We start from the raw sequence: 72,089 nt of genomic DNA, 5'->3' as shown, positions 1-72,089 counted from the left end.
CAACTCACCAAAATTAATATATGTCTAATCTATGTGCAGCAATTTTTGGACGTACTTTTGGACATTCTTGTTCTCATAGTTTCATGAAATAAACTTAACAGAAACCACTTTCTTGATCTCTCTGACAAAGACCATAGGATGTGCTGAAAGCTCTGGAAAACGCTTGACAAAAAGGACCTTGTGTTAAGATTATTTTGTCAAAATACGTCCTTGTGTCCATGATGTGCAGTTAATAACACAGTGTAATATCTTTTGCCGTCTGATACATCCCTCTTTAATTTTTTAGCAATTATCATGAGTTTGCAGATATACTATATAATTTACTTTTCGTAGTAGTGAGCAGTTTGTCTCTTGAGGACAACATCCTTTTCAAAAGCCACTGATTGACAGCTTGCACTATTAATCACAGGTGATGTTTCTAAAACACAGGTAAATGTGTGGAAGCCTCCCTCTTTTATTACAGGTCTCACTTTGTGTAAGTCTCCAATACATAGCAGACTTGATATTAGCAGAGACTTGTGTTTATTTGAACAGTCACAGAGAACCAGGTGGCTGGGGTTTGCCACATCAGGTCAAGTCAGATAGTCTGTTAAGTTGTCAGTGAAAAGTGTAATAAACTTTCTTCCAAGCACTTTCCTGTGCTTGTCTAAACAGCCTTGGATTCATTTATTATCTTATGTGGCAATTCCTACAAATCTGGCACCTCAAAAGGAAAAAACAAACATTAGAACAGTATTTTCTACACTGTTTGACCTAAGTCTGCTCCAAAGGAAGAGCGGCTACAGTAGAAGGGCTATAATTACTCTCCTGGTTCCAGCTGAGAGCTTTTTGAAAGGAACCAGCTCCTACACCACAGGAAAGGTGTCATGGTTTAGCAAGGTGTGGGCACAGCACATTCCTGGCATCGCATGCCAACCCACGGGTGGAAGCCACCCTGCTACCGGCCCTCATGCGGCTGGGGAATGGAGGCTGTTGGATGGCGAACGAAGAGCTTCAGGGATGGGTTCACGTTGAGGTAAACAGAAAGTGTGACTCACTGCTAGTCCAGACAAATGCCACCCGAGACCACAGACAGATAAGTCTGCCTCGCAGTCTGTCAGCTATAGATGATGTAACAGGAATCAGACCACCACCCACCCTCCTCTTCTCCACTCTCCTGTGTTTGTCATCTTCCCCTTTGCTGACAGCTCGGTACAGGCCAGGTTAGACCAGGCCAGTCGCCACAGAGCTCTCTATTCCCTCTTCCCTGTGCCTCTTAGTCACCTCCCAGACTAAACCAGCTGATTCCTGCTTGCCACTGTGATGCTAAAATGGTTGCATTATGTGATTGCCATATGCCCAGCCAGACATGAGCTGTGTTCAATAAATTGCGTTCTTCATTTCAGACACCCTGCTTTAAGACACAGATGTGAACTCAGCCTGATGTTGGTCACACACCATTTTCTCTACAGCTACAAGTGAGATGCACAGCAGCTCAGAAGTGGGGCTGTAGTGTGGTTCAGAAGCACTCATATTACCTACAAGCTCAACATTCGTCAGTCAGGTAAACTGAGGAATGTGTTCATGGCAGTCTTGGCTCATTGCACCTCAGATATCACACCACCACCATGCCTACCAGAATAAACATTCAGCAGAAAGAGAAAACATGCTGCTGTAATTCCCATGGGAGAGACTGAAGGAGGAAAAACCTTCTTCTGTGGCTGTGGTGGTCGTGCTGACCTCATGGAGGACTTCATGGGATGATCTTTGAAGGAAGAGGTCAGCTTGGTCATTTTATGGCACCTCAGCTGCGTGGGTGTTTATTGATTTAGATGAATGCATGGATGGGTGTTCATTGTAGGCCGACAGTTATGTAGAGTAATTCGGCCCCTGACAGAAGATTAAACTGAGCTGCTATTACATGGTATAAAACTTTTGCTTCTGAATGTAATCAGTTTGACTAACAAGTCTCACAAAAGTAACACAATCAGTAAATAACAGTCAGATAAGCTCTAATGTTGATATGATTCACAGTAAGCAAACTGAGAAAATGCGTCTGATATGTGCAACACAGCAAATTTGTAATTGTAGCTGGGCAAAGAGTTGAAAAGTTTTGTAAGGGGAACCTGCATCAAGTACCTATATAAACAATGCTAAATAAAAGTCCACGCCAAAGCTTTTTGCTGGAACTTTTTAATATGTTGATTCACTACATTAATGCATTATGTTTTTTGTACCATGCTTTTTGTGCAGATAAACTAAAATAAAAGTACAGGATTGAAAGCTATAGAAAAAAATTAGTAAGTGAGCCTTGAGTGTGTTTTTTTTAGGAGTAGAGGTAATGAATAGGCCCTTTATATTATTATTTTTAGTGCTTTAAAATGACAGGGATTTAATCTTTGATTTAAAGGTGTGTAAATAAAGGATAGTCACATTTAAAAACTCACATCTATGCGTGTTTTGTGCCTCTGTGCACTGGTGAGGAACAGTGTGTCCATGTTTACAGGTGCTTACCCCTACTGTATTTTTTTTTTCATCTCAAGCACATGCACCACCCTAAACACACACATACATCTTCACATATCTGTAAATGGAATTGTGCCAACACTTCAGCAATTCAGTGAAAGTGTGTTATGGGAGGGCTTGAGGCAGTGACAGATGGTTGTATGTGGGTTACCATTACCAGCAGGGCCAGTAGGATGCAGCTCTCAACACCAGCCAGCAGAGCTGCTGAGAGGGGTCCTGGAATTTACACGCATAATTATCACTCTCTGCTCTTTGGCTTTGAGAGGCTCAATGTACGTGTTTGTGTGTGTGTGTGTGTGTGTGTGTGCATATTTGTGTGTGTAAGACACATAATGGCATGTCTATTTGTGTCTGTGTGGTTTTGGGAGCAGTGTCTCATTCAGTTGTATCAGCACCACTCACCTCTGCTGTAATTCATATTTTGGTTCAAGTCTCCCTTTTGTTTGTTTTGACAATGCAGCGTGGGAAACACAAACATACAGTGAACTGCTATCTCTCTGTTTGTGTTTTTCATACCTGCATAATTCTTCTCTTATTCTGAAGTATAACTTACAGGCACTGTCTTGTGTTGCCGTAATGCATCAATAATAAGCTTGATGTGAGCAGCCTGTGAGATGATTTCTAAGTTGCATGCTCTAACACTAGGTGTCAGTGTCGTGTCTAGCTCTCATGGTGCCGGCAACAGAATTTCCATCCTCCCCTTTTTACTGACTTTGAAACTGTTTCACTGAACGACTCATTAAATGACAGAGACAGGATAATAGTTATAGATGCTCAGTTTCAAATTTCACTTTTGCAGATCTTGTTAGGGAAAAATAGGGTGATGACATGGCACTGTTACGACTCTTCATTCCACCATATTGAAAGTCCTTCATACAACAAAGAACACACAATAAAAGGTTATATGTGTGCTTGGTAATAAAGTGTTTGAAGTTTGGTGTTTACTGATTAATTCATCAATTAAGCCTGTACTATTCTTTCTCTCAAGTTTTATGAAACACCCCATAAAAAGTCAAACACATCTTTAAAAAAAATTCCTCTATTAAAACTCATTTATAGATTAATACAACTGGTTCGCATTCCTTTCAGAGTCCATAAAGTAGAACCACATATCATGGCCTATTTGGTATTGTACTGTTAAAAGAAGTAAATCATTAAGCAGGGGAGTGCATGACCTGTTGAACGTGCTATTTTTAAATAGCCCATTAAACACACTGTTTCATTGCACAGACAAAGCTGGCACCTTGACCTCTCATCTCAGAACAGAAAGCAGAGGAAGATGGGTCTGCAGAATGTCAGCAGCATAATGGTGATCCGTGGGTCAACAGCACCCTGCACCAACAAGAGAGAAAATGCTTGACCTTCCACACCTGACCACCTTCACTTCCTTTCTTGTTGGATCTCTTCCTCCTTCACCCTATTACATTACATCCATCTCTTTCTTCTTTCTCTCTTTCCTCACTTTTTTTTCCCAAAATCTTTGCTTTGGAAGGACTGCACAGTTCAGCAGCTGCTGGTAACTTGGCTTGTGATGATTATGCAGATTAGTTAATTCTGGAGTATGAGGAGTTGTTACTGGAACAAGGAAGAAGATTGGTGTTTCTGGTTTAACCAACCAAACCAGCCTCAGGGCATCATAGCCAGCGCACAGAAATAAAATGTAACACTTTTCATTTGTATATTAAAGAGCATTGCATTTGTGTACTTCAGCTAAACAGGAGCTACCTCATTCACTTTTCTTCAGCAATTTGTGTGATAACATGGCTTTATCCATGTCATCCCCTGCTGATCTAGATTGGTTGCTTCAGTGCACCCCTTTGTGGTGCTTTGGTGTCTTGAGCATACACTGTTGGCATCCTGGATGGCTGTAGTAGTCTGATAAGGCCTCTCTCCCTGCTCCACTGGCCTTGTTATAGAAATACAGGTGCTTGCTGGAGATGACATAGTTGTGTTTTCTTTCTCAGTCGAAAGGAAAGGTAGTGCCCTTTCAAGAAAAGGTTGTGTGGCACAAATGCATTTACAGTTGTCAACGCCACAGGCTGTCATTTGCTGTATTGATTGGTTGTTGAATGTCAAGAAGGTGAATCTTATTTAACACAAACCTGTGCGGGACAAAAGGAGAAGAGGAGAAGAAAAATGTGAATGTAAAATCATTCCTCCACCACTACCTGTACAGTGACACACAGGTTCATCTTTTGGGGCACTGGAGGACACATTTCTTCACCGTGATCAATACAAGTTATTTTGTTTTGTTTTTTTCTCCCCCTTAACTAGCAAAGTAACATCAACACATAACTGTATTCATAACCATGACAACTGCCTGATGTGTTACTTTCAACGATTCACATTATACCTCAAGAAATCAGTAGCTACATGTTGTAACTGAAATGGTCAGAGCCCTGGGCACTCCACAGAGTCTGAGAAATTATGTACAGGGAATAAAGGTAAGGATATTTCTACCCCTGCAGCCCGCATTTGGACCATCTTTTTTAAATTCCCCCTGAGAGGCTTAACTTAATAGGCTGAGCATGTATGTGTAAAATTTCAAATAAACTATGGTCACAGCTGAATTAAAATGGGCAAAGTATGTTTACATTTGGAGTAACTTGACTGCTTTTCTATTCACTCAGTGCCTTTTGCAAATTAGTTATTGACCAAACTGTTAAATGAAATCAAATATCATGTAAGCTTCTATATAATACATGTTTGTGTGAGAGATAAAGGGACCAGGTGGCTGGTGTCTCTTAAGTTGTCAGTGAAAAGTGTAATAAACTTCTTCCACCTCTGTTATATCATCTTTGTTATGTCATATGGTTAAGCTGGCATAGCCCAGTGATGTAGCAAGGTGTGTGACGTCAAGGAAGAGGTAGGCAGATGCTCGGAAGTCATGGTGTTTGTGTTTGTTTTTTAAACACACACACAGAAGGTGAAGGGTAATCTCTTATCTGGAGAATCACAAGTATGCGTACCGAGTTTAAAAAGAACATGGGGATCCATGTGGAGCTGGGTGCCTATATGGAGTTGCATGCTTTGCGCGTCACAGAGGAAATTGCAAGATTATGCCTTAGGCCTGGCCAGTAGTAATTACTGAAGAAGTGGCCTATAATCTGTGGTTGTTCTGTGATGTGTGTGAGTATTACTGTGATTGTGTGGAGGCCGGGATGACATTGTTGCACATATTTTTGTACTGTTCTGTAAAGGTTGTTTGTGGCCAGTCACATGCGTATTAAATGCACTTCACACCTCACCTTTAAAATAAAAATATGATGTGAAGAAAAAGAGAGCTACTCTACTTATAATGTGGCTGAGTGCAAATGCAATGTGCTGATGAAGTATAATACAGTACATTTTAATGCTTTGGGTTTGTTTTGTTTCCAAAGATGGAAACTGATCATTGCAGAAAGGACATACATTTTGATTATCATCTATTAAAGAGTAGATGGGAAAAGGGACATCAACTTTTGAACTACACAAACTAGTAATTACAAAGTCATACAAAATAAAATCAAGTAGTTAATAAGTATCCTGGGGACAGTAAAAGCCCCTTTTTAAGTTTCATCTTTGATCTCACAAGATCGCTGGCATACATTCAATTAATCATCAATTTTTCTTGGCTCTTTCTTTCTCTTGCTTTCGTCACCTTTCCCCTTGGCACTGGTTTCCACATCAGGATTAAAGTTTCTCTAAAATTATAATGAATAAAAAGTCATATTTACCAGCCAATCATAATCTTTGTGTCATTAAAGCTTGATAAAAGCCTTCATTTGGAGGAGAGCACCTGCTCTACCTGCCATCAGCTCCTCATGTGCTGAGTGCAGCTGCTGCCTTGGCTGGCTCATCTCTGGTTCCGTTCCAGGCCTTGAAGGTTTTTACCATCAACACTCACTCAGAGCTACCACATTAAGGTTGGTGACAAATGACCCCCGAGGTCATGGCAAATCATAACACCACATCATAACACCTCACAGCAGCTCATGACAGCTCATGGCAGTTCAGAACATCTCGTTCCAGCCAGGACTTTGATGCATGCCAACCTTATTAACCACAAACGGAGGCTGACTGTTGGACACGTCTGCTGGTGGTGCAATTAGGGATTTCCCAGGTAGAGAGGCAAGGTCATTAGGTCAAAACACGGCTGAAATTACAGGGTAAAGATGAATGGATATACGTTTGGGTTCTGACATTTGGGTCTGATAATTCAGAGTTGCAATATATTGAAATTGTATGATTTATTGTGATGTTTTTCTTGTAGTCCTTGTCTTAATTACTATTTTGTATCTGCCCTTCATGCTGCCTCTTGGCCAGGTCGTCATTGTAAATGAGAATTGGTTCTCAATTGATGTACCTGGTTAAAAAAAAACAAAAAAAAAAAAAACAAAAAAAAACACAAGCACCCTTTGTTCCATATACAGTATGTAATGTCAGAAGATGTAGCATATCTCATTTAAGTCTATGGAAACATACACCAGAGCTTTAATGCTAAATTCCTTGCCAGGAGATGGGACGAGCGGATGGAGAGACTTGAGGCTACCTTTAAAAGGAACTCAAGAACCAGTTTTTTTTAGGCTGCCCTGTTTCTGTTTAGCATAAATGGTGAAATTTATGCCTGGTGCTTGTTTGCTTTTATTGTTAAGCACTTCTGTGTGACATCTGCTCCACAGAGGCACTACATAAATGAACTTCACCTACTTACTGCTCACATAGTGTGAACCAAGTGGTTAACTGTTCCTTATACTGTGTTACTTTTACCCATATATATATATATATATAATATATATATATATATTTCAATGTCATCTACTTGTATGCTTAATAGGCCCTGTTTGATTACTTGTTGTTCTATGTAGAAACAGAATGGATACAGTGTTTGAGCTATGGAGTGAAAGGAGGGATACAAGAGGAGAGAGAGGAGTGTTTTGTGTGAGAAATGCTCATCCTTTGAAAAGACTCTCTCTGTCTGCCTTTAGCCCGTCCTGCATTTCCCTTCCTCTGGAGCTGATTTATGGGCTTGTCTGTTGCTAGGATACAGACGCGCTCAGTGGTTCTTCATCACTCTGAGTGGATGAGATGCGCTGCCAGAACCTGGTCTGGACTCAGAGCCAAACACTAATGCGAGCACAAAATGACCTGCAGTAACCGTAACCTAACCTGCCAGTCTGAGAAAACTCAAGCATTAGCCAGTGTGCATGCTGCATGTCAAAGTCAGCGCAGATTGGATCAATAACCTGATCAAATAACAGTCGCCAGCCAATGCACTACTGTTGAGAAACCCAAGTTTACATCTGTCTGATATGGGTACAGACTCCAGCAGTAGACTACTACTACTACTGCTCTCTTTCTACACTACCTATCCGCTAACACGCAGGCTAATTACCGCATAATGACTTAATAAGAGCTGCGGGTTTGACTCAGCAGGAAACAACTGTTCTGTTTTACATCCAGTAGCATGCTCCTGCAGCATGACTCACCCCCGCTTGGCCCAGTCCTTGGCTCCATGCGTGCTGGGAGACAGTGTACAGGCCTGCCTGCATGACTTACTGCCTGACTGACTGATTGACACAGAGAGGGATGAAGGGGGTGTGTGGTTTAAGAGAAAAGGTGGAATTAAGGGTGAGATAAAGTACAGTTGTTGTTATTGAGATCTGAGGGAGAATGAGTTCTTTGGACGCGGAGCAGGGAACTGTAAGGTTACTTTCACATGCGTTCCCAGTCTTGCTGGAGATTTCTTGCCTGTATCTTGTTTTTATACACCAGCAATGCTATTCTCATATTGTTTAACCACTAATTGTGAACTGACATAGTTTTGTTTTTTGTTTTTTTGTTTTTTTTTTCTGTAAATACTATAAGAGCATACTCTACCATGATTTGAATACATCATATAATACTGACTGAAATATGACACAAAGCAAAGCCATCTTAAAGGTTTTGTGTGTCTCTAATAAATCAGATGTGATTGACTTCAAGAGTAAAACTAATTTTTGAAAGTTCTGTGGAATTGAGACTGTTCACCACAAAAGGAAAAATCCCACAACATATAAAAAATTCTCAATCCACCTGCTGGCTGAAAAAGGAAAAAGGTCAGGCAATGTTTAACCTCTAAGATTCTATAATCCTTCCTTAATGCTGGCTCACTCTTCCACTTAAATGGTCTGCATGTCTGAAGCTAAGCTGACAAGATGGAGGTATTGACATGAATCCGGCAATAAAGGACTGCCGGCTCCAGTTTGTAATTCCTTCTGAGGCCAGTTGGCTTATGCAAATAGTAGACCACCCGTTACCACCGAAGAAGGACTACAGACCCACTGTAATGAGCCTGCCCTCACTTTGAATGAGAAGTTTGGTTCAACGAAAGTGTGAATCAAAATCATTTTCTTTGTCAAATGCAATAAATGAATTAATGCATTTTACCAGTATATTTCTAAATATGTGACGACATAGCTCTGATATTGATATTGATATTCTGTTAAGTTTAGTTTTGTATGATTTATATAGATGGCAGGACACGATTGAAGTGGTACAGACTACATGACATATGTTTGTGAGTGGCTTAATGGAATGGCATATAGTGCCAGATACACCATACAGTATGTTCAGTTTTGCATTAAAAAAAAAAAAATATGGGCTAGCATGCTCTTATTATGCCATGATTTGCAAGTAAAGACACAAAAAGTACATTTTACTCTATTTTTCATTAAGTTTCATAAAAAACAAAAATACTCACCATATGAATCATTCAAAGAAACAGTCTGGTTGTACAATTCTTTCACTGACAGAGTATAATTCATCCACTTGTAAGCCAGCTTACATCGCTCGGTTGTGAGCTATAAGAGGAGGTTATACTGTAACAAAATAGATCCATCAAAGGGTGGTGTAAAAGACTGACTGGTGCTCCAGTGTGTGTCCCACACAGGACTGTTGTTGGAATGGATGGCAGTCAGGCGCATCCACTCTCACTGGATGAGGAGGAGGCACACCTGCAGTCTCGCCATATTTCTCTCTCATCACATCCACTGAGAGTCATTCACAAAGACAAACACACTCAGATTCTAGATGTGTGAGTATGTTTATCTATTCGCATGTAGCCACAGGTTTTGTATAAATTTGGTTCTCTTTTGGTGTTCTGCTTTTGTGAGTTTGTGTCATTCAAAAGAAACCCTTGAAAAAAATGATGCAGTTTTTTTTTTTTTAGTCCTTTTGTGATCTGGAGAACGTTCGCCACTGAAATTCTTTGCCACAGTTTTGGTTTCCTTGTGATATCTTTGCTGGCCCTTACCTGTTAGCATCAGATTTTTTTTTCTTTTCTGGTTTTGTTGATCCCATTTTTTGCTGCTGGCTCCAAAACTGTAACTCATAGATCAACCTTTACGGGCAGAATCACAGTGCGATGCCGAACAGCTTTCGGTTCTATGTTGATAGATTTTCTGTAAATGGAGAGATTTTGACATTCTATCAGTTCAAGATGACACTACAGCTCTGTTCAAAATAGCTAAATTTGAAAGATAATCTATTTCAAAGCTTTGACATGTCTTACACTTATTTCTTCCTTTTTTGTCGTTTCTTAAGTGTATTGTGACTGTTTTGGGGGAAGTACTGTGTAGTACAAAAACTGCTTGAATTATGGTAACAAAAATACTCCACTTTGGCTGGAGCATCTTCATTCTTCATTTATTTATAAACAACCTGATAGAGGTTGTTCAATAATTGATAATATGGTCTTGCACAAATTTTGTGGGAAAAACGGCTCAGTTTAAAGTCTCAGACATTGAAGTGTTGGACCACACAGTCCTTTTTGACCTATGTCTACCTGCTTTGATTAATAACTCAGCACAGTGTCTGGAACATTAGGACACTATGAAAAATAGGCAATTCTAAAAGGTTTTGGACAGTTAAGTGTACACTTGGTGGCATGGTTAATGAGATATGTACTATAGGCTTGGAAGTGGTTGAGTGTATGTGTGTGTGTGAGAGAGAGAGAGAGGAATAGTTTTGACTCTGCAATAAGTGGTAATCAATTAGAAGACATTAAGCAGCAATGTGAACTGATGCCAACAGAATGTTTCAGTCCAACTGGTTCAATCAACACAACAAAATATGTTGAACTGAGTTTGAGCTGTGCCAGACAGATGCGAGAGGTGTCCTTGTAATTGTGCTTTTTAATGTTTCAACTGGCAGACTCTATGAGGATGTTTTTATAGTGGGTTCATTCACAGAGCATTGGGTTGCGCTTCTCTCCAAATAGGGGCCAGGGTTGGGGGTGGGGGGTGGGGGGGGGGACTTGCACGCCATTTTATTTGTGTTTGCCTTTGCCTTGGCTTCTTGTGAGGCGCATTTTATGATGTTGGGTGAATTCATGTCTTTGTCATGCCTGCGGTCGAGCCTGTGAGCTCAACATGCGCTCTGTATTTTGTTTTGAACATATGATTAGCAAATAAGCAAATATAATGCTCTTGGCAAACAAAAAAGCAATATTTTGCTTTCTGAGAAGGCAGATTTATTTCAGGAAAAAAAAATATGGTGAAGCTGAATTTCAGGAAATAAAAAGACAAAAGACAACCTAACCACCTGCTCTTAATTTTACTGGAATATGATCAAAACATGGTTAGCTAATCAGGAGCAGATGATCTTAATGTGCAATCTGTATTTTGTTAAAAACTAGAACTTAAAATGGACTTATGCACTTCTTAAGAAACCAGCGAAGCCTTTCAACTGTAACAACTAAACATGTTGTGAATTAGTGCCCGAATGCCAAATCGAACCACAAGCCAGTCCAGAATTGACCTTTGAACTTAACTATACCCACCAACTTAATGTTGGCACTCCCTTTTCTTCTGTGCTGTGTTCTGTGTGTACGTGTATGTGCACATACTCCAGTGGGTGTTCATTCATCTTCCTGTGTTTTCAGTGAGGATATTGAGGGCTGTCATGCAGATATGCATGGGAAAGGTTTGTCGTGGCCTCATGCATTTGTTCGTGGCAACACAGGGTTAGGCTGTTTTTATTTGGGTTTGCTAAGATGCAGGACAGAGTTCATGGACCTGCAGCCAGCCTTTAATTGGTAAACACAATCATGTTTTCAAAAACACATTTTATGGCTGTCACCAAGACTGTGAGGAAAAAGAGATGGAAAGACATGTATTTATTCGCACATTAGCTGTCACGGCATATTTTGCACTCGCTATAAACGTGCCAGCGGTTGTAAAGGAACTCATAAATGATATTAACTGTGTATAAACAATTTTGATTAGTTACTCATGCTTTAAATGAGCCTTTATTTGGATTTGTACTCTTTGATTGGTGCTTTAAATCAAGATGGTTTTGAAACCTCCAGCTTAGCTCCACACAGACATTGATATGTGTATGGAAATGCTGTCTATGCTTAAGAACACACACAATTTTGCTCCACTCCTGCCAGGTGTTTGAAGCTCCTTTAGTGCTCTTGTAATGTTTAACTAGCAATTGTGACTCTTTTGGATGTGAGGGTGGTCACGGGAGGGCGCAAATTCATGATCTGGGAATAACACACACACACACTGACACAGTCACATGCATGCTGGATGATACGTGCACCTAACATGCACACACACTCTTTACTCTAACAGCCCTGAGGGATTAGTAATGGTTTCTTGGCAATGAGCCTGGTTTCTAGCACCACTCATCATTGGGATCCCATATCGAGGGGATTTTCACTTCACCTCACAATGTTTTTCTTGCACTAAACTCATATGTTTTCATCTTGACAGCACATGTTAAAAGAAGAGTGATTATTGTAATCATGGTACAACATAAGAAGAGTTCAAGAGGGGACCACATGTTTGTCTAGTTGTGGTTATATAAATTGTGTGTTCTGTATTTCTGATGCGTGCGTCCATGCTGCTTTCACAACAAATCCACTAATGGTTTTATAGCTGCTAGTCGCCATGGCAGCGCTGGAGGCCAAAAGAAGTGCACCCTAGGAGGACAATATGAGTGTGTTGAGTGTCTTCAGGATTAGGACCACAGGGCTATTTTTCATTTCACCTTTGGGCCACCGAACAAGAGAGTAATGGGGAGCATTGCCAACCCCAGCATCTAATCTCCCTTCAGCACTTGAGGCCAAGCAGCAGAGTGGGGGGATAGTGCATGTGGGTGTGCGTGTGTGTGTGTGTGTGTATTTGTATGAGAGTAGGTAAGGACCAGATGATGCATGCTAACAAGTGCAGCCACGGAATATTAATCACAGAGCCCTTAGTCTTACCGGTGCTTTGACTGAGGAGACTATCAGCATTCATAACATGCCCACACTTGAACAGCAACACACAGCCTGCTACTTTAACTCATTTCATTGTTTTTGAGTTGACACATAGATTTTCGCGTGGATTGTTTTTTTTTTTTTTTCTTAAAGGGAAACTCCAGTATTTGTCAACCTGGATCTTATTTTCACATTTTTGTCCATTATGACCATTGGTCATACTCTCCACATGCTTTATAAAATATTGCATGGGTTTACAGTTTTAGGCCAAAACTTGCATGAAATCAAATTAAACTACCTTTCTTTTTAAAACTGATCACAACTCACATACATAATAAATCATTGTGAAAATTAGTCACATTAGTCAAAAAAGTCACACTTTGCTTAAAGCCAAAAAAAAATCCTGTACAACAAAAGTAAATTTGAGGTTTTTGAAATGGATCTTTAATGGAGTTTAATGGAGACACATCTTCCATCATGGACTATTACTCTTTACACCTGCCAAAAAACTGAAATTGCAGTGTGCCTATTGCTGACACCTTCTATACATATTCTTTCTTATCATATTTGGAGTTCATGAACTTTTTTGTCATGATTTGGCTCTTACATAAAAACAGTAAAGAAATATCTATGTTGCACTAGCATCACGGCTGTTGTGTCACTGTTAAAAGGCGGCATGGATGTCATTTCTGACGTCTTCAGGGATACAGTACTGCGCAAACTCACCCCAAGGGAGAAAGACTTTTGAGACTCAGCTACCTCTTTCTAGTGCGTCGTACCTCCAGCCAGGCGGACTGAGTGGTTACCTGGGAGAGAAAAGAGCATAGCACACAAACATATAAATGCGCACACACACGCATATACAAACATGACCATGCACATCACATTTAATGGTTTCTGTGGAAAGCTGCCAAACTCACTGAAGATCTTTCTATTCCTCTCCTTCTTATTCCCTCCATCCCTCCCACTTTCTCTTTCCCTTTCCCCTCTGACCATCTCTCTCCTTATAACAGCATATGCTCTTAAACCCCCGCCCCTCCCCCTAACAAATCACCACTACCTTCCTTATGAAAGAAACAACCCAACATAGCAAAAATAAAGACATGAGATGTCTGTGAAGTAACAATCTGTCATGATACACGATGTGCCACACACAGAACACGCCTGGAGACACAGTACCATCTTATATCATCTTCCCCATTGCCTAAAAGCACTTAAAGAAGACCTCCATTTTATTCCTTGGAATTTTTCATGTCTGATTCAAAGATGGAGGTCGTGACTAAGGTTATTGTAACAGGTTTGCACAGAAAGCAATGTGGAGGTTGGTCAGGAATGTGGGGGAGCGTCTTCAAATTGATAAAAGTTTGTCTTCGGCCATTCTGCCCACGCGTCAGATGGATTTGTGCTCTGCTGTGCTACATTCTCTTTTCTGCAAAGTGATGTTTTAAGATGCAGCAGATAACATACAGAGATGTGGTGGGTGGCTGAGACTGATGTCATCGTGGTACCTTTAACGGGCTCTTTCAACATACTGTTAATGGCCTCCAACGGAGTGCATGAAGCATTAGTACATGTGGGATAATATAAGTATTTGCATGAGGATTTGTATCAGTGCATAAAGCTTTATTACTTTAATGCGTTGGTCAGTGCTTTAACACAACATGTAAGTAGTAGATGCAGAAAAAGAAGCAAATACACAAAATTTTGCTTTTTGATTTTGCTTTTTTTCGATTCATTATCTGTGTGAATTGTTGTGTCATGAAACAATTTACTGTTTTAATCAGCCCCTTGGTGGACACTTGTTGGACTGTTTGGGGCTTTGGTTGAACTCTTGGTGACCTGTTCCGGGGATTTTAGGCCATTTTTTGACTGTTGTTGGTCTTCTGTTGACTAATGATCACGATCAGCCCAGAGCGTCTCGAATTCTTTTGGATTTTTGTTGAACTCCTTTTGGATGGTTTTGGACTAGGTTAAAATCTTTATGGACTATCTGAAGTTTTTGTTCAATATTTCTTGTTTTAGTTTGAAGTCCTGCTACTTGCGTGTCTGTTCCTGGTTTTGTTTAGCATTTCCTGCTTTATTTTGAAGCCCAGATACACAGTGCCTTGTGTATCTGTTCATAGTCTACTTCCTGTCTTTGTCTTGTTTCTCACCTCGCTGATTGTCTGCCCCACCCTGATGTGTATCACCTGTTGCCAATTAATCCCAGCATATATAAGCCTTGTTGCTCCCTGTCTCTTGGTCAGTTCTGTGTTGGTGCTTGTTGTCAGCTCACTTGTCTTCCCTGTGTTTGTTCAGTTGTCTTGCCTGTGTTTGTACCTGTAGCCCAGTCTGAGTTTACACCAGTGATCCTATGGTGCTTTCCTATGGCCTTGCCTATTTTGCCTTTTTGCCCAACTAAGAGGAGTTTTCCATTGAGTTTGTGTTCCTGAGTTTTACTCCTCATTGGTTGATTTTTGGTTGTTTCCTGGCCTCAAGGACTTTAGTGGTGGATTAGTATGCTATAGACCAAACTTCATGTCCAGTCACAGACCTGCAATCACTGTTCACCTTTTAACTGACAATAACCACAGTCCCTCCCTAACTTGACGTACTTCAGTTATTTAACTTTAGACATACCTTGACTATAGGATACTTGCCATAATCATGATCTTAACTTCATTGCAGTTGCTATAAGCAGATATTGCACAAAGCAAGTATAAAACACTGTTATATGGTTTAAGAATCAAAATGGCTGAATCATCCAAAGTCAATGTGCTTGTCTGGTGACAAGGTGGAAATGATGGCATAAAGCAGTCTTGTATTTTAATTTTATTGTGGAGCCACTCTTTGGAAGCACTGTCTTTGCTTTTATACCAACAAGATTTGCTCAGATACTTACACTCTTCTGGCCCTCACCTTTGATCACCAAACAGCAGTTCAGAACAAAATGTTTGTAAGTGTTCTGAATATATTGTTTGTCACAAAGTTCTTTGAAATTACATTAAGTTCTTCTTTAAAAATGTGTTTGCACATCCCTGGTCTGCATTCATACTCTATGTGGAAGACTACTTTGCAGATTTGGACTATTGAGTTACATCACTGAAGCAGCTCAGGGAGCTTTTTTTTTTTTTTTTTGAGATCTCAACCACAAATGTCCAAAAATCCCAGACTGACTCTGACCTTGTGTGATCACAGTTAGCAGATCACCACAATTCTTCTTCCAACCAGCCCTCTCCTCAGCACCCATTCACTTTTCACTGTTTGCTCTAGACAAGAGGCATTTCAGTGCACTGATTTTTCAGTTTGACAGTCACTCATTGGACTTTGTACATTGGACATGATATAACTTACTGACAAAAGTTGATGCTAACAAAAGTTCAGTGCTGTAACTATACATTAGTAACTGAGAAAAGCAGTGTTTCAGATGACAGATGTTAGCTTGTTTGTCACTTTGAGATTTTTCCGCCCTTGGTGTGCACTTGCAAACACCCCACGCCAAACAACTGAAGCTTGTGTTTCTTGATTTGCATTGCAGTCAAGAATGTGAAATGCTTGACATGCAGCAGGTTTTTTTGTGGAGATCAATGAAGTGAATGGATGTGGATGACGCAGGATAAACTGAATCAGATGTATGTGGTTTTGATCAGGAAGCTGAAGGAGAGCGACATCGAATACTTCCTCTCTCCATTGTAATACATGGATCTCGCCTTTCATAATACATTATGCCCAGACACAATGGAAAAACAGCCCACATAATAGATTCTTTGATAGCATTATTAAGAAAAAATAGCATTGTTGTTTCAGTGCTGCAGCACATCTGACTCCTTCCCTTTTCCTCCAGATGTTTCTTGTTTTAGGCTGCATGAAGTTTCTACGTCAGTCAGTGCTTTTGACCATAAAAATGACTTTTTGATCTTGAGTCTTTGGTCTGACATCAAGCAGTTCCTGATAATGAAGTTCACATTATGCCATACCAATTGTCCTGACTGTGGCTTGTAAATACTTTTCACTTGAATAAGGGTCATAATTTGTCATTCAGCAGCAGTGTAAATTTTGACACCCGTATTTGGATTTTATTTTTATTTTTTTGCAAGAGTGTGACTTCTGGTCCTGTTTTAGTCGTTTCATTTTGATTTAGTCTACTTGATGTTTTGCTGACTAATCTCTGATAACCGTATTTAATTATTCACTCATCATGTTTATAAGGCATTCATGAATTCCCTTAAGGGAAATTGTTGCAGGAGCTGCTGTGACAAGCTGCCACTCTTGAGGATGGCGCCAATACCACTGACCAAGAAAGTTATTCAGATATTATAGACAAAACATTCTTCAGAACATTTTGTCAAAACATTCTTCCAGTTCTACCTTTAAACCATGATATTGCAATTCATTAAATCATCAGGCAAAATAAATTGCTTGTTTTTTTTACTTCTTTCATCCAATGAAAAATGAGTCTACAACTTTGCATGTTGGGGTTCATCTGCAGGTGCAAGTTGGCTTTAAGGGGTACAGCTGGGGAATGTCTTTGGCCAGGTCATGGGTTTCCCCATCCTCACCAACCTGTCTGGAGTGGACACTTCTTCACCTCCACTCCCCCTTCACAGAGCCCTGGGGCTCCCAACAACACATAGGATTAATCCATATAATAAAGCGGGTGGTTGAATGGGTTTTGTAGAGAGCAGAAAGGAGGTAATGCTCTGTGTTTTCTAAATGGGCGAGCAGAGGGTCTTTCAGAGGGAAAACATGCTGATTACTGTATTGTAAAATGGCTTTTGATTCCCCCTGCCTGCTTTAATCCCCGGGACACAACAGTGGCCCTGTCTCCCACCAATGGCAATTGAGCCTCTAAGGAGACTTGTATTACCAGTGAGCGGGGTTTAATTGTGAACTCGATCAGTTATTAAAGAAGCCAGGGCCCACTGAATTGGAGACTGGTGGGCCAGTCCTCCACTGCTTTTGACCGTGCCTCTTTCTTCCTAGACTGTGGTTTGCAGTTTGTTGTTTGCAATGCATAGGCCCAGGATGAATACAAGCTCCCCACTATAGAGCTCTTTCTTTTCCCTCCTCCCTCTACGTTTTTCCTCTTCTTCTCCTACTGGCTTCCAGGGAACGCAATTAAAGTGGGGAATTTTATGGGAGGCTGGAGCAGTGGTGGGGAGTGGAGTGGAAGGGGGGCAGGCCAGCAAGGCTATTATCCGTCCCATAGGGTTGAATGGCTGGCCCCCCTCAGCAAACACAAAAGGAGTGGTCAGAGCTGAACTGGAGAGCGGCCCCATCTGAAGAATGGTGGCCATCAGCAGTGGCTGTTCCCTGCCGGCTTTATGATATTCACCTTGCAAAAACTTTTGCTCTTAATAATGACATTTCTTAATCCTCAAAAACATATTAAAAGACTTATTAGAAAGTTCTGTTTAGTTTTTATGAATGGGTTCACCAGGTTTAATCTCTGTGCTGGAAGAGTTGGCAAATGTCTGCAGATAATCAGTTAATCCTTCAAGACACCTGTCAAGCTTTTATCTGTTTTAAATGATTGTAAAATTTAGTTAGTGGGGACAAAACAAGCAAATTGTTGGTGTATTTTTTCCTCTATGTTACCAACCCCTAACCTGGGGGTCAGGACCCTTCAGTGGTTTCCAAATTTAATCTAAGGGGTCAAAACCATGTATGTTGCACCATGTCTAACTTTTTATATATTTTTTTTGCTTTTGTCTTTTGAAATAAGAAAGACCTCCACATGTTCACATCCACAGAAATCCTTCATGTTACACAGCATATGAAGAAAAAGGCTTTAAATGTGAAAAGGGTCCACACAGCACATGAAGTATTGCTTTATTTTAAAGGTTCACAAGCCAGAAAGGTTGATGAGCATAATATGACAAAATGATAATTGATAAAGAAAATAAAAGTTGCAGCCCTGGCAGAATGATAAATTCTGTTGAATAAAACCATCACTAAGTTGTGATCAAAACGATGAGACTGTCCAAACCAGAAAAAACAAAAACACTGGTCATATGTTTAAATGACTAAAATGACTAAACTGTACCTGTTGTGGCTGTGTTAATTATGACTGTTGTTTGCAAAGGCAGAAGTAATGTGATGTGAAGTTGTTATAAAACCACAAAACAGCTTGTGGAGGTGGTCAACATAGCCTGTGACTTTGTCCAAACATCTTGTGTTGTTTTCTTCAAACCATGATCATTATTACATGAATTATTACATAATCATGTAGCTTTTATGCCTAACCAAAGTTTCAGTGGTGGCAGAGCAGAAAACAGTCACATGAATCAATTTTGTTATGGTTGTACTCATTTTGTAAGTCACTGGCAAGTCGCGTCACCCTGACCATAGACACTCATACTGTATGTATTGTTTTGGAAGGCAATGACAAATGGCCCTTACCGTAATTTTGTCATTAAACTTGGAGGATTCATTGAAAGTAGCACAAAAGGAGCAGAAGAAAACATCCTCACCCTAGTGCTGTTACTTGAGTGTGCGCAACACTACTCATGAACATCTGGAATCTACTTTCTTAGCTCCCGCTATTATTCCCATTTTAATAGGTAAACAAAGCAGTGCTTGGTGAAATCTGATTAAAAAATGGTAGGAAAAACAAAATAAAGTATCAAAAAATGATGGTGCAGCTCCACTAGCCACCAGCTAGTTATGCCTATGGTTACTTTTCTTCCCTATTCAAAACACAAAAAGCCAGAAGGGGTACACTTAACAAAACATGAAGACATCTTACAAAACATCAGCACAGTCGAACCAGATATGACAACAGAGTAGTAAAAGTGACACTAACCTCCATTTACTATGTCACAACAAGTTTCTTTGGGGACAAACAAGGCAACCTTTGGCTTGATTTGATCGTTTTTGTACCCTCCGCAACATTTCAAACAGACCTAAAAGAGAACACCCATCCAGCTTTCATTTTTACCTCAGCATTCCTTGCCATCCATCCATCCTCCTTGTTCTCCATCACCAGACAATAGAGGATTGAGGACACCCTGGGCAGGCCAGCCTCTGTGGGGCCTGTGAGCTGTGTGCCAGTATGGGTAAATAGAAGCTCTTTAATATCCGCCAGGGGGACGAGGGGTGGGAGTGGGGTCAGAGTGTGGAGCTCACTGAACTGGCAGCCATGCAGCCCATTGTTGCTGTTTGTTAACAGGTGTGTGTGTTTAAATGGGAGTCTTTCAGTGGAGCTGCTACACGAGCCCATGGGGCCCAAGCACCTCTCACCCCATCACAGTGTTCTCATCAATGACAGCTTTTCAGCAGCCTGGGGAGGAGGAGGAGGAGGAAAGGAGAATGATGGGGCTGGCTGAGAGATTAGAAGTGAGAGGACAGACTGCACTACAGTACACAGTGTGAGACCAGGTACATTACAGTCAGACAGAGTGTATTTCAAGTTGCATGGGAGCGATGGAAATACAGATGAATACAGCCCCATGCACCCAACTGCAAATCTATTTGTATAAACATAATACACACTCACAATCTATTATGTGAACAGTTCAACTTTTAGAGAGATTTGCTTTCTTTTTGAGAGCGAGATGAGAAGAATGATACCCACCTCGTGTCTGGGCATTAAGAACGGAGCTGGAGACAGGCCACATTAAACCTAGTTTAGCATAAACCTGACAAAGTACCTGACAAAGACATGAAAGTGTGATAATTTTATGTTTCTGTTACACTGTCCATTACATTGTTGGATAAGTTTTAAGTGCATTTTCATCACCCTTACATGAATATATTCCACACCAGTAACTCCACCTATGATGGATTTAATTAATGAATTTGTCTCCACTGATCCACATGTACCCTATTTAGTTGTTATCAGTTGCCATGGTGAGAAGAGGGTGATAAGCAACAAAGGCCCCAGTGTGGACTCGTACCAAGGATGTTGTAATAACAGACGTGCCTTCTCTTCTTTGATGAGTCAGCTTTTCCACCTCAGCCATGAATAAAAACCCATTTTTCAAATTTCTGGATTTTTTTTTTTTTTTAAGTGCAAATTTAAGATGTACGCAAAACCTGGTGGATATTTATCTTAAAAGAAAATGTTTTACCTTCAAAAAAAAAAAGTTACTATTCCTCTGAACTCTGAGCTGTCTATTCACAAAGGATTTCATCTTAAGGTCTTTACATTGCTCTTCTGTTGACACTTTGTAAAACTGTTTCGCAGTCGGCTGGCCATCACATTTTCCTTCCCATGTCACCCCTGCCTGTGTCACACCGAGGCCCATGAAAAAAAAAGGTCAAGTCTTACGCATTTTCACCGCGCTTGTATCAGGAAAAATCGTTACCCTGTGGCTATGGAGGTTTAAAAACAGAGGGCAGCGAGTCTCCCCTGCTATATTGGGCTGTGTGTTGAGGATTACTGTACTGAGAAAGAGAGAGAGAGACTCACACGCAGAGAAGGAAAGCGAGAGGGAAAGCTGTGTGAACGATAACCTCGCCACACTGCTCCATGGAACCCTGCCCTGTTAATAGTTTCCACCATGGGCGAGTGAGGAGGAGACTGAGAGAAAAAGGAGGGAGAGGAGGAGTGGAGGAGGGAGAGGGGGAGCACTGGAAGATGCTTCCTGTGTGGGTGAATGGGTGCTGGCTGCACAGCGAAGAAGGAAGCAGCCTTGGGCACTGTGGAAGAAGTGATGAAAGATGCACTTTCCTCCTCATGCAAATAAAAACTGGTTTATTGTCTTGTCAACATGCTGAAGCTATATGGCTTCATTGGATACTAGGATTATGAAGGTTTCTCAAAGAAAGTGTTTGGTATTTGATGAAGTAATGTTATTTCTCAGGAAAGAGATTTAATTTTACTTAACATGCATCTTTCAGGCTTAGAGTTTGGGCCAACAATTTGGATGTTGGTTTTATCTTCATGTAAGATTGGCTCAAACCATGGTCTACTTTGGCCTAGTCTGGCCTGGCCCAGACTGAGTAGACCTGATTGGTTTCCAGGCTCTGTGTCTCACCACATGTCAATAAAGGATCAGTCTGTCAACATGGCCCCAGCAGAGGTCCAATCCTGCTTTCAGTAGTAGACTTCACATGACCAAATAAATCCGCAAATATACTGTGTTACTGTGTGATGCTCAGATGTCATGTGTATTGTTGAGTCTGGATATTGTGCCTCTGTTGCCAGTTCTGAGTCCTTAACTATGTTTGAATTATATTTGTTCTTTGTGTGTGTTCTCTCATTTGATTTCATGAATGTTATTACTTTAACATCTGTTTGCTGTCTTGGTTTCTCTCAAATTCTGTTTGAGGTATATGCCTGCCCCGTGCTGGCTTTGGCTGTACAGTGTATGCAGTTTGCTGGACAAGGTCATGAGATTAGATCAGTACGGTCGATTTTCACCTCATCATTTCTTCCTGCAACACAATACGTGTGAAACTCAGAAATGTTCTGTGAAGCTATAACTGAAGCAATGTAATGTGGTCCTTGTAATCCAAAGTGAAGTGAACCACCCTCTTTCCTCAACTCTCCCACCACACTCCAGTGATTCATGGAGCCAAGCGCTCCTGTCCTCAGGTGGTGAGATATGATTTTGGAGCCCACGAGACAAAAACAAACTTCTGAGGCCTGCACCACCCATGCCACCACAGGCCTTGGCACTGTCAAGCCTCAGTGGTAGAACAGTAGTATGTTGTAAAAGGCAGCTGTGCATTACAGATTATACATGTTGGGATGGTCCTGCTGATACGGCGGGTTAAGAAACCCGTCCGCTCTCTCCCTCAGGGAGATCCTGACCCCAGGCAAAAATGAAGCATGGCAGTGTTTTCCTCTATAGGGGAGAGCAGCCGTGACATGTTAAGCGCTTCAACCAAAATAGAGAAGAGTATATTTAGGGTGAGTCAACATCTCCAGAAAACAGTCCCCCATGCTTGAGTTAGCAAGCCACAAGGGTCTTTAATGTCTTTATTGTAAACTACACAGAAAAGCTCTAATTCGGGAAAATCCACAGAGAAACAAAGACTGGGACTCAAATGCACATTACACAGGACAGTAAATAGTGCTGTGCTTTATAAAGACAGTAGGATTATTTACCATGTATGATGTTCAACATACCTCTAGTAATAGTGTCTTCCAAACATCTCTCCTGCAGACAGACAGACTGCAATGGATTTTAGTGGTTGGTAGGCGGTCAGATACACAACTTCAAATTAATGTTTATTTTGCATCATCTCTGCTGGTTGTGTATATAAGCGACTTTTGATATAACAGCGGGTTTACAGAGTGTTTTGCACGTGGCCAAATCAAGTCAATAAATGAATTAAAGCTGAAATGCTTTCTTTGGGAACATACATCTAAATTGACAAATAAGCAAGCTCCATATTAAGAGTTATATTAATGCATGGCACCATAAAATAGGCTATTACAAATGCAGGAGACTATTATCAGATCCAAGTGTCAGAGTATAAAGCAGAACATTAATCAAAAGCAATGTCAGTCACTTTTAATTCCACGTAACATGTTCATTCAGCTTCCAACTGTATGAAATCTCAGAATTGCATTTCTCAGGGAAGACAAGATGCATTATTTTAAAATTGGTCACACATCATTTGTCAGCAAGCAGATCATTTGAAAACAATAATCCGATGACAGAGATTGGTTGGATAGAGGTAGCCACATGGAGGGGGGTCAGAGAGACCTTGCAGTGACCCTCATGACTGATCTGCATGTGGATCCTGAGTCTTCATCTGGGGAAAACGTGTGTAACTATTGTGATGCAGAAAAACACGTCTTTGAACTTCCTTTTGCTCCGAAGTGCATGCTGAAAACAAGGAGAGGGCTTCCAAAAAAGACGAGTGCTTGAGGTGAAGGGGGAACACAGATTGACAGTCTCTGGTTTGGTGTGTGTTTTTCTAGAGCATCTGTCTTCCTGCTTCGGCTCAAAGAGACAAGCCGGAGGAAGTGTTTTGCTCCTCTCCAAGGCCTTGAATGTGGGGAGGAAATCATCCACACATTGCGTGAGACCCGACCGTTGCTCACTGCTGTCTGTGACAGCACTCATCAGCGCAGCATTAATTAAGGATAAATGCAAAGCATAAACAATAAACACGCGACCACAAAAACCACAACTACCTCCCGTACCAATTCAGACCTTTGCCAAAGAAAGTAAATATAATAATCCTTTCAAGATTTGTTTCCCCCCAACCAACTAGAGAGCCCCCCTGTATGAAGATTTAAGTGAAATGCATTATTCAACAGATAGAAGCGTAAGGATGTCATTCATTGGAATCAAGCAGACCAGAATTAGATCGTATTTCACATGGCAGCTTGGCAGGATCTAACTGCAGATGTGCAACTTGGCATATCATGTCATTTCTAAAATAACCTGTTTTTGAGTGCTGTGGGTCTGGGTCCATGTCTGAGTTTTGCTGGAGCACCCGTTGGAACTGATTTGTACGTGTTTATGGAGAACTGTGTTTAAATGGTTCTGCCTGTGTGTGTATGTGTGTGGTTGAATGGGGAGTAAGTGAGTGCGTGCAGAGGGGGGATGGTTGAGGGGACAGCTGTAACGGAATCACTTCATAAGTGAAATACCACTCCCTGTACAATAGCCAGCCACAAACCAGAGCTGTGGTGCAAATGTTTTTCCAACATGGCATGGATCTATCCCTGCATACTGAGATTAAAAAATGCATTTTTCACTTCCTTCAAACGAGAACCCAAAGAAGGTTATGACTGGTACACTCCGGATTTGGGGTCTCAGATGCACTTCATGCAAACAATTTCGAAGAAGGTTGGCTGTTTTTGTGCATTTTAAATTAGATTTATGTTTCCAGTGCAGGAGTATCGTAAGGATTGCTAGGTCTTGAGTTGATGATCGCATATGTCTTCCCCACTGTTTCGCCGTTTCATTTTGGAGACAAGTTTACCAAGACAGGCTTCAGAATGCCTGTGTCAGTGAAGACAGTCTATTGAGGGGCAGATAAAGGGTGCTAAAATGCATTCGTTCTACATAGTTTCACATGCTGAGAGCTATTTTGCATCCCCCTGAAGAGTTGATTCAATAGTCTCTCACCCTGAATTTGTAGAATGGCCTTATTGAGGAGGCCAAGGGGATGAACTACATTCCAGAGGCCTGCTGGGAGAAAACAAGATGGCCGTGTGTGACATGTGGCTTTGTTGGCGGGCAAGGGATGTCTCTCATGGCCATCAGGGTGTCAGAACTGGTTACCTCTAATCACGCCTGATAGGCAGAAAGGGCCCGAGCACTACCACAAGGCCTCGTGATTCAAATCACAACCACTTACAAAAACGCACCATGACCACACATTGACAGATTAACATTCCGCATGTTTAACTCATATCTCAGGAGCTGTGAACAACTATGGCGAACTCCCTCCCAGATTCCAGATCACATTGTTCGACCTTTTTTCCCTCGCACCCTCTGTGATGTGAACCTGAGGGAACAGCAGCACTGGAATGTCAGAGATGGAATTCCTCTGAATGGCCATTTGACCTGACTCACCACTTAGTGTCAACACAAGGAACACACTCAATCATTAACAACTGGACCATGATGACCACTGACTAGAATGGCTGTTGTGACCCTGGCCTCATGACTGGCATGGCCACTTACGTACACAGGCAGGGAAATCCTATGGCCCTGATTCCACCATTAGCCATGACCTTCCTATTACAATGATGGAAAGGAAGCTTGGGAGGTATTTTGTTTCAGTTGTCAGCTGCTACTGAATGAATAAGTTATCACCATGAAAATAATGTGCAGTGGGAACATGAAGCCATACTTTGTTAAGGCACTTATTGGAGAAGTTGGAGGCCTCCTTCGACTGAATTAATGTAACTGACAGCAGAAATACTAGACACTTGAACTGTATTTAATGTGGATTTGTGACATGTGGCCGATATCCAGCCCACTTAATAAGGTGCATTTAGCCAGTGATACAGATAATTGGATTGTTGCATTCCGAGTTGTAGCTGTTTTCTCCTTCATCTTTTACAAATCAATGATAGAGACATCTTTATCATTTCTCTCTTTTTTTCTCTGGTTAGCAAGTTTGAGTTCGTGTCAGCTACACTGGATTCCAAAACTGACCACTTTTCACTGGGCAAAAAGTCTCAGATCACTTCTGCAACACAATCCTCTTCTCCATCTGTCTGCCCAGTGTGTTCCAGACAGTCCTATTCTTCCACCCAAAATATGGCTAAATGCACAACATCCAAGCTTTTATATAATGTTACAGCTCATTTGTAAGTCAAAAAATATTGAGAATACTGATCACACTGGAGGCCATACCAGAGCCCTCATTCACAAAACAGAGCCTGAAACAAAGTCAACAACAAAGCAACGGAAATATGTAAAATATGGGGGGAAAACTGCTGTACAGCTTTGATAACTCAAACCCTTGTAACAAATTCCACGTGTTTATGCAGCAACTAATTATATTGACCACTAAAAGCATTCCATGAGCCACAAGCAGTGTCCAAATATAAAATGCATGACGATTGGACGGCCTTCAGAAGAATAGTTAAGCTCTGACATTTATAATACTAATTTAGCCAGTTCAGAAGGCTTGTGCTGGCTAATAAGTTTAGTTCTTAGTCTCATACATAATTTTTTGTGACTTTTTTTATTATTATCATAAATTTAAAACAAATCAAAGTTAAGTTGATGTAATAACCAATCTGATTTATACTGTTTACTGAATGTTTCTTGGAGTCTGGTTAGAATAGAAACAGGTAGACACTTAAATCTGCAACTGCTTCAAACAAATGACAGTGGAAGTAGCATCTGGTGTAGTATAGCATACATGGCTGCCAACACTGTGGGGCCTCCCTCACCACTCTGACCACACGGGGCTCTCCTATAGCTCCTCTGGCACAGAACCACAACAGTATGCCATATCATTTTTTCACGTGATATATCCACCACTGTCCTCCTGCACAATCCCCAAGGTCTTTATGTGGATTGGAAGAGATAGTGGGTTAGTTACAGACATAAGACTCTTTCCATGAAGGTCGCGGTGGTGCACCTGTTTATCCAAAGCCCAGAAAATGTCACAGCTACTGTGGTAGACGATGCCTTGTCTTTTCGAGTCTGAGCGAGTGTCAGTGAGTGTCTGAGACATCTCTTGCTTCGCCAAAATTGCAGAGTGGAGTTTTGCTCTCCACACGAAAACATGCCACGTTGGTTTCATTTGATATCTGATCACAGATTATGTTCCCCAGTCATAATTAGGAAATATCTCTTTCAAACATTTTGCGCCAGCAACATTATATTATGGTTAAAGGAAACCATTCCTGCAATGTCGAAACAGCAGCTCTGAAAAAAATACGTCACTTTTGAAAAATGTACTCAAGTGCTCATTCTCATTGGAGGCTTGTTTTTTTTCTATGAGCACCCAAATTAGTTTAACCAGTGCTTGTCAACAGCCAAACCATCAAATAACTTACATGCAACATATTTGAAACCAAATGCGAGCACGCTACCACAACAACCCTAACAAAACCAAGCTCCTCACGGGCAGGGGGCCGTAAATGAGTCCAAATAATGACACAACGCCACCCAGAAACAGCTGTTGAGGAATGATGGGAAAGGAAAGTGGACCGATCAGGCAGCGGAGACGCATGTGGGGTCCTTTTCAGGACTGAGGAGGAGGAACCTGTGAAAGGGCCTGCCAGTGGGGAGAAAGGAGCCTCTCATGGCCCATTGTGCATGAATGCTCCAACCTCTAGACCTGTCTCTCCAGCTCCAGCCATCAGCCTCCCTCCTGACCCATTCTCATTACCCTGGCTTGCCTGCTCTCACCCAGTAGGAACGTTTATGTTTGTTTGTGTATGTCTGTTATTCTATTTCATCTCTGTTGTGACCCATTTGACACTTCACAGACCTCAGACCTGTAAACATATCCTTGAAACCACATATTGCTTTTTGTTATTACAAAGAAAGCAAGAAAAATGCCTGCAACACACACAAAGTGGGTGGTGCTAATTCCACTTTTCTGTACTATTACCAATTGCGATACCTCATCTCAGGGTATCTGCTGAGTAGCTTTTTCCCAAATTGGAAATCTGTATACATCACAATATGGAATTCATCGGGGTCATTTTTATGTACAGTAAATTGAAGCCAGAAATTTCTGTGGCACTAAAAACTAAGTCAGCAGCTCATCATGACCAAATAAATGTTACTAGCAAAAATACAGACTTTTCTAATGACATTCACAAAGAAATTGTACTTAATGAAGTCAGAGAAGTTAAAATAGTAAAGGCAGTGTCTGCATTGATATCTGATGTTTGGTCACATTATTTCATCATTTGGAAAACATGGAATGAACAGCACCAGTTCTTTCTCTGCATATGACCACCCTCTACCTATTTTATGAATCCACATTCATCAGCTTCTGTTTCATGCAGACTCAGCTTGACTTTGATAACCGAGTCTTCCATGCCACATCTTGACATTGCGGCTATCCAGCACTGCCATCACGGGGCCTCTAAAGTACCAAATGTTGAGCTTGCAGATTGTTTTGCTTATACATCCAGCCTCTAATCTGCAAGATTTATACCTTGTCCCACCCCTGTAATTAACAGACTTCCTAATAACTCACCTCATACATTTATAACATTTACTATCCCCACATATCAGCACACAACAGGACCTATTGAGATGTCAGCTTCAAACTGAAAACATGAGGAGGTTTCCATAGTGACAGTCATCACTCATGCTCCTCTCAAAGCAGCTTTGCTTCTAGCTGTGTTCACTATTTATTCCTCAGCCAGATCTAAAGATCTCACTGAGGGAACTTCAAGTAGCATATTTTAGGAAAGAGAAAAGCAGGGATGTGACCCAAGAACAGGATTACTGTGGGTTACAAATCACAGTTTGTTTAGCTGTGAAGTTACTTAGCCAGCTTATAGAAGCTTAATCAAAGAAAGATGAATAGACATGTAAAAGCAACCCAGACATCTTCTGTCAGAATCAGCCAATCCTGATGTGACCAAGCACACCCAGGAAGTCCAGGTCATTCACACCACAGAGTTTCATCCATGCTGTCATGGACCCCGACAACCACAGCACGTCAACCGGGAGTCTGAGGCAGACTTTGGGGTCAACTTTCTGCCCGTGGCTCAACGCAGCAGCACAAGTGTCTGGTCAGACCCGCTGGTCAGGCACCACGCCCTGCCAGCAACCACTGTCTGACAGCTGCTGTTGCCTCACCAACCTGTGCGCATGGGAAAAGTCCACAAAAAGCCAAGCAGACAGTTGGGACATGACAGGACAGGACAGGAACAGTGGCTGCGTGCCCCATCACAACTATACGTGGAGCAGGCAGTATTCTTTAATGGGCTGAGTGATGAGAGGTGTAACTGCAGGTCGGAGGCCAACAAACTGGCAGAAGTTAAAAATGGATTTTACGGCTGCTCCAAGACAGACCTAATAGCACTTCCCAATGAGGTCTAATGCGTTTATGTATTTGTGGATTACATTTTATTGCAATTCAGCTCAATAAAACAGAGAAATGTAAGGGTAGAAGTTTTCTTTGGAAGGATGATATACAGGTCCATATGTAGAAACCATGATACTCAAAATTAGAAACATATTAATTTTTCCTCTGCTTTCTGCCCAAACCCGCTAATTGATAGAACATATCCGAATACTGGTAAGGTGATCCTAAAATGAACATACTGAGCAACTATTCTTTCAAACCACATTTCAAATGTTGTGAATGGGTAATGAAAATCATCCCTGAGCAAACTCAAAGTAAAGACATTATTTTTATAATCCTTCAAAACATTAAACAAAGATTTTGTTTTGCTAATGTGAGAACATAAATTTGATTTGTTGTGTTTTTCAATTCAAAGCAAAACATCTGATTAACATCATATAATGAACCATTTTGCTGTTTAATCCTCTTATGAGATTTACAACACATATGGCACTTCATAGTCGTATTATAATCTCCCACCCACAGAGTCTGATTGGTTAAAAAAACAAAGAGTTATTCACAGAATAGCTTGAAAGAATAGCTTTAAAGTATCATTCAGATGAACTATAAATAATTATAAACCCCAAGTTCTGGCTTCAAGCAAAACCTGTACCCTGTTTCTTAGAAACAAAATTGAATTAAATTATTTTGTGGTAGCACACTGCTCTCTGTATCCAAAAAAGCACTGTATTGTTTTGATACCAGTGTGGTTTATGCTCAACCAGCTGACACCTGCACTGCAAATAAAATGATTACTCACATTGCTGACAGAAACTGTCTAGTGGTACATGCTTCACATGTATCTCTCCAATATTCCGATTATGCATTATTCAAGAATTACTGGCAACAGCTGTAAAAGCTTTTAAAATGTTAACTCAAATATAGAAGTTCACTCCAAATGATTGAAGTTACTTTAAATTAAAATCGGTCTCATAAATATAAGTATACCGCCAGAAGCTGGCTAGCTTAGCTTAGCACACAGACTATAAACAGGAGGAAACAGCTAGCCTGGCTCTGTCCAAAGATAACAAAATCTGCCTACTGGCACTTTTAAAGCTCACTAATTAATTACCTCTCATTTGTTTAACCCAGAAAAATGAAGGCCAAGAAATTGCTCCAGTGCGTAACCCAAAATACACTTTTTTCCCTTCCAGATTAAACAAACAAGATGTAATGCAATAATTAGCAAACTTTGGAGCTCTAGGTGCAGGCAGGCAGATTTTGTTAGCTTCAGACAGAGGAAGGCTGGCTGTTCATGCTAAGCTAACTGGCTGCTGCCTCTAGCCTTATATTTAACCGACAGATATGATAGTGGTACCAATGTTTTCATTTGAGACTACACAGGTTATTTGTTAAAAACTGCAGGTTTTCCTTTAAACTAGGGGTTGGATCACTTCTCTAGAACTTCCCTGGTAAGTCTGGTGGGGTATTAAAGAGGCAGAGGAGCTTGGAAGCGGACTGTCAGTGCCAGAGCTTTGCCTTAAACAAAGACATGTGTTACCAAAGGGATGTCAGCCTGCCCGCTACCCTGCGCTGCGTAACTCAATCTCCCCACATTCTCATCCACTGAGGGGGTTCTTAGGAAGAAAGGGTTAAGTATGTTGATCAAAGGCTCAATGATGGACCAAAGGACTTCTCTAGATCATCAGTGTGACCTCGGTGCATCCATCAGCCATTAGGATGTCAGGACTGCGGCAAGGCAAGGCCCAGTTGGTGTGGAGGCAGTAGGGGTGGGGGGGTGGCAGGGAGCTGAGGGTCTTTAGGAACTGGGGTGCTGATAGGCCTGTGTAGGAGATGGGGCGCTTGTGGGGAGAAATGGGACCTTCAGAGACAAGAAAAAGGGGAAAAACTGGGAGGAGGGTTGGCGGATTAAAGCCCCAACCAGCCTTTAACTTCTCCCAAACCACATAGAGCTGGTGTCCAATGCCCTACATATTCAAAGGCATGTACGCTAGCCGACTTCCAGCCAGTGACACAGATGGAGACAGAAATATACAAGCATTGGGCAACCAGTTTCTCTGATGTTGCTTTTCGTGCGGTGCACTCTGCTGACAGACCAAGTTAGCCATCAACTCTCTGAGCAGGAGATGGACAAGTTCACTTGTGTTAAGCAAACTTTGTCACCATGCCGCTCATCATTACCTGCCAGAAACACTTAAAATCGCAAAAATTGGAGTACTTGTTGGGCTTGACACAGCAGAAAAAGCCATTAAATTTCTTCGAACAACAGGGCCCAGTGTCTCCTGCAGCATACTCAGCTACATGTTGAGCTGGAGCTGTTTGTCTGTTGTTCCGGTGACCTTCCATCCCCATGGAAAAGCAAAGGATTCAGCACAACTTTCCATGTATATGACCCACATCATGGAACGTCTTCACCTCCACCACTGCTCTTTCCACTGGCTAGACAGGGAAGGATGATACACTGGCACTGAATCTCACTGGCACTGGCTGTGTAGTGGGGTTGGCTATTCCTGTACTGTCCTCTGGAACTGACTCTAAAGTATTAAGTGGAGCAAAGGAGTAACCGACTTGTTGCTGGTGATGCTTATTGATTTGCAGTAGCAAACTTACTAAAACTCCTCAATCAAAAGACATGTTAGTGAACTTTGAGGTGAAGTGAAGTTGCTTGAGGTGATCAAGACAGATGTTTTTGAAGCTGTTGACAACATTTGTGTGCTGTGTAACTTAACAGAAACATTAAAAATGCCAAGATTTTCCAAATGGCAGCTGTGGAGTGTCAAGTTCTGTGGTCTCAGCTGTGTAGCATATTTATGTTGTTTTATCAGGACAGATCATTTAGAGTACAGTACTTGGAGCCTTTCTGAGTTTCTATGGTTTGGGCTGAGTTAATTTTTTGCAACTTTAGTTCAGTTTATTATTTGCAGTATTAAACTGAAATGCCAAATCAGTTTGCTAAAAAGATGAATCATGGTTAAGAAAAATGAATTGCTGAGCCATTAGCTGTTAAAATCCATGCGGAGTCCTTGGAAATACTGCACCTCAGTATATGTTAAAAGCAACAGGCCACGGAAAATGTGTTTCCAAGGTATAATTTTTCATGCGATCGTCTTTGTGAAAATTGTAATTTGCTCCTTCCAGAATGTTCATCTTCTGCTTCATCTCACAGAGGGTGAGGGGTGAAGTGCTAAGAAAAGGGCCCTTAAGGGTCTTGTAGTTTTTCCCTAGGTGGAGTCTGCTTTTAGAACCCCAACCTCACTTCATGAAAACAAAACGTGAGGAGAAAAATAACCTCAAGGAGAAGCCGTGGCCGGGCCAACCACTGGACACTGAGCAACACAAAAGCGCGTGTGGGCTGTCCTCGAACTCCCTCCGCCAAATGTCTCCATGTAGAAACCCACTTCCCATTAGGGATTTGTCTGTCTCACACACGCACAGAGCAGAAGCAGATACACACATTTGTACATATATGAGTGGCATGCAGATAAAAACATGAGGTCAGCAGACAAATGCTCAGTGTTCTCTAAATCTACAGTGATCTTTGCACTCACATTAACACAGACACAAATACAGCAGTGCCTGGGGTTAGACCCATCCCATCGTCTGAGACTGCTGATGCTGTCCTTACTGTAGCTGTGGGGCCTGAGGGCGTCACCGCATAAGTATTAACCTCGCTCATATTTTACAAGCACCACTTACTACCCTCGTCCAACATAAACAGGTGTTCATGCCAAATTGGGCGTCATTACTCCCCTGGCTAATGTCTTGTCTGCTTATATGTACATATACATACACATATACACACACACACACACACACATATATATATATAGATATAGATATAGATATAGATATATAGATATATATACAGAGTGAGCGAGAGAGGGAGAGAGAGAGAGAGAGAGAAGAACTTTCATTTTGCTTTCTATGAATTTAAAGTTATTCACAGTTTCTGTAGCAGACATATCTTAACCTGGAACCGAATGTAGGATAGAGGTTTCTTGTGTGTGTATGTAGGTGTTTTGTTGGGCGCATCTAAACTCTTCAATTAAAACTCTGTTCCATCTTGCCTCTTTTTTTTTCCATTTAATCATTATGCACAGTGTCAGCTATTTAGTTTGACATTTTATTTCAGTTCAGTTTATTGTGCTCTGCATGCTATTTTGATGTAATACTGAATTATATTCTGAAAAAGGCCTCTCAGATCTCTGCTGTCAGTGCAGATGGGACAACACACACTCCTCCAAAAACCTCAAGCACACACCAGAAACAGAGACCCAGGCTGGCACATTATTTGGACAATACAGTTGCAGATGGATGGAGGCAGTCAGGTAGTATTCCTCAGTCCTCAGTCTGGGGTCTTGACGATCCCCACTTTGCCTTGTGGTCTATGATGTCACACAGGGCTCTGCCTTTGAATGGCCATGTGTTCCTCACCACTAATATCAAACAGATGATGAAAAACCTCCAAATGATGGTCTTTCACTAAGACAAGCAGTCAAAACAAAGTTAAAGGAACACAGAAAAACACCACTCCAAGCGATCACATGAAAAAAAGACTGTACGTTCTTAATTGCTGCAGGCTGTGTTGCGGGCAGTGTTAAACTGTATTGTGTGCTCTTCTGCTTTGTTGAGAATTTTAACTTTTCAATCCAGCACTTTCATGGCAAAAAGACTGATTGCATTTCTGTCCACAATGGCTGCTAAGAGGTGTTTTCAACACAGTAGTACTTCCATGTTTTTGCATCACCTTAACCAAAGCCTTCACATCCTGGAATAACAAACAAGACTTAAAGGATTGCCCCAGTATAATCCATCACCCATGGGACTGTTAAACATCCCTTTACTCAACTGAGGAGGAGTCTGTAATTGGAGTGCGGTGTCTGGAAGACAACAATCCTTTTCTTCTCACTTGGTATCTGGCTAATCTCAAGCATCAGCTCAGAAGACCTCTGACTCCTAGATTTTGAATTTCATCCCTTCATTTGGGTAATTTATTTTTTTGCCACCCTTGATTCTCTCTCCCCTCCTCTTGCAGATGTGGCTTATCTTTTAGAGGCCAAGCTTCTGATCTGAACATTCCTCACTTTGTCTCACTTTGCCAGAGTTACAAATTACAAGCGGAGGCAGAATGCTGGAGCTAATTCAAAGGAATTTGGGAGGGCTTTTGTCACATCACAAAGCAAGGAAGAAAATTCTGACAAAAGTGACTTTGTTTACTAGTAAGACTGGACGCCATCTTTGAGATGGTGTGGAAATTTGCTCTAAACTGGTCCCTAAAAGTTCTGAACTACAAGTTGTTTGGCTAAAATCCATTTAATTATCTAGACAGCCATTACAAATTCTCTTTATAGCAAATGGCAAAAGGTTTTGTCAGCCAAATGAGGAAATCATTCTGGAGGATTGACCTGTTCTGAGCTACTTTATTGGTTCAAATCATTTTTATCTTATAGAGGACAAGGAAGCCAATGACCACCACTTCTGTACACAAACTTTTTCAGTTTTCTGTCTTCCCTGTCTTCTTCAATCTGTATAAATGAAAACTAGCAGCTATGACTCTTTCACATCCTCTTTGGAGTCAATTAAAGCTACCTTGGTTTCCCAAAGTACTGAAAACCCTGATTTGTTTTGCCCAGTGAACTCTGAATGGTAGGATCATAGAATAGATTTGCATAAAGGTGAGGCATGGCCTTAGCTATGTCCTTTCCAGTGATTTCAGTGGTCATGTTACCTCGCGACTGTCTTTCCTCCTAACTGGGCCCTGAATCGGAAAAGTGGGTGCATAGCTCCCAGTGTGAATTAGACCAGAAGCATTAGCTTGCAGAATATATCCCAATGAACTAATGATCCTGACACCCAAACAATAGCTGCTTTAGAAGAAGGCACACACAGCAGACTCTGTTTTTCTATCTCATATTTTTAATGACAAAATGTTTGTCAGAAACAAATGGATTTATTTTTCTCAATCCAGGGCATAGTATGGGGAGCTTATGCGGTTCCGGTCCCCAGGGCTTCAGACAACTAACAAAACACATCTTACTTCTGCTCTGCTGCCCACCTACAATGCTTTTCACATACAGGAGGACAAGTGGGAGCGTCCAGCAAATGAATGAAGTAGCATGACTCTCTTTCACAGAGCCACTTCATAGAAAGCGCTGGATGGAACCACTGACAGTGATAGTGTCCAAAATGATAATTTATGAATAATATAAATTGTTTGAAGTATCAAACTTCAAAACCCCTGCCTCAGAAAATACAGACATCTATCAACTCCTACGCTTTTTCATTTTCTATATTCAGCAAGTTTAACAATAAAAATCAATGAAAAATGAGTGAGTACTTCAGGGTCCACCACTTTGAAGGACAGAAAAGTTGTAATTGAAATTATTTCTAAACTGAAAACTCTTTTACCATATCTTTTGCTTTGCACACAGTCTCCAACTTGGTTCGACAGCTGCTCCTACTTATATGGTGTACCCACTCTTTCTCCAAACCACTCTCAATTAGCTCCTCTTCTAAATAACCATTCTTTTCACTTGCAGTTTCCGGCTACACATGCACCTCCTTGTTTCATCAAGCCATCCCATCCATCTCAAAAACACCCTCACAAAAGAACTACACTCTTGTTTGTGTGTCTAAAAACAAGAGGCACACTGAGCCACTTCTTATTCACATCAGGTCATTTGCATGAAGGTTCTCTTCCCATTTAGTGACTCCGAACAGCTCTGCCAACACAGAAAGCATGAGAGACTCAAGTGTTGAGCCAGTTCTCCTGTCACCCTGCAACCTAAATCCTCATTTAGCTTATCCTGAGAGTCATCAATTTTACCACATCATGCTTGGAGAATACACTGCTGATCAACAGCTGCTGTTCCAACCAAAGCAGAAAATGAACATGCAAAGTGATGAGGTAAAGAATTATTGTGGGTGTCACAGGTGGCTGTGACCACCCAAGTCAGACAGCCCCAATTAATTTACAACAAAAACGCAATGTCTTAATCCTTAGACAAAACCCCATTCTTGACAAAAATCCAACTTGATGACTAATCACTTTTTTGCAGGGTTACTGGGAATACATTTTTTGGGGGGGGGCATTGCTATTCGTTTTTAATGGGAAATATCTGTTTTCCATAATCCATATTTTTTCTTTTTTTTCCTTCTCTTTCTGTGTTTCTGATCACAACTCTGCTTGACACAGACATGCAGAAGAAGCTCCTTTTCCATGCTGGGAGAGATAACTGACTTCTGTTCCGTGCGTGCCACAATCAAGAATGAAGACCACAGCATATTATGAACATGTGCTGTGTACAAAATAATGTCAAAGTCAGCACACTGCTTGATTTATTTATTTTTGATTTTTAACGATTTATGCTTCCTAATGCATTTGCCAGTTACTATATTAAGCGTGGTTGGAATGTTTGAATAACAGACTTCTACATAAAGTTTGGCTTCAAAACTGGACACACACAATGACCAACTTTAATGTGTGTGTTTTTCTTCGAAGGGAGAGAATTTATGAAAATAATAGCTTTGGATATTTGTTGGAACAGTTGATATGGGCAACTGAACACTGAGCAGGAACATTCTTGTACCAACAGGCATTGAGCAATAAAACAAAGAATTCCTTACTCAGGGTTCAAGGATAAGCTTTCTTGTTTCATAATACAGTTCATCATTAAATTTAAGACACATCAGATTTTTACATGTGGAAATGTATTTGCATCCTTGTCAAAGGAAATATGCCCCCAATTTACTCCAAATGCCTCCAATATACTAATCTATTTCAGATGAAAATATGAATATTAGAATGAGGTTACATGCTAGATATGTTATATCAATAAGTTACTTAACTGAGTAAATATGCAAAACCATTTACATGACAGCTGTGCTTGGTCCATCCGAGTAGCACCTCTACTGAAATAAAATAAGTTAAAACTGATGCACATACTACAAACTAAACAGCGCTAATCATGCAAAGTGCAAGACTAGGCTATATTAGTTTTTAAATCTCTATAATATGCAGTTATTATAAATGTGCAAAAGTTATAGTACATTCTAATTTTATTAATTAATATGTAAACCAAAAGATAAACTGGCCTATACAGTCTGTAAACCTCACATGACCTCGAAAAATGTGGAATTGTAGATTAAAGCTCAATAGACGGCAACAACAGGAATATACCCAAAAAAAGTGGTTATAACTTAAAGTGCCCCAAAGCACTACACACTCTCAGCCCAAAGCGAGTTATTTGTTAGCCTATGGTTTATTATTAAGTCTCTTTTATGCTTGCCAACACTTAGAAGATCAGTACCACTCTCATGTCTGTGCGTCATGTTTGGAGCTAGAGCCAGGAGGCAATTAGCTTAGCTTAGCATAAAGACTGGAAGCAAGGTGAGACAGCAAGCTTGAGTGTCTCCAAAGTTAAAAAAATACACCTACCAACACCTCTAAAGCTTACTAATAAACAAAATGTATCACTTTTGTCAAATGCTTACACAGGCAGATAAAAAAAAAAAAATGGTTTTACAGGGAGTTAAATGCTTTAACAATTTCTTGGAGAAAAACACAAGAGTGCACTGACTCTTGGAGTCTTACTGTCACCAGCAACCAGTGGAGATGATGCATAGAGGTTCTGTTTTTTGTCTAGAAATAGTTTCAGCACCTGACTCATTTTTATAGCCCCGACCGTCTTTCCTATTAATGATGATAGCATTGTACTCACTAATCTAATAGCAATGATCTGTGGATGCTGAGACATCTCTAAAAGTGGGTTACCAAAACATATTTGGAAGAGACAACAAAGGTAAACAATACAAGAGGTGATTGAAAGGTTTGTGGCCTAAGGTAGGAGAAGATGAGTTACATTGTTCTTGTTAGATGCAGGTGCAGTTAAATTCTTTAAGTGATTATGCAGAAAGTGTGGTATTTCTGTTTCAGGTAATTCAAAATTGCAACTCTCAGCATCTGAGAAAATGGACAACACTGACCACTGCGCAGTCATCCACTGCCATGGTCTCAAAATGGTCAACAAGGACATGGTTGCATCACTAGGGAAAGGGTACCCATTTTTATAATGTGGTGAAAAAGTGGGCTGCTGAATTCAAACATGGCAGTGAGAGCGTGGAAGATGACCCCTGTCCTGGAAGGCCAATCACTGTAAGCACGTATGAGACCAGTGACAAGATCCAAGACATGATCTTGACAGACTGAGGAATAATGCAATGGTATGTTGCCACAGAGCTGGGTATCTCCCTGGAACATGTCCATGCAGTTATCCACAACAAACTTAAATGAACAAGGTGTCAGCTCGCTGGGTCCCAAAACTCCTTGGGTCTGATGGGAAGTGGAATTGGCAGAACATGTCAATCTTGCCATTTTTGAAGCCGATCACGTGAGATTTCTCCAGCAACTCGTACCCATGGATAACACTTGGGTCCAGAGAAGAAAGAACAATCAAAACAGTGGAAAGACCCAGAGTCTCAGGCTCCCAAAAAAGCCAAACTGCTTAGTTCTACAGGCAAGGTGATGGCCCCGGTATTTTGGGATGCAAAGGCAGTGCTGCTGATGGACTACCTGGAAAAGGGTCTACTTCACTGACCTCTTAAGACAGCTACAAGAGAAAATCAAGAAGATTCAGCGTGGGAACCTGACAAGAGCAGTACTCTTCCACCACAACACTTCAGCCCATAAGTCCACAATGGCGAATGCAAATTTTAGCTCAGCCAACACCTGCCCTATTCACCTGATTTTGCACCCTCAGATTAATACCTCTTACCCTAGTTGAAGAGAGAGCTCATTGTTGACCATTTTGACAGTGATCATCAACATCATTGCTGCTACAGACCACTATCTGGAGGTCCAAAATGTTGACTCCTAAAAAGATCAGTATGCTCCACGACCACTGGAGTGTGTAAATGTAGGAGGGGAAAATGCAGAAAAATACGGTTTTCTAAAACATACTCCTTCTACCTTGAATGAATCTACCAATCACAAAATTGCTGCCTGGACTGTCTATTGTAAACATCAATCACAGTTGACAGACCAGTTCAACTTTGACCAACTGTACTTGCTATAGCTGTGCAATGTGTGCAACAGTGTATTATAACCTACATTTTGGGTGTGCACACTATCGTCTTTACCAACAAATTGGTTTAGATAATCTATCCAAACTGTTGGTTCTCACTATCTGACTTGTGTTTTAGCCTTATCCAGTTTAGTGGAATCACTCTCAGCAATTGTCCTAGTAAGTACAGTGTTATCACAACTCATAGAAACAATATCCAAAACTCCTAAAATAAGATCCAAATTGTAAACTGTAATGATCTGTGGCAGAACAGAGAATATCTGGTCAGGAGCAAAATTCCCCTGTAACCCTTATGAGAATAAGAAAGTATGAATCAGACCCAAGTTATCCTGATGTTAAGTTAAAATTGATAACGGCTTGTCTGGCAGCATTACAGGCTAAATAATAATAAGAATCTCTTCTATTAGTTTGGTTACCTATTATATGCATGGGTGTATAGTTGCATTAATCACCACGACACTGACCACAGCTTTACAGATATTTTAAAATTAATTTAAACATTTCACTTAAGGCAGATATTTTAGCAATGAACTGCCAAACTGAGTCAAATGGGTGTTTATTCAGTTCTCATGAGTTGTATCTAAATAGGAAATATCAGTGCAGCACTCGACAACACATCCAGCAACATATCAGTTTCATGTTTAATGATTTGAGGAAGGATCTCTGCAGTTAAATGAGTTTTCTTGCTACTGTCTCTTTACTGAAATTGCAAAAGCATCCAAATAGATGTTACTGCTCGGGGGAAAAGGGACTGCAAGCAAACAATCTATGCTACAGTAAAATAGAACCAAGGTGTTGAAGTGTGAAACACACTGTAACGATGTCTTTTGTTGTCAGCACACCAGTAGCAATGAAACCCTTTTTTTCATTCTTTTTTTTAAGATGAGGTGTGGGATTGGGGGGGTTATTTTCTAATAGACACACATCTTCAGTCAGAGGTTCTAAAAAGTATTTTTCTTTACACTTAGTACAAAAAAGACATCTCTACCCGTTAGTGCTTCGTTTTAAGATACTATAACATAAATAAACAATTTATTTTCAGTGTTCAGAACAGACAGTTCCAGTGTGACTGGAAAACTAACATACTCCACCATATTCCAGTTGGCAGCAAAGGGTTTAACAGAGTTCTCCACTCAGATTTTGGCGCAACCCAACGCAACGCATACTTACAAAATGTTCTTCATTTCTGCAAACCTCCAACATAAGCCCCAGACAGTTTGGGGGGTTATTCATGTCAAGATTCACTTTTGCTCCCCTTTTGTGAAAATATGACAAGACCCTTAAAAGTTTTCAATTAAGACTTGACAAATCTCTCTCAGTCACCCCTCCTCAGCTGCTGTCATTTTGATCAACTCCCAGGTTACTGTGATTCCTCTCCATGTACGAGTCTCTTGTGAATTTAATAGTTACAAATCACAGAGTGCAAAGCACAGTTCTCGCCGAGGGCCTCATTCATTACCTGTAGTCCCAACTTCACTGTGGATACATCAGTACATGAGCATAACCTCTATGTGACAGTAAAGTTCTGGGGTATTACCTACTGATATTTAGCATTTACTTTCTGAAAAGCAATTAGATAGATTCTGCTGTGCAAAACGATGCCATGAAGAGCTGATAGTGTAAATTCCATTCCTTTTTTTCAAAATCTTTCACTGATCCAAGTCACACTTTTATCTCGCTCTCTCAGGTCTTCCTCATCCAGCTAGTCCTTGGCGCCTCAGTTCCTCAGCACTGAGTTCTTCCCATCTTTATTTGCAGGTAAACACCTCCGTCCTCTCACTGCATGTGTTGCACTTGACGAAGCAGCACCACTGGAACTTACAATTGCACTGCCAAACTTTGGTGTACTGGTGTGTATTGTAGCCCCGGCCGCAGCACATAAGGTCGCAGCCATCTGTATGTGGCGAAGTGCGGTTGCACAGGCGTCCCTGGGTGCCCACACTCCCTGTGGCTGCATCCTCCTCGCAGTAGTTGGGTGACCTCTCGATGTAGACGAGGTCTGTCTCCATGGGCTTGCGGTAGCCCTGAGTCTGCTTCACCTTGAGGTGGGTGGGCTGGCGCAGTCGGCTAGCCCGGACTACCTCCACGTGCACAGCTTCATTGTACTTGTCCTTGAGTACGTAGCCAATCTCGCGGAACTTGGGAAGCGTAGTCCAACAGGTCTTGGTGGTGCAGGAGCCTGAGACGCCATGGCACTTGCACTCTAGCTTCATCCTTTCTTCTAGAACCTGAGGAGTGATAGAGAAAACACATCTGCAATAAATACAAACGTGGTGACCCCGCTTAAGTTCAGAAAATAAATCTTATCTAAATCTATATCTGTCCTCTTGCTGTATCTAGCCATGCACAGAATTTTGTTTTTACTTGTCCAGGTTTTGAGATTTATGCATGAAATCCAATACAAAAAAATCTTTTAAAAAAATCACTATAATAATGATTTATTAATGATTTATATTTCTACCCAAGAAATATTCAATTTGCTCCATTGCATACCAAATAGAGGTGGCAGCAGAATTGAAACTATCTCAGAAACAAATAAAACCAAACCAATCTGCTGAACAACTCGCTCTGTTTCAGGCTGTGTGTACTGTATCTTATGACTGCGAATGCAACACTGACAAATCAGGAAAACATGTCAAAATGGCACAACCAGTCTATTATCACTATGTATGAAGACATTTTCCAAGACAAAACATTGCTCTGTATGACCTTGAACTTATGTAGGAACTGTTTAAGGCTGCATTTTATATTTCTGAATTCCACAAACATTAACAGATAAACTGCTTGAGTGAAGAGAACACTAAACTTTGGATTTGCCAGCGAATAAACCAAGTTTTACCCAGATTCTGACTGAATTCTGCCTTGTGTTGTGTTGCAATGTAAGTGGAAACAAATGTGAAATATGTCAGCTCAACTAGACATCAAGATATTTATTTGAATTTTTGTGTAAAAACTGTGGTGGCAATAGGACACTTAAATTATTAAGTCCTGTACATTAGTGGCATGGACAGTGAAGTTTGACAGTCAGACACTGCCAATCTGGCTTGAGTGTAGAGTAACAGACCTTTGTGAAGTAGACAAATCCAAGCACATCTGAAAATTTGAGTCATGGTTGATGTGCTGTTTCATGTCCTGAAGGAGGGAAAATTGTACTTACTGGTAATATCCCATCCTGTAATTTAGTCTACCTTCCCCAAACCACATCAGTGACAGAGAAAAATAAACATGGATCTCATACAGCTATCAATCATCTTGGATAATTTAAAGCCAGATTATTGTGTCATTAAATGTGTTGCACATGCAGTAGAAAAACAAAGACAAACTCAATTAATTGTTTACAGCTGGACAAGAGACTTGAGGTTTATTTGAGTGCTCAAATAATATTGTGATAAATAGAAGAAAGCAATGTTGCCACATGTGTGAAAGTGGATTTGAACATCATTTAAACATCACAGCTATACATTCAGATGCTTCTAGTCAAAGAGTTATCTAAAATGCAAGAATGTACTTTTTTTTTCGGTTATGCCCTTACTCAGACTTGGTCTTAAGTTCTCTTTGAGGTTATCTCCAACATATGGTACACAGGACAGAATGTTTTCTCCTTACTGCCTAATCCTGGAACATTTGGTGTCATGACTAGCCCCTAAGGGGACTGTTCTTTGAACCCTTTTGTTTTGTTTGGATCTCTTTTGTGGACATTCTTGTTTAGTTTGTTAAGTTTTGTTCACTGTTCCTGTTTTATTTTGAAATCATGGCCCTTGTGTATCTTGTCTTGTTCTACTTCCTGTCTTTGTCTTGTTTCCCTCCTTTTGCGATTGTCTGCCCCGTCCTAATTGGTTTCACCTGTTGCCCATTGCCTGGTGTATTTAAGTCTCGTTATTTCCCTGTGTCCTTGTCGGTTCGTCTGTGTTCCATGCCCGAGTCTGTTTCCTTGCCTGAGTCTGTGTCTTCCCCGTGTTCGTTCCCATACCTGTGCCCTGCCTTTTTTTCCCCACCTCATGGACTTACCTTGATTTCCTTTGTTTCAAGTAAGGACTTTGTAAATTTAGTTTCCTAAATGATTTTCTCCTTCGTGGATGATTTTTGGTTCATTAAAAGACTCTAAGTTACTCCTAGCCTGTCTTGGGGGTTATTGCTTTTGGGTCCTGGCCTGATCCTTAGTCTCAGCACAATATATGGGAAATATTGTGCACTGTCATCAGTATTTAAGTGTCAGTCCTTTGCCCTGTGGGACTATGAAACTAAAAGATCTCAAAATAAAAACTGTACCCTCTTCATTTACTGCTGAACTGTTCTCAAAGGCAAAGGAACAGAGGAAAGGGGGGGTGGAGTTCGAATGGGTCATATTAACACATTTGTAATAGTCCTGACATGACTCCTTTAACCTGATTAGGAATTCCAGACTTGCTTGAACAACGTGATGTGTCTTTGTTGTGTAACAATTAAGTTTTGTTGGCAGGGCATTTTTCCAGTGCAACTTTTTCCTGGCACCTTGCTTCACCAGCGGCAGAAGTCATCATTTCCATCAGACACTTACGAAATGTACACAAGAGTTGTTCAGTATCTGTCTCTCATGTGATCACAGTCTCCCAAAATGAGGACATCTGACTGAAAAAACACAGGCTACCCCCGCTTCATAAAAGCTGGGGTCAGCTGTCAATCTTGCCTCGGATGTTGATTCAGAAAGAGGATTTCCAAAAATGTATAGTACAAAAACCACAAGGAATGCCTGGCATAAGGAGTTTGACAGATGCATGGAAACATTTACTTAAACTGTGTCCATCAAAGCCTCTGATCTGTTTCTAATTAGTCCAATATGACCAGATTCCCATCTACAGATCATTTGTCAAACACACACACACCCAATGCAAGATTAAAGAGATCTCAACGTGATTCACTGAGTGTACTTTTACATTCGGCTTAATCACGGAACTTATTGTAATTTTAGTCTTCTGTTTCAATGACGTTTCTTATCAGTGATCAGAAAGCAAAATCTCAGCTGTATCCCAGTGGAGGCACTATCTCCTCCCTCATCAGAATCAGGACCATTTTGATCAGCTCATTTGTCTTGAATTTACTGGTACAAAGACTTGTTTGTGCAGAATCTTAAGGCATGTGCAGCAACAAAAATGAAACGATCTCACCTGCTGTGGAAAGGGAAAACAAACAAGATCTATAAAACTTGCAGGTAAACTATTTTCCAAAATTAAGAAAGCCCAGCAAGCCCGGTTGTACATAAAAACAACAGTGTATTTGTATTAAATTACCAATAAAGTCCCCATTTGCACTTGTCATTTCAGTGTTGTGAATCCTGAAAAAATCCACACGCGACTTGATACACTTGATTAGAGCTAGCCACATATGTGCCTCTCCATTAGCCTGATCACAAATCTGATCACAATCCATCTTGGTTTTTCTGTGCCACATGCAAATCAGGGTCTGCATTCCAGTCCAGAGGGTGGTTGTAACGCACCTGTAGCTATTTAGTTACAACAATTAGCTGATTAACTGCTCCCTAACAGCTGTCCATAAACACAAACGCAAACGTTTTATCACCCGAGGTGTCTTGAACAATCGTATTTCAATGCATCTTGAATGCTTCTTGGATGCATTTGCACTTAGCTCTTTTGATGTCCCATAATTGTCCAATCCGCCCAAGTGACTAACTGCTAATAGAGCCAAACAAACTAAGCGTATACCCCGAGAGGGCTCAGACCTCTGTATTTCCAGTCTAAGAGAGACTTCCACTTTCCTTCTGTCTCAGCAAAGAGGTAAAGTGACTACTGCACATCCTCCTGAAATGTGAGTTTCCGAGCTCCAGAGTGAGAACAGCAACAGTGCCAACTCCAGCCCTGACAGTCCAACATGCCAGTGCACTGGCATGCAGCGCAGACTCTATCAGTCTGCTGTGTTAACACCGGCATTGTCGGCCTGCTTTCACACCCTGAATAGATGCAGTCAAATGATAGTGACATGTTTTGGTATTGTGCAGAGTACTGCAATAATATCCTGTTCCTGACTTTACACTTCATAATTCTATGAAAGGAGCTGGAAAGGGGGGATAGCAGTCCATCTGGCAAGCATTGGCCAGGCTCCATGTTCCCAGTAGACCCAATAAAGCTCAAGTTATTAATTAGATCCATTTGTCAACATAACATCATTTCTTCTCTTTTATTTACCTCTCACACTCTTTCCCTCTCTCTCACTCTTTCTCTTTCCTTCATGACAGTTCTGGGATGACTAATAGCAAACAAACATGTCCATAATGAACTCTGCCAACATACTCGCTCAGAAATAAAAGCCTCCCTCTTAGAATGGAAAGAAATGCCAATAACTGGCTGAAGAAAAACAAGCTGCTGAAAGGCTAACCGGGTGATCAATCAATCAGCAGCTTGATCAGTCACAGTTTTCTGTCACATGACTGTATGACTTTTAGCACTTTATCTGGGTCTGTTAGCCCTTCTTCACTGGAACACATTAACACACACATCTATGCATCCATGTATGCGTGCGCACACACACACACACACACACACACACACAGGTTTGTTTAGTTCTGAGTCATAAAATGTTATGTGTCTTTAGAGGAGGATAATTTAATGTCATCTATTAATGTCATCTAAGTCTCATAAAGAATAATTCCTTTTTATTACAACTTGGGTCTGTGTGCCTTTGTTTTGGCCATTTCTTTTGCTTATGATAACATTGTACTCACTAATGTAATTGCTGCGATCTAGGAGCACTGCTGCAACGAAGTGGGGGCAAAAAACATGAGTAGTAAAAATATCTGCCAAGTTGTAAACAAACTTAAACAGTTTGTCCAGATTATTTAAATCAGTATATTGGAAACAAAAGTGTAATATACGGCAAGTATGACAGGTTTCCAAATAAGTTTGGCTATGTTTCTTTCCCCATCTGACTTCTCTTTAGCAATGTCACTACATTCAAATGGTGAGCAGAATGTTATTACCGGGGGGAATAATGGCCAAAACAACAAAAATTGGATCCGAAATTTAATAAATCCGAAATTTCCTTTAAATCAGGTAGTTATTTCTTGAGGTAAATGAGTTACTTAATTTTGTAAAATTGTCCGTTCATTCAAAAAGGCATCATTCAAAAGTGTTTCGCTGTTACTCCCTCTCGATCACCTCTGGGAAAATACTTGTGACAAAGCATCTGAGACTCCAAAAAAACCTCTTTACCTTTCTCCCTGCCTCATTGTTATGCAAGTTCATCAGGCGGCGTGGGGTCTTTTTAATCTCACGGGCATCCACAAAGCGGCGAGAGAACTCAATGCCGTACTTGATGTCAGCCGAGCAGCCTCCCCACTTCCAGCCTTCCTCCTGATTGTAATAGCCCTGTTTCTCCCGGTCGCAGCCACACTGGCTGAGGTTTCCCTGGCTGCACGCTGCTGTAATAGCGTGGGCCACCCCTGCTGCTGTGATGGCGTAGGTGAATGCTGCTTCCCGACTGCCTGAAAGAGGGAAAAGAGATCTTTTTTAAGAATACGGGGATGGTATGAGATATGACCATACTGTAGATGACTTGTAGATAAACCGACATGATGAAGAAATTGTCCTTCTTACACAACAAAATACAAAACTCAGCATACATTTGACCCCAAACAAACATTTAGAACCTGGCATAACACTAATGCCGTATGACAATGTACCAGTGTAAAGATGTTGTCTAACAGGTCAGACAGATAACAGGTCTGTTATCAATCCTATTTTGGTTTTGTGAAACTTAAACTTTTATATTTCAGTCACATAATCTAACACTGCAGAGAATGTGATCTTGACAAACAGTACAGAAATTCAAAGTCCACTCCATTCGTCTTGATAAGCTACCAAATTTTCCTTCCCTCTCCTAAACAGCTTCCCTCCTGCACCTTGGTAGAAATGTGGTCACATTTCCGACCGCAAAGTCCTTGGACCCAGTCTGCGAGAGTGCAGTGTTGGAATTCCAGTGTGGGGAGAGCTGGTCTAGGTGCTGTCCAAAGTGCTGAATTCCTCTACAGAAGCACCTTGTACTGCTGCCCACACTGCAAACAGCTGGGGTCTGCAGGTCTCACAGCTTCACTCACACTGTACATTGACAAAAAAGAAGACACTCTGAGGAGCCAGAGCCAGATGGCACCAAGACTGCACAGCAGCTAAACTTGGACAGGAGATATTTTACCTGTGGTGCGTGTCATACTTGCTGCGAATCCAATTAATGTTATTTCCGTGCTGTCATTTGACCATTTGACCCCTCCAATGGAATTATTACCTCACTCTCTATGAGTTGATAACATTCTCTGACTGCTTGGGCTTATGCCACCGGATAAAATGCAAAAGGCACTATCATCAAGCAAAAAATAACAAAGTTTAATGGCTCTGAAAAAGCGCACAGTGTTAGGAGACAGGCTTTCAGTAGACTGTTGCAAAAGCAACAATATTTTACACTTACCAATAAATGTTAAATAAAGAAAACTTGACTAATTAAGTCCTGTACAAACAAATCTGCACTAATGGTTACATAATATGTTGATGACATTTTCAAATAATTGATTAATCATTTAGTTTATGAAACAGTGAAAAATGTGCAGTCGAATCTCCCAGAGCTCAAAGCGATGCCTTCAAAGAGTGTAGTTGTTCAGACATATTCAATTTGCAGTAATTTAAAATGGAGAAAAGCTGCAAATCCTCACATTAAAGAAGCTGAAACTGGCAAATGTTTGACATTTATCCTTGATAAATGACCTAAATGATTGTTGTTGATAAATTTTTTGCTGACTAATTTTTACAGCACTAAAACAAGTCACATTTTTTTTCAAGGAATCATATTACCACATAATTCCATATTCTTTGGAATATCAGTGATGTATTGAAGTTGAAAAGGAATTACGGGTACACATTTGGCCAAAAGGGCGATGGCAGTAACGATGCCATACCATTCCTTTCTCTTCCTAAATATCTCAGAGTCCTCTACTACTCTCTTAATGGCTACAGAGGGATCTGGCTTAAAAGGCCTCTCCTGGTCTAAAACAGACTGTGGGTTATTACAACCCTACTCTCCCTTCAACTGGCAGTAATCTGGAAGGGGCCGAGCAGCAGAAACAAGTCTAACCGCAGAGTGTTTCAAGGGGCCTTTCAACATTTGGAGAGGAATGTTTTGTAAGTCTTTTGATGTATGTTGTGTAATGTACTCAGTTGCAATCATTGGAAACTCTCTAGGTAAAATTTTTCTGCACTTCAGGGAACCAAAAGCTCCTTGCTGATATATCATTTCTTAAATAGCTTTCAGAGGAATAGCTACAAAGCTTGTCAGATCAGTCTGGCAACAAACTTAACTGGACAGTATTATTCCAGATCTAAACAGCAACTCCAGTGTGTGAAGATTTGGGTGTGAAGAGCAACAGATATATCAAATCATCTGTGGTCATAGACTCCTCAGACTTATTTATTTATACATAACTATAGCAACATCTACAAAGAATAATCATTTTTTAGGAATGGGTTACGGTGAACATTAACCAGTTAAATCATGCGTTGTATTGAACTACATTTAGCTTGTAACGTGCTCAAATATTGTCAGATGTGACAGATTAACAATATGTTTTCATAGGAATAGAGTTTAAACAAATACACAAAACTTCTTGAGTGCAAAAGAAAGCTACGACAGTTCTGAATCTGGTGAAACACAAAATAAATGAGGAAACTGTCGTATAATGTAAACATCCAGTACCTACAATAAATACACTGTCAGATATTGCAGACATAGCCACAGTCGTATCCACCAAAAACAGAAATAATTTCCTAAAACGAGTAAACGGAGGAGACGTTTACATTTGCAGCAGCAAAGTACAACAATAAAGTGGAAATTATATGGAAACAAAACACGAAAAATGCTTCAGATATGAGACAAGAAAACACAGTATGGCCTTTGTCATTTTGCCTGACAAAATAAACTCTTAACCATTTTGAAAGTTACTAGATGTAAAAATCTTTGCTTATTTTACCTTATTTAATGGAAGCAGACAGTGCAGTCAGTTAGAGCCAAGGCTGCTATTGTTAGCTGGAGCCTAGCCTAGCCATGACGGCTTTGCAAAAAGCAGAATAGTAAAATGTACGCATCTAGTGGGGTTTATATTGCCTATGTGCACTAACTTTATGGAGCTTTTTTTTCGGCATATAAGAAAGTAATTTGCATTAAGTAGCTCTAAATATACAGCTTACATGCAGTTATTTGCAGCTGTTTTCCATTTCATTTCCTCTTCTTTCTTCAGAGGGACTTTTGCACCTCTTATTCTAGTCTCAGGGGCATTTTCTGAACTCTCAAAGACGTTTTCACCCAAAGCCACTGTTAATTTCCTATCCTGGCACTGGTGCGGCAGAGCTAATACCACGGCCACAGGTTTGCCCGTTGGGGACTGACTCACAACCACTTGCTTCTCTGGTTAGCAGCAGAGCTGTGCCCCACCAGCTTGTGGTAACATTCTGCTGCCCCCACCTCACACACATGCACAAATGTAGACACACAACTGCAATGTATGTGCATTCATTCGCATACACATGCACGCAAATGCACAGTCACCCACCACATAATAAAAATACACAACACGCTCACACTGCCCTCCACCGTCACACACATACACTGTTAAAAACACATTTGCACAAACAGAGCGTCACTGTAATGTTTAAAACAGGATAAAGGCAGTTTCCAGAGAAAGGGTGGTTCCCTGAGCCATAGATGCATGCCCATTTCTAGGCCCATTGAGTTGTGCTGCTCATGGGGAAAATGATGATGATGGAGCTTGTACTGGATGTCACCCCCTGGTGGGTCTGGCACTGCCAAGGCTCTGCCTCGCCATAATGAAAGCCAATTACACAAGCCATGGAACTGTGGTGATCAAGACCCTCTTTTTTCTTTGTGCACTGAACCAAAGAAGACATCGGAAATCAGACTTTTAGGACATAAAATTCATTGTCCGCTGGGTACCACTATCCATTTGGAGCGTTCAGTCCAAATAAAATTATATTGTTTGTAATGATTTTTAAATCAAAAACATGAAAAAAATTAAATCCAATTTATTCACTCTAAATAAATGATGCTTGAGCTGTCGTAAAATGTATCTTAAAGGTTATAGGTTAAAGTTTATATAACATACATGACAAATACAGAATATATTAATACTGCTGCCCCAAGGTCACAGAAATCAAAGATCCAAAGGTTACAACAGTGTACTGAACACAACAAATATACTAATATATACCACAACCCGGAAACCCCCCTATTTTATCAATAATGCTATTGTCTTGTGGATGCTGTGTGTGTATAACTGCTGTGCTCCTGTGCCCTCAGGAGAGGAAGGCCCTCCTTTGCTGAACAGACGTGTGGTTGATGAAATGTGGAGAAGAAAAAGCACCCATAACAGCAGCAGAAAGCCCTGAAGAAGCTGGCCCCAGAGTCCTGACAGCCCTCCAGGAGGAACCACCCTGGGATAGCCTCGCAAGCTGCCAGTGGAAAATTGGAGTGACCAGAAAAACCTCAATGAACTTGGAAACATCCAGGAGAGAAGAATGAGGGAATATTAAACCAGATGTCTAATGGAGTTTAGTGGCAAGTGTCTGCTACACTATCCAAGAAAGCAGGGAAGAAGAAGATCAGCCTTGCTTTGCCCTGAAACAGGTACTTGAGTTCATAAACAAGCATAAAATTTCCTGTAGTATCCCTGCACAGTGAAGGCTACAGACTCAGTATGCCTTGGCCTTCACATTAACTGACCACACCACTTTGGACAGTGGCCCCTGCTGCGATGCCCGTCGTGTCTTTTGACCAAATGCCAAAACTGGGACACAAAAAGAAATGTCTGGATGTAGTGGCTCGCCACTAAAATGGCAATCTGTGTTTAGAGCTGGAGGAAGGCACACCGCTAGACAAATTTCACATGACATAGCACAGGAGATTTACAACTGACGACACTAGACAGGCAGTGCTGGTACAGTATAAGCTAGCTAATGTAGTAACACTGCCGCTGACCTCAACAGGCCTTGTTTTCTTCACCGCTCACAGGCCATGGTTAAGCTTTGTTGCTGACAAGAGAGGAAAGGGAAAAGATATACTGAAGAGACTTGGACAAGAAACTCGCTGTGGAGGCGAGCGCTCTCTCTAAAAACCAGCCCAAGGTCAATTTTGTTGTGCGCCTGTCCCATCATGAGATAAAGGGTTAGAATCTAAACTGAAGAAATCTGTTTTCCAGCTGGTGAGACACCAAATGGACAAAAACCTTATTATATCTTATTTTATTATATCTTTTTCCTCACTTTCTGAATACTATTTTATATTCCTTGGTTATGACTAAACTCACTTGTACAGAATTGCTAGAAGAAGTGCTGTGCTTGTTTAGCTTTTTTATTTTTTTATTTTAAATCTTGTTCGCTGTGTGTCAGTGTTTAATTTCTGGCAAAAAGAAAGCTACTGACAACCGGTGTCAAATTTCCTGTTTATGTCGTATATTTGGCCACAAAACCTGATTCTGATTCTGACAATTGAGGTTACACAGGCAGAGGAAGAAGGTCTGCAGCCTAAGCAAGCTGCAGTGAAGCATGCAGACTTGGAGCACTGCAGCACAGATACAACTTAATTACCGCAGAGGTGAGGAGGACCGGATAGAGTAAGAGGATAGGAGAAGCCATTCAGCAGATGAAAAGGGAGAGAAGTAGTTTAGGCTGGCATACCGGTCGGGGTCTTGCCAAGCAACAGGAACACACACACACATGCACAAGCACACACAGACCGGCAGAGCCCAGCAGTGCAGTTGAATGGCCTCTCCACACAAGCCAAGCCTGTTGGTGGAGCAGTGAAGGGGAAAGCTTTTTAAAGGCCCCCCTCATCCCGGACATGCACTCACACCCCAGGGACACAGGAGGATTGGATTGCATAAGAAATTACATTTCAACTACACAACCACACACTCTAGCTTTAGAGCTTCATATCCATTAAGCATAAGGACATCCTGTCACGGACAAATGGTACCACAGTGAACAAAGGGAAAAGTGTCACCTGCTGGTGGCCAGGAGTCTTTGCACTTGTGGTGGTGTTGACTGGCAGTAGATTATAAACTGGGCAAGAAACACAGCAGCTGACAGTCCCCAAAACTCACCTGCCAGGCCGATGCAGCTACCAGCTCACTATATTTTTAAATGGTAAGGGAGGTATCCAAGGTAGTTTAAAGTCACTGTTTGAAGTCCACTGACATCAAACTAAATCCTTTTGGAGGTTTTCCTACTTTTTCCCCCTGTTCTTTATGCCTTACTGCACTTCTACCACCCAAATAAAATGAAATCTCTAACGCTAATAAAGTTCCCTCTCCTCATGTAAAAAAAAAAACAAAAACATAACTTTGTAAGATAAATTCAAAATATGACTAAAACATACCACCAAAAACCTCTGTAAAGGATTGAATCAAACAGAAATCTGATATATGTTTTCAACACTGATTGTAAGTATAACTTTATGTTCACTTCATTGAAAGAGTCCTTTTTCCACACTGTACATATATATAATAAAATTATGACACCAAAAATCCTGAAAACAAGCTCTAACCAAAGCCGTCTCGGCGCTGGAACTGTGTCTCCAGGGCCCCATGGAGGGGGAAGAAAGCTGGAGGAAAATCCCTAGCTTTGTATACCAATCACTGAACTGACTAATGTGCTCTCTACTACTGTTTTCCGTTCCGCTTTATGTACCGTTGCTATGAACATATGCTCCCAGCAAATTATAGACAAAGTTGTGGTCCATGAGGTTTGCAGCTCGAGGAATTAGCACAGCCGTGTTCCTGTACAATAAAATAATATTGTTTTACCAGAACTAGGCTCCACATTCTCAGTGTACTCACATCATAGAGCTGGGGAAGTGACACGCTTTGGCATAGCTGCTCACTGTAGGGTCTCGAGTTTGATTCATATAATAAGGAGGGCTTTGAGCAGCAAAGCTAAAACAATTATGAGGGTATTTAACGTTGCCGGTATTAAATGCTGAGAATCTAAGCTGCCTCCCAGGCATAGAAAATTGGGCTGGCAGAATACAGAATCTCAAAAGCATCTTTTTTCTTCCCTGATCTCCCTGAGGTGGAGATAAAGCTTTTTGACTGAATACCGAGACTTGCTAAAACAAGCACAAATCCTTCTTCCCACCCTTTCATCCTAATAATGAGACTGAATCAGGACCTCACCTGCTCAGATCTGGAAATGTAGGCCTGTATGTGCTGCACATGGTAATCATCAAGTTCATGTGAGGACAATGTTGAGGATTTTCCTCAATTTCAATCCCATTTGACTTTGTTTCATCTTCAATGGAAACATATTTACTGAGATATATATCAATCCCACATCATATCACTGAAGATATCATTATCATCATCACTATAATCAGCGAGTCAAATATGCCACTGATGACATGTTTCCTTTCTCATTACAAAAGAAACCTCCAGACCTAACATTTCCATATGATATTCATCAAAACCCTCAAATAAAGCTCCAGGTCTCTTAACATCCTCTCCCTCCTACCAGTGTCTCTTTGCCTCAAAGCCACTAACTCTCTGTCTCTCTGCGCTCTCACCTAAGTGGGCCAGTAGCTGTGTGATTGTTGGCACATGTAAATGTCCAGTGGCGGCCCTGCGTGTAGAGAATACAGTGATCGGCCTGGGATTGTGTGGAACAAAGCGCACTGTGAGATTACAGTTGATCCTCTCGCATCCTGTTTCCTCCTGCGTCTAGCGGCACTGGCAGACACAGACAGACGCAGATCCCACCGATAACACATCACTGCGGGGAGGGGAGGGGCAAATGACAGACACTCACACACAGGGGCCCAAGGGTCAGGGCCCAGAACGACCCTGGGCCACGTCAGCAGACAGACGGTGGGTGGGCAGGAGAGAGAGAGAGTGAGAGAGGGGTGAGGGAAAGGAGAGGGACCCCAGATCCCGACACACCCACACAGTCTGAGACAGAGACGAGGCTGATGAATGAACAAGTAAAGGGGCCTGGCGATGATAGCACTGTTTGGTTGCGTAGGATGAGAGGCCCCATCCGAGACATATACACATGTTGTGGGCAGGGGATGTGAGGCGAAGTATTAGGAGAAAAAGAGTGAGAGCTGACCTTTACCGAACCATGATGACCACAGCCCACACACTGTAGAACAACAAGGCATCAGACTCCCCTATCTGATAAAGTTAGGGGAAAGATCCTACACACTCGCATGTTCGTACGTCTGCTCTGTTTTCTCTGGACTCACTTGGAGGAGGGAAGAGAGGATTACGGCAACCCACATGATGATGGGCTGAAAAATAGGCCTTTTATCCGCCACCGTTCCACCATAACACAATGCACGCGTCATTTCCACGCTGTTATCCACATGGTATCAAGTACTTGGATGCCTGGGAACGAATCTGCAGTTTTGCTGGTAGCCTGGCATCAGAGATAATTTATCTTTTTGAGATACCAGCCACAATTTAAAGTCCTATTGTGATAACGGCAAATATTTTTATCTGTACTGGATAAAAGAATTGGGTGAATGAGTTGATAGCCACAGTTTGCCTCAAGGGTGCACAACCAACAAGAAACAAATCCCACAAAGGGAAAAAACTTTGGCAGCAGTGAGATGATTGATAGTATTATGGGAGAGTTCACCAGTGTCAAAGTATCCACTTGTGTGCTCTTGAAAAACCCCCATTTTTGAAGAATGAGTTTTTCACTGTCTTTATTAAGCTAGTCCTGGGTATAACGATCATTGCCAACTGACTAAGCTCATGTGTCAAGCAGGGTAACGTAGTTTTTTTTCAAGAGTTTAACTGTGAAGCTTCACTCCCTAATGATGACAGCCTTTAAAATAAAAGAGGCAAATAAATCTGTTATCTGTCACTATCTTTTTTACATTTTGAATAATGATTGGACTGACAATGTAGGTGGCTACAGTTACACTGCATGACTGACGTATTTGCTTTCAAGGAAAGAATATTTATCCTGTGGTCAATATTAAACTTCAGTGTCTATTTTTAAGACTGCATCACTGCATGATTTAAAAGGAGTTTGCTGAAAAAGTTCAGCTGGTCGAAATTAATATTTCAACTTGTATTTCCTCTTACTTTGTCAAAATGAGGAAACAAAGCAAGAATGGAACCACATGGTCGTTTGAATAGATTTTCTTGTCCGTTCATTATTAGCCTTAGGTTGGACTGTGATGTTGTACTTGCATTCTGCGGGGATATGATTTCACCACAAATGACCATCAACTGATTCCGAGAAGGGGAAGGAGCTCCGCCAGTGCATTCATAATCTGTAAGTTTTCTGTTGTCCTTAGACTAGAAGCTTGTAGTGCAGTGCATGAGAGGGAAATGCTGAAATATGGTTAAAAGCTAATTAATGGCTACAGCAAGCAATCAATAATAACATGAGATCATAATCATTAATTGCTTTTTTTAATTGCACTAGATTATGTACATGGATTTTTTTGTTCACTACAGATACAAATTTTCTTCTTTTTTATTTTTCAAAGTAGTTAAGACATCAAAAATTTTTATTTTGATTATGCTTTAGTTTCCGATTGTTCTCTGTTTTCCCTCTCGTTCCAGGTGTCTTGACTTAACTCTCCTCGTGTGCTCCTTCCACCTCCTGATTGCCCTTCCCCCCTTAATGTGTTTCACCTGTGTGTAATTGTCTCTCCTCCCCCTGATGTATTTAAGTCCCCGTCCTCCCTGCACTCGTCGCCAGATTGTCTTGTGTGTTCTTTGTGTTCAGACCAAGCTTTCCAGCGTTCATTCTAGTGTGTTTTTTGTGTATGACCTCTGCCGTGATTTGTTTGGACCTCGAGCTGCCTATCCCTTGTTGTACCTCTGCCTTGTTGGACTGACTTTCTGTGAACCGATCCTGGACTGATTAAACCGTTGTTGATACTCCTGAACTCTGACTCTGCGCCTGTGTCCTCTCAACTACTTACCTCAGCCCTGACAACATTTACTGTCCCTTATATTCTGCATCCAAAAAATAGACTCCAAAACTTTAAATCTTCAATCAATTCAGGTGTTAAAAAAAGGAGTATGGAATGTCAAACACAAAGCCAAACTATCAACCACATCCTCTTTGCACTTACTTTTCCTGCTCCACTGTTTAAAGTGGGAATACAAAAAGCGACCTCAGCACTGAGTTATGTCTGGCTCTATCTGCCTGTAGTGACCTTTCCCCTCGTCTGAGAGGGAGCTCTGCTCGAAGGAGTCCTGCATCTCCAGCTCCCAATCAAGTATGTGCCTGTCCGGGAGTTCTTTCCACACAAGTGGTTTTCAGTGAACCTGCTGACTTATACATCCTTTATCTGACAAGACACTGGTTTGGCCCCTGCAGCCCAGCAGTGCTGGCAGGTGGATTGCCTGCTGCCTTTACCACAGTCTGAGCTTCTGAGTGGAGATGGGTGAAAGGGGAATGAGGGAGGGACTGGCTGGGAGGTGATACTATAAAGGGACGTCCTTTTAGCCTAAGTCTCTGCATTTTATCATACTTCAATTTGTTTTTGGGAACTATTCTGATAGACATTTCTTATCCCGTTTCCTTGTTCCTAAGTTTTTAGTCATGAAGCAGAGTCACAGAGGAAAACAGACCCTTCCTTGCATCTCTTCCTAAAAGCCCTTTGGTTTCAAAGCAGCATTAATAAATAAAGTCTTGCCTGCAATTCTACCTTAGTCAATGTGCTGTTTAAAACCTCCTTTAAACTGCAGATAAATTCAAACATTGTTTTTAGCGCTGCTATGAAAAATAAATACACAGCGGTATTCCCTCTGCAGCAAACGGCTCAGCTGTTCAAGTGCTGCATCTATTCTTGTGCAATGAGCCAGAGGCATGATTGTAATATTTCACTGGCGGCACAACAAGAAACCTCTTTCAGATGAAAAGCATGAATCAGGACAGTGACAAACTGGCTGGAAAGTCAAACAGAGAGTAACCAGAGCAGGCCATTTTATGACAAGGGGGCCAGTGTTGGCCTTTGATGCTGAGTGTAGCCGTTGAAAGGTGTCCATTTTCAAGCTCTAATCACTAACATCAAGTGCATTGCAATTTGAACAGAGCTGTAAGGTGTTCATAAGCAGATCTTTTAAGTGAAGGGCATCTCAATTACAGGTGGTTAGCCAAAGGAATGTCTGATGGTGCACAAGATAAGTCAAAACATGTTATTAAATATGGAAAAACTTATAAATATGTTAGTGTTGATAGTGGCATTCCCTTCCACGGTTGAGATGTAGAATAAATGCAACAGAAAAATAAGTGTTCATATAATATGTGTGTTAAAGTTGGGGTATGGGGCAAAGATCCCTCACTGGATCTAGAACACATCAACTTATTATGTGAGATGTGTAACAGAAACCACATGGGGCTTTCAATGTACTTCACGCGTCGATGAACGCACTCAAATATGCATCATAAAACTGCATCAACAAATCACAGGCATGGGATCAGTCTTGACAGGAATGTTTAAAATACAATGATTCATCCAGAAACCAGGCCAGGGATTATGATTGGAGGACTGACCACGCCATTCTTATCCTGAAACCCCCTCCTTTCCTCCTGACTCACTGATGGATCTGTCTTTAATTTTATTATTACTTCTTAATAGACTGCAACAAGCCACTCAATAACACCCATTTCTGTTAGCACACGATAATTCATTCCACATTTTTACAGACTGAAGGTATCAACTCGTGCCAACACCATAGCAGGGCACTAGGGGAAGACTGCTAAATCTGCTTTTGCAGAGGAAACAGAGATGCACTTAAATTACGAGTTTCAAATCTCACAGCGAGTTTTTGGTGTTGTTCTCCAATTTGTCAGTTAGAGCATAAAAAGGGAGCCAACGCTCTTTGCAAAACAGAGAAACTGTTGAGGGATAGAACTGAAACAAGAATGGGGATGCATTCATTTTTCCATCAGTCCATCTAACCTCAAGTCTTGTGCTCAGCAGAGTGTCAGGCAACAGCGGAGGTGCCAGCAGAAGGCATCCTCTGAAGTGAATACACTTTTCTGTTTACAGTAGTGGAGTGAAATAAATATCAAATGACCTGCCTTTGAAACTAAATCACCTCTGCTGAATGAAGATATCTTGGGCTCTGTAATGCTCAATAACCCAGCTATTAATGTGTGCTCCCTTGGAAAGCAAATGTAATACCATGGAGCAGCTCCAGAACAGAGAGACTGCCTCCAAGAGCAGGCAGCACAGAGAGAATGCATTAGACTTGCGGTCGACTGATCTTTAGCTCTTGAAAAAAATGCCGACATCTCCTCCCTCCAGTACAAAACTAAGACTGGATCACAGAGCAGGGGGAAAGGTTTAGTGTTCATAATTTGGGGGATTTGAATCAAAAACTTAAATGGAAGCGGAACGGGAATAGCTTTTCCCCTGTACTTGATTATGATGATGTGGGAATCTGCAGATTCGGAGAAGGGATTGGAACATTTTGTTAAACGGGTGTATTCCATGATTTCATATGCCATGCTAAAGAATTCCATAATACATAAAGACATGGTCAGAAGACATGGATACATCTTCAATCATGAGAAACAAACACTGGAAACTATCACAACCGAGGATGTCGTGTATGAGCTGATGGCAGCTTGACAGGAAGGTGGTGAGAGAAAACGCTAAATCACCCACTTTTCCACAGTGTCATACTGGCAGGTGAGATCTGCAGTAGCTGTGGTGTCTGTGGTCTCCCACAATGACCTAGAGGGACACTGATGAACTGAAAGAGTACAACTAATACACTTCCCACCTACAGCAGAGGAGTGCTTGATCTCACTGCCTCAAGATGCCATAGCCAGTCACACACCTGTATCCATGCATCTCCATGATGACTAAATAAATCTCTAAAAACGTCTAGAGACTAAAATGGTTATCTTTTGAGGAACTGAACATATAACCCTGCATGTTGTTGCAGGATGAGCCCATTCACTCTTTAAATGTGCCGTACTCATCCAGAAAAAGTTCCTTTTAGTTGAATAGTTGAATTTTATCCCAATTTCTCCCAATAACAAGTGTCCTGTGACATTGGAGAGCAATTCATTAGCGATATATTGAAACTAGGATTACTATACTCAACCATTGTTCTATTTCACACAAGATCCACACTCGAAGGGGTAAAACTGAATAACTACACACCATGTTGTGACACTAAGACAAAATCACGCTGTTGCATGCTGAAAGCCAAGCTTGACACATTTACTGCCTCTCCATATAAGAGACTGCTTATGAGGAGTGCGTTTTGCTATTTGACACAAGCCTGACTGACTGTAGATCATTGCTGATCATAGTTCTGATAAGTAAACAAGATTGGTTTTAACAGTACAGCGCGTTTGTAAGACAGAAGCGCAACATATCTCTCATACACACAGGTTTCTTCTCAGTGCTGAGCTCAGCCAGAAGTCAGAAAGGGTAGTAAAACAACATCTGGAGCCACTATGAGCACTGTGGATTGAATCATGAATGTGATTACACTAGTGATTTGTTTAATCATCTTACTGCTGGTACTATCACTAATGTGCTCCTCCCTACATCAGTCAAATATAATTTTTATTTGGAAGAATGGCCAAAACATCAAAAATTGAGACTTTGTGCCATCACAAAAATGACCACATAATCACCAGTGATCAAAAGCTTTGTGATGTACTTTTAGCTGCCTGACTGTGCTCTGTGTGACGTCCCTCAATATACGTGGCCCAGTCCTAAAATGTTCGGCAGTTGTAATAATCAGATCAGTAATCAATTCTCAGAACTTTAGATGTGCAATATTGAACAACAAATCCATAACTGACTCATGAGGTAACACTGACAGACCTGTGCAAGCTGAAAGGAAGCTCAGAGAGCGATCTGTCCTATTCCATGTGCCCAGAATGAGGCAATACCCAGTGTTGAGAGGATTTCTCAATTCAGTTCAATACCACTTTATTTTCTGTGCAACCAATGTTCTAGTCAGTGAATCAAATTATTGTTCATCTCTGAACGTCTGGCTTGATCTTCACCACAGTTTATCAGTAACACATTTATTAAACAATGATATTTGTGTGTGAATGGTTGCTTGCCAGTGCATTTATTGATAAAAAGAGCTTATTAAAATGCAAAACATTTACTTGAGTTCACATAGTTACTGATGCGTTTGGCACTCCATTTTTTTTTTTTTTTAAATTTTGCTACAAAACCTGAACCTCTTTAGGACTGGTGTTATGAACCCACATCCAGATCACAAAACCAGTGCACAAACTGTCTCTGTTTAGACAGTTTATTGACCCTTTGTGTGTCTCAGTGCAGCCATGGGTTCCACCAAATATGCCAACACTGTCAAGAGGCACAAACAATGCAACGCTTTTCTCCTTTTTGCCCCCATGGAGAGCAGAAATAAATGCATTCACTTCAAGGAGATGCATCCTTGTCGTCAGGCACAAATCTAAGCACCAACAAGATATCTCAATTTGTACTAAGTATGATTGTGCAATGACAATAAAGATTTATCTTATCTTATCTTATCTTATATAGATAAAGCCATAAAATTTTACAATTTATAGTCCAAAAATGTGTTTCAGCAACTTCAAGATCTACTGGCTGATTTGTTCTCTGGATTTATTGTATAAGCATAAAAACATTTCACTTGAATCTGTGCAGTTTAGCTTTCTTTTTACATTATATTACCTGTGTATATGATTCAAATGTCAAATGTGACTAGAAAGAGGCAGATCTGTGGTGATTATCATGTCGAAAAAAAAGAAAATAGAAGATTAAAAAAAGTCTTTGGAAATCTGCCATGGGAACCCTGAGTGAAATCAAGTTCCATGTTGGTCTGAAAGAAGACGTCATTGGATATTTTATTGAGAAGGCCACCAAGTCCCATCATTATTGGACAATCATGGCGGGCCCAGTAGTCATCGCTCTCTGACCAGAACTGGACACCAACAGTGATGTGCTCAGCGCGGGCACATGACGCATTTATTTGTGCAGATCTACTATGGTAACCAAACAAGAATAGCAAGGGCGATCATGAAATTCACATGGCGCCGTTACTGAATGGGATGTAGATGTCGCATCGCTCACCAAACAGTGGAAGAGCCCCCACAGCGTTGAATGGCCTCAACCTGAATGAGCTCATACACTACATGTGACTTGTTATGCACATCAAATACACAAAGATGAGTGACAACGCTTACAAAGCCACATTAGAGAACAATGGCTGTGTGAATTAGAATTACTAAATGTAGATTTTTCATGCTTCAAAGTAAGAGTATAATAAATAAAAATACGGACGATGCAGAGTAGACACAGACACAGATGCTTCCAATGAACCGGAGGTTAATATCATTCCTAAATCTCTACGCCCTTTAAACGGGCATAAAAGAACAGACCAAAAGGAGGAGAAAAGGGGATGTTGAGTGTTGAGGAAAACAACATGAGCTCCATTACAAAAGAAAGCGCCACATTCACAACAAAGAAAAAATGCTTTTGGAGAGAGAGCTGGAGCTAATTCAGCTACTCCTTAAGAGGAGTGATTGTTAACAGAGCCACTGGATTAAATGCACAGCCCAACCACAACGTAATGGCAACAAAGTATCTTCTAAATGAAAGGAAATATATAAAAGTCCCTGTAAAACAAAAGCAATGCAAAAGAGGTTTGTGGAACGCCAAGTTTCTCAAACAAAAGAATCGTAAATGTAAATGTTTGTCCGCTTTAGGTCCTTCTCTGCATGTATGTGCACACTCTCATGAACCAGCCAGGCGAGGACACAACCAATTTAGCCCGATTAACAACAGATGTGTCCATCTATTTTAGTTCGACAAACTCTCTCTGCAATAACACCATTAGTTGTCTCCTCATTTGCGATATCATTTTTCAACCATACGTTTTCTCCATTAGGGCTCCAGTGCCTTTCGGTAGCTTTTCCATAACTCTGACATAGCCAGCAACGGTCGGCATGCTGCTAACCAACAGGCTCACTGCAGAACCTACATCAACAGAAACCAGAGCGCACTGGAGAAATACAACATTGTCAATTGAAATGAGGACAACTAAGATGGGCTGGAATCAGCAGTATATGAAGTCCTCTTGAGCAATGCCAACGCAAATGGTTATACAATAGAGAGTCAGAGAGCCTGTGTGTTGCTGGTTTGAGTTTCGACTGTGTGATGTGTGCAGTTTGGGTTTGGCTCGTGAGCAGCCATATTTCATGGGGTTCAGAGGGTCGGGGGCTGGTACCACATTTTTGATACTCTTCTTGTATTGTTCCTGCAAACTGAGACAATAGGATGGCTCGAAACATACTTTATGTAACTTCTTTTTTTCCTTTTCAATTGGAAAGTCACTGGTATTATCATTGTCAACTTCATCATCATTACCAAATGACAATCAGTGAAAAGTGTTCTCCACCCTCAGCTTTGCATCCCGCGGACACACTACGTCCAAGTTGTAATAACTTTTTTGTAATGTGTTTTCAGTGTTCAGTTGTTGATGACTCCACAAACACAAACTTGTGAAGATCTATCACTGACAATATTAGCTGCTCCCAACCAATGACCATATTACTTACACAACATTCCTACCTTTACCCTCATGAATCGTGATATTGCCCTTAAATTACCCTCTAAGCAGCTTCAAATTTACAAAAACATGATTCCATACTGTACAGCAGTGTCACGTATTCTTGCACAGGTTTATTCAGGTACTTCACTGAAGCTGTATTTTGTTCAAACTGAAGACATACTAGCACCTAAGAAGCCATTTTTATGGACATTTTGTGCATCATTTTGCACGTACCACTAGTTCAGCATAACATTTCTGGTATTTTGGAAAGCTCTGGGATATTCAATTCCTTATAAAATAACATTTTAAGAGCAAATCAACCACCAAAAGTGGTCCAGAGCCCCAAAGCCAGAGGCCCCATGACTCTGAGTTCACTGCATGTTGATTGGTATACTATCAGCAGTCAGATGATTTCAAATTTGTTTGAAAATTTGCACCACTGAAGTATTAAATAAATCAAGGTAAATATTGTATTATTGCCTGTTTTTGTGGACCCTTCTTGTATCAGAGTCTGGTTTTAAGATCATATTAAACGAAGATTTAACAATTTCAGGTGATTTTTTGCGCACACTGAATTTTTCTAAACAAAGCCATGTTTAATTAAATTATCACAAACACACTGACACATGGAATAGGGGAATAGGATAATCAAGCCATGTCCAAGAGTTTACACAAAACTCTGCTACATAACATTCGTGTGTCATGATCCATCCAGCAGAGAGTCGTGCAAAGTAGGAGAAGTTAACCCTAAATCAGAGCATTAACTCAAAACTAACCTTAGAATGTGCATAAACCTAAATTCATTCCTAGTTCTACCTAAAAACAGTTTGACACCAAATGAAACTTGCTCATTAAAGAAGTGAGTAGTGGCAGAAATGACATCACTCATCCTCATCCCAACAGCTAAACCTCAAAAAGGTTCTCACAAGGACAGCCATACAAGCGCACACACATACACAAATAAGCATACAAGCGCACACTGTGACCTTTTGTGATAGAACCCAGACTGACCTACTCGCAGCTCCTGACCGAAGACTGTCCTTTCTCCCAGCGCCGAACAGTTCCATCGTCCATATCGGAACTGGTATTGACACTCATTGATGCCCATCTGGGCGCCTTCACCCACAACAATGATGGCGTCCGGGCGGCTCTGGCAGATGGCCCGCTGGCGAGGCGCCAGCCCGGGAATCTTGTTGCAGATGATGTTGGCACCCAGAGCCACCACCGAGGACAGGGCCCTGCAAAAAGTAAGAAAAACACACCACCACACATGCACATGAGCATTCATACACAACCATCAACAAAGACGCAAACACAGGCACACATTACAACACACATACACGCATGCATGGGTGCACACACAGACACACACACACACACACACACACACACACACACACACACAAACACAGACTCAGTTAGAACTTCCAGAGGATGGTCAGACTGACTCACTTATGTGAGACTCTCCAGAACAGGATTCAATTCAACCAGTGATTGATGCACGTTCCGTACTGAAGTGAAAGCTGTACTGCATGAAAGTATTGCTATTTAATGGATTAGAGGTAAATGAAAAACCTGAAAACTTAATCCAACATAAAGCATAAAAAAACACACAGGGAAACTTGCTAAAACAGCCCAGAGAGAGAAAACAAGATGCTTATTTGCCTACTGACAACGCCATTCCACATTGGTTTGGATGGTGGGAGTTTGAGCAATGAGTTGGGGTTTTTGTGTTAATTGTTAGGAAACATAGTGGCATGAATAGTTGCCAGACTTGACTCTTACGCAAATACAGTATGTACACTTGCTCAGTGTGTTGTGATGTAGATGCAGGGTTCCCTTTTTAACCAAATGTCACACAAAATATTATTCCTTATGATTTGTGTAATTATGTGTTTGAAACTTATTCAGGGTGTAAAGAGCTGCCTATAAATTTCATGAGAGACTGCTTTTACTTTAGCCACATCCTAAGACTGGTTTGCATGGAAAATACGTAAGGTTTTCAACACTGGTCGCCTTAATTCTTAGAGTATTAATGTGCTGTATAGTAAATGCCACAGCTCCTTCGCAGTTCTCGTCAGGGAGACTTCATCACATCTGATTGCTCGATGTGATAATATCAAAACATATGTTGAAGATGGTTTTGTAACCGCTGAGAAAGCCAAAACAGATTACAGCTAAACAAAGCGCTGACTTTCTCCACAGCTCTGTTTATAACCCTTGAAACCATGTAGATACATACTTTTCAAACATGTCAGGGACAGGGAGCCATAAATGAGCATAGAAGCATACGCCGGCTTTGAAGTATGACGTCGACCTCCAAAGGCTTCACCACAAACGGGGCAAACTAACGCAGGCAAGTTGTGTGTCAGCGAAAAGCGACGGCAGCATAAGAGGGGTGAAGAGGAAGAATGGGTGAGGGGAGAGACACTGAGAAAGAGAAACAGAGACCCTGATTTCTGTGGGTTCTAGTTCACAGTGATGTTGGTAGGAGGCCCCCGACTAAGAACAAAGATGTGATCGCTGATTAGAAAATCTTTCTCGGACAACCACATTCCCTTTCCGCTGGTTGCTTAACTTTCTCCGCACGGACAGAAAAACATTAATCTCAATTTTAAACACATAAATTCAAATAAATCCTGACTGCAGCGAGACACGTTGTTACCAAACTGGACTCCACACATTCTCTTGGTCTTTTCACTGCAGTCAGGGGAGTATACTACAATATATAAAAGGAAAAATGCCGTTGTGTACAGTGTTGATTTTGCAAACCCTGCTCTAAAAGCTGTCCGCTATCCTGGAAAAAGAGAACCATATGCAAAATGTTAATGGTACAAAGAGTATAATTCATTTTGGACCACTACACTGTTAAATGAAGGCTGTAACTTCTAAAAAAAAACAACTACAAATAAAAAAACTTCAGAAGAAATTCATCAGGTGGATTCAGTATCCGCAGTAGACACTCAAGCCTGCGGCTGCTTTCAAACCCTCTTTGCTCTCTCTGCTGTTGAACAGGCTTGAACTCCTCTGACCCTCTGTGACCCTCTGCTGTATATGTGGTTATTCGTGGCAACGATGACATCCAGTCTGTACAAACCAAAAGGTCATGCTTATTTAGACAAGTAATGCACAACTGGAGAAATTCACTTTCTTGCATAATGAGTGTTAAGGGTGAATAGAACTGGTTTGTCTATATAAATCCAAAGGCAATAAAATGCATTTGAGTCATTTATATCACAGATATTTCAGTGTCCTGCTTAAAAACTAACACAGTGGCACACTGATATTTTCAAATCTGACAAACAGACCTCTTAATAACCTCCCCTCTTGGCTCTTTCTCATGTCATTCACCTGCTAATTCACAGAATTGCAGTCTACCATGGGCAACCAAAACCATCAGACAACACCAAACAGAGAATTCCAGAGCTAAGCTTTTAAATCCCTGCATCATCAAAGTGCACAAATGCGATTCTGTTTGCTTAGCGTATACTCTGTGTGTACGCCAGCAGCTTGGGGACAGCTCGCCCACGGTCACACAGATCTCCCATCAGATAGACCATCAACAGAAATTCAAACTACACTTACAAATGTCACAAAACTGGCTGCTTGGATGCTGCAGTAGCAGTTTATAAACACCAAGTTCATCCAAAACATGAGCTGTGATTTAACGTTTCAAACAAAGAGTTCTGCAAAGTGTGAAATTGCTAAGCAACAGGTGGCACGGTGTTTTACGACGTTTGAGCCTGGTACACATACTGGACATTAAGGACATACCTAAAACTGCAAGAAAACCTCCCAGATTTAGAGGTGTTACGTGTTCTCATGTATTTTGCAGTAAATGCATCCTAATTTCTTTTCATTTTATTTTCATTTTTAGATCAATCAACCATCAGTAAACACGGGCTTTAACACATTCAGCTTCACCTCTACACTTAGAGGTGACACAAATTTTTATTCTTAATAGTATGAGGTTATTTTTGACAATTTGTTACTTAAAAAAAACCCTCCAACATCCAACATTAAATCTCAGATAAGCACGAGCCTCGGCAATGACCTGACAATACATTAACCTCTTTGGTAAGACTTCAATCTGTGAACGAGTGTCAGCAGTGAAGGAGCTTACAGATTTTTAATGGCAGGGTAGTGTGGCCTTAAGAGAAACTATAGTCTACGTCATGGCATACAGTGTGCTCACAGCCACCTACTCAATCACATGGAACACTTTGAACCTAACTGACACACTATTAAGCTCCCAGGCATGCATCTTCTACCAAGGAATGCACTCACAAAAATGCCTGAGACACAGCTTAACTAAGTCAAGTGAATAAATGCTCTTCTTTTTCCAAGAGCAGGAAATTAACTGTTATTTTAGTGCTGAATATGATTTTCCTTTTGCTGCTAATTTACAAACACAAGAGTTTGAGCTGAGCAGTGCACTGCCACTGTTTAATCCAGAACAAAAACATTTTTTTACATCTGTTTTAAACTACTCTATCCTCAGTTGCACGCTGGTTAGGCCAGTGTGATATTTACAAAACAGAGTGAAAATGGTCAGATTATTGCCACTGGAACATTAAGGGTGAAATTCCTTTATATTGGAGTGTGAGGTGTGCAATGGCCCAAAAGCTCTACATGGACAGATCCTTTTATTGACGGCTCATTTGCCACCCACTGCTCTACAAAATTTACAGTTTAACATGTCAAAACACTAGTTTTGTAGTTTTGAGGAAGACGCTGTGCGTTATTTTGAATCCATATTAAATGTTCTCATCAGAACGTATTTTGTGGTTATTGTTCAACAGACAAACATACTTAAATAATCAAAACAAACAATGGTATCTAGCTTTAAAGTGCAAGCCATCACTATACTTAGTAGTGTAGCCCACTTTTAACTGAAAACCAAAAACCACATCTATTTTAGCATCAGGTTTGGGGTCTCCGGGCAGCAAAAGAAGGAGCGAGGGAGCATGGGTGAGTAATTATTTTGGAAGCTTTAAGAAAGCCAGTGTTCTCCTGCAAGAGTAATTCCCGATTAATTCAAAGCCGCAGCGCATTACAGTGTCAATCACGTGCATGTTGCAGGAAGATATTTTAAGATGTGGGTTCAGTCGATAACGTCGAAATACTGAGAATCAACCAGAGGTGAGGTAATGCACGGAGGTGATCTTTCACACGCTCTGACAGGTTAACGGTGCTCGCATGCGTAAAAACTGTCCATGTTATGAGAAATTCTCCTCTCAGGGTAAAAGACAGAATCTCAGCATCCAATTGTCTTGAACATCTCTGCCACTCTGTGGCCAAAATGAATCCATGTAGCAGTTACCAAGGCGTTTTTATTTTTCTGATCTTGCAGAATGTTTGCAATGCGACAGCTTAATACAAACCATCACTGCTTACTCACAAGAAATGCCCATCCGCCTGCAGACGGCACATTAGCGCGTTCAGGTTTTCACCTAATTACTTTATTCCCACGTGGATAGTTTTCCCGGCGACGTTTCCACTGATGAGTGTTTTCTATGAGATTTCACGCTTGTATAACATTAGAAAGTGTGTGAAACACATGCTAGAATTAAATTCAATTTACTGGCTAAGTTGCACTTCTCTTTCGCCTGTCCCCTGTGCCGTTAGTTTGGTAACAATATAAACAACTTAACCTGAATCTCCAGTCTGCGGACGCGGAAAAGTAAAGAAATGCATCTCAGAACCGGCGTTTAATGACTAGGAAAAAGGAAATGTAGCCCGTTGTCCGGCAAGAAGGCTGCACGGGAGCAAAACCAAACCCGTGCGTCTTTGTGCCGCTGAGGATGAGCGCGCCACACATTAAAGTTAATTAAGGACCAGTTAATTGGCTCAAACTTACAGGTAGCTGCCACTCGTCAGGATCAGGAAGATCTGTGGATAGTAGACTGACAGCAGTACACTGCGCGACGAGAAGATGATCATGATGACATTGAGCAAATGGCCACGTTCGGACTGATTGAGAAGGCGCGGACAGGATGAAAAACTCCCTTATTTCACGGCTTTAAGTCCTTTTCGCACAAAATCAAATAGAGGTGCTGTGCGTCTCCGTGTCTTTGGTGCGGTGGCTCTACGCAGCTCCAAGCTCCCAGGGCCGTGTGTGCGCTGAGATTGGCTCTGTCATCTCTAAGCGGCGGAGGCTGTTACACAGTACTGTGGGTTCCCGAGCCGGAATGATGATGGTTTTAGGGATTTTGCATGGCAGAAAAGTGCCTCTCTCCACTCTCATGAGAGTCGTGCCTGCCATTGGGCAGGGAAAGACACTGCTATCCGCCCACTTTGCCACAACGGGACAATAGGGTGACACTGATCCGATCCCCGTTGGACGTGCAGGAGGTTTCATTCATCATCACCCCCCCCCCCCCCCCCCCCCCCCCCCCCATACACACACTCAAACACGCGCACACATACACACACACACCCTCCTCCACCACCACCACCCACCCCACCATCCAGCCAAAAATAAACAAACATAGACGCTGGCTGTTTGAGTCTCACACCATCATCACAGCTCTATGTGCAAAAGAACAGCACATTTCTTTGGCAGGATGTGTCATTCTGAATCAACAGCTTGGTCTCATATTAACACACTAAAGTCTTTATAGTATGACATAACTTATTCTCGCAATATTTCTATATGGGTGTCTATGTGAGAGTGAGCATAAAGCGTTATTATAAACAATCATTTTCATTGTCTCCTATGACATTCTTATAATGTTGTTAGAATATTCTTGGGAGCTCCCCAGTATTATATCATCTGGTAGCAAGTGTTCCTTTAATATTTTCTTAAAGACGTAAAGCATGTTTGTGGTACTCAAATATGCGTCTCAGTGACCTTTTTATTTCCCGTGGTAAGACTCTAATATTCCTATAGGCGTCTACAATATGTCTGCTGTCTGCCTGTCTGCTGCGCTCTAATGGTATTTGATGGCCGTCAAAATACTCATTTTGTGACCCTGCTGTAAAATTGTAAGATAATTTCCTCAGATTGCTAGACTGCTAAAAACCCATGTATAGGCGTAGGTATAAAAATAACACTCTTGTTGCCCGAGATCTGTGCAGAGAAATAAAATACTTGGGGAGATTTTGTCGCAGAGCTTAGTGAGTGGAGGGCTTTTATCGCCTCAGCATCGTGACTCTCACTCAACACCTGCAGGCTCCAGTCATTGTAAGTGAAGAGGGTACCATGAAAGATATAGCCAGAGCAAGAAAGGATGGAAGGGATGAGCTAACTACTCGGCCTTAGTAAACACGGAGATAGGTGACTTCCCCCCCATATTGGATCTACTGTCATGTGATATGAGCATCTGTGGAACTTGAAGTCAGTTACACGCTTCATTCCACACGAAGGTCTCACAGGGAGGGCTGACACTTTTTTTTGATTCACTGTGTCTGTAGGAATCGCAGAAAATGCAATGGAACCAGTACAACAGCCTTGTTGTTGTATGGGCTTAATCGTGTTATTTTGGGTGTATCACCTGTGTCAGTTTATATTTCATTTAATAACTTCTGATTGTTTCATGCGCAACTGATTACAGTTACTCAAAAGAGAAAATGTAGTGGCGCATAAAAGTTGCCAACAGCTACTGATGAATAACAGAGTCAGAAAAGTTCCAGTTATTTCTAGTGATTTGATGGGTTTACTCTCCTCTGTATCATTTTGCCAGATCTGCATTGTTGCATACTTACCTGTATAACTAGGCCCCTGGGGCTTATTATAATTTATACTATTATAAAGTATACTTAACATTAAAGTTGCAGTTTAAGTTTAAGGGGGTCACCATCAAAAGTAGAAATATTTTAATTTTACTGTTCAGCATAAGCATTTAATAACTAAAGAATGTATGCAACATTAACCGCCACAAGTACGCACAGTGTTGACAAAAACACTAAACAACAAAAACTTCCCACATGATTTTCATGAGCCGGAACTGGTCTTGATTCTAATGTGTGTGTATATAGGGTTGTTAGAAGAACACGCTTGAGGGGTACTGCTATAGGGACTGCAGAGAAGTCCTTCTGTGTGTTTATGCATCAAGGTGAGGTATTGCAAAACAGGTAAAAACTCCGTCTGGGCAATGGAATGTGGAAATACAACTCAGTCTGTCGCTATTAATGAAGGTATGCAGGGGTGAGCTGGATCTGGAGCAGAGACAGCGGCTCAAATTATCTTGTGCGACAAAGGAGCAGGAGTCTTCTGAGGTGAACTTAATAGCCCTGTGACAGCGAATAAGAATCGATCATATTGTCTGCTGGCGTGAGACCTTATCCGCAACTTTTACGCACAGCACATTCCCCAGGTGCAGGCGTGTGAATATAATTATTTAAATCGTTTTTTTAACACAGCCGCTGAAAACTGTGGTTTCACAGCGTTCTTAAATCTGAGGTCAGAGGGCACCCGATGCTTTCCTGTAAAGAGTTTATTTGTCAGAGTGTCGCAATGAATTCGATACTTCGATAGGTTTGCGCATGTGAGCAGCATTGTCTACGCGTGAATCACAGGTAATAAAAACTCACCCAAGTCTGAGGTATATGATGCCAAAACACAGGAACACGTAGAGACTCCGCTTTCGGAGGGGTTTGTGCATGATCGTTACCACTTTGTCCAGAGGCCATGCACTGTAACATGAAGTGGTCACACTTTCCGTTCACATTGGCAGGTTTCCTAACCCTTCCAGATGCACGTATACCGCCTGTTTTCCGCGACATCAAGCTGAAGCGCCTTTGAAATCTTCGACCGTGTGAAATTCATGGTCCAGCAGTACAGGTGAGATGCTGATGACGACCTGAAAGGTGGATAAGAACTCCAAAACGAAACTTGAGAGAGGGTCGGACTTGCAAGGTGAATGAGTTCTTGGAGGAAGTGCCTCCTATTCGTCCTTACTTTCACGGTAGAGCCTAATTAACAATTCCCATTTTCTGCGCCTTGCAGGTAGAAAAAAAAAACTAGTAGCACTTAATGCAGTGCCCTGCCAGCCCTGTACACTTCGCTTTGTTTAAAAGCTTTGCTCTTCGCTCGCTCTTTCTGTTCCTTGTAGATGTCTTAAACTCAGTCCATGTTACTAACTTACAACAGCCAGGTACTCTAATACAGGTAACAAAAGGGCTACACGCCTCCTCCTCCTCCTCCAGCATGGATATGCAGGGAATGGGACGGGCTTCCAGACTGCACTCAACACGTGTAGTTGTTGTACAGAAAACTAAAAGGAACGAAGTGAAATGGCCTTTTATAGGCCTGTATCCCAGGCTCGGCTGG

At 41.2% G+C, this 72,089-nt stretch overlaps 1 protein-coding gene across 2 annotated transcripts; it reads right to left on the bottom strand.

Annotated features, from left to right (window-relative positions):
* Window positions 1-39,775: 39,775 nt before the first annotated feature.
* On the bottom strand, window positions 39,776-71,631 carry wnt7bb (wingless-type MMTV integration site family, member 7Bb). Of its 2 annotated transcripts, none has more exons than XM_041038996.1 (4): window positions 71,351-71,631; window positions 63,827-64,053; window positions 46,428-46,699; window positions 39,776-41,453 (listed from the first exon to the last, which is right to left on the bottom strand). In XM_041038996.1, exons 1-4 carry the CDS (start codon window positions 71,419-71,421, stop codon window positions 40,974-40,976), a joined length of 1,050 nt encoding a protein of 349 aa, XP_040894930.1. In that variant the 5' UTR covers window positions 71,422-71,631; the 3' UTR covers window positions 39,776-40,973. The 2 variants fall into 2 exon arrangements, with proteins under 2 accessions (XP_040894930.1, XP_040894929.1); XM_041038995.1 differs by lacking the exon at window positions 71,351-71,631 and adding an exon at window positions 68,676-68,794.
* Between the last annotated feature and the right edge of the window lie 458 nt (window positions 71,632-72,089).

The sequence above is a fragment of the Toxotes jaculatrix genome, chromosome 5 (genome assembly GCF_017976425.1).
Source record: "Toxotes jaculatrix isolate fToxJac2 chromosome 5, fToxJac2.pri, whole genome shotgun sequence".
Lineage (NCBI taxonomy): Eukaryota > Metazoa > Chordata > Actinopteri > Toxotidae > Toxotes > Toxotes jaculatrix.
The sequence above is the reverse complement of the archived record's forward strand: the minus strand, read 5'-3'. Positions and strand labels throughout refer to the sequence as shown.

Coding starts and splice junctions, on each gene's coding strand:
- wnt7bb (XM_041038995.1), bottom strand. CDS start 68,758: ATGATCATCTTCTCGTCGCGCAGTGTACTGCTGTCAGTCTACTATCCA. Junction 64,054..68,675: donor CTGACGAGTGGCAGCTACCT/GTAAGTTTGAGC, acceptor TACTTTTTGCAG/GGCCCTGTCCTCGGTGGTGG. Junction 46,700..63,826: donor CGGTCAGGAGCTGCGAGTAG/GTCAGTCTGGGT, acceptor TCCCTCTTTCAG/GCAGTCGGGAAGCAGCATTC.